Raw genomic sequence first — 72,089 nt, 5'->3', positions numbered from 1 at the left:
TCGTGCCTTTCAACATTTTCTTCCAAACTCTGTCAAGAAGCATGTAAAGTAAATCAACAGTTTTCTTCAGAGGTTCACCTCTACTCTGCAATTTTGTTATAAATAACATTGACAACCTCAATGATGATCTTTTCTTTCCCTTTTAAATTGATTTCCTTGTTTTGAGTTTCATTGAAAAATAATTTTCTCATACACTTCTAATCAGATATATCAGAGGGCCCATTATTTTTGGTTAACGTGAGTACCTCTGCTTCCACTGAGCTATAGTTATTTGAAACTTCCATGACAAAACTTTTAACTGAGGCTAACAATTGTGCAGCATTCAATAAATATATGTCAATATTTTGCAGTGACTTGCGGATGGCATTAATTCTTTGAAGTAAATGGTTCCACAGAAGAGTAAAACCAGCAATATCGTACTTCTCAAACTTCACTGTTAAGGATTTTGCTCCAATTGTCACATGTAGGAACATAGGAACAGGAGTAGGCCATTCAGCCCTTTGAGCCTGTCCTGCCATTTAATGACTAATGGTTCATCTGTGACTGAACTCCATATACCTGCCTTTGCCTCATATCCCTTAATATCTTTGCTTAACAAAAATCTATCTATCTCAGGTTTAAAATTAACAACTGTTCTAGCTTTGATGGCTATTTGTGGGAGAGAGTTCCAGACCTCTACCACGCTTTGAGTGGAGAAATGCTTCTTAACATCTCTCCTGAAGGTCTTGCCTAGTTTTAGAATCTCCAACAGTGGAAATAGTTTATCTTTATCTACCCTGTCTTTCCCCGTTAATATCTTGGTCCAGGTCCAAGTTTACGTACATATGGACCATTACAAATAGCACATCTGTTGCATCCCTTAATCACTTGTGCACTGCTGAATGGGAAAATCCACACAGGTCACCCGTGCTGCCCTAAAAAGAGCCACTGGCATAGAAATTCAGAGTGGCAGCAACTTTCAGGGCCACAGGCAATGGTTGACCTCCCAGAACATGTGGTGCCAACTCTTACCTCACCTGGTACAGGTGGTCAACCCTTCCCCCAGGACAGACGCAGTCTTTCCTGTCACTGGATCTCTGATATCTGAAGGTCAGAAGTTCTACATTGGAACACTGGAGGCCGCTGGTGTCTCCTTCGAGGATCTGTCATCTGTTGCACTGAAAATGCCCTGACCCTTAGCCCTCTCAGGATCTGTGACATCCATCCATGCCCATCCCCCTATGTGAGCATCTTTTCAATGAGCCTCACTCCCTTTCCTGTCACACAATAACCACTTCCTAAAAGTTGCCCCTCACAACTCCAGCTGAATGAAGTGCTTTGATTCCTGAGAGCATCAACGGTCCGCGTGCCACCATGTTCCCCCTCCCCCATTGGTGAAGAGTGAGGGCAGTTCAGTGCATTTGAATTCTAATCTCACGTGGGAATAAGACGCTACCCTGTCATCCCTTGAACGGGGTGACTGATGAGCGAATTCACCATAATGCCTCGCATTGCGGACCACGTCTGTGTCATCTCTCTGTTATGTAGATGTGAGTATGAGCCTTGGAGTTTAATGTTTGGGTGCTAGGTTTCCAACTATTTTGATTAACCAAGTAAACTAAATCAAATAATCAGAGGGACAAATTTAAGAGATAGTCCCTTCAAGGGAAACTGTCTTAAACAAAAGGAGAATAACAAATAAAGCTTAAAAAACATTAAACCAAATGTGACTAATGAGGTCAATAAGCACCCCAGCCCGTGAAGTGCCCGACAGGAACAGAAGGTTTCGAGGATGCAAGTGGACACCGCATGCTCCTTCTGCAGGGATACCCGGCCATAAATATAGCTGCAGTAGAGTGATAGACAGTCGGGCTGGATGACCCCTCGAATGCCAACTGCCTGGACCTATTGATGAAAAGTTTGCCGAGGCCCAGGAGCAGGTTCACAAGGAGGACCTCCTCCTTCCCTGCCCCTCTCTGCACTGGGTGCCCATAGATCTGAAGGTAAAGTGCAAACAATACTGCAACGAAAGATTTATTAAGTAACTGAAAAGGAGCTGCAGTCTAAAACACAAAGGGTGGCATCAGTGGCACACACAAGCATTGCAATGCTGACTGAATTGACGCAATTATTTCCAAATTTTCAGATGGCGCCAAGCTAGATGGGAGGTTTGTGGAGGATGCAGAAATCCTTCAGCGTGACTTGGACAAGTTGAGTGAGTGGGTTAATGAATGGCAGATGCAGTGTAATTTGGATGAATGTGAGGTTATCCACTTTGGTAACAAAAACAAGAAGGCAGACTATTGTCTGAATGGCCATAAATTAGGAGAGGGGAATGTGCAATGAGGCCTGGGTGTCCTCGCACACCAGTCGCTGAAGTTAAGCATGCAGGTACAGCAGGCAGTAAAGGAGGCAAATAGTATGCGGCCTTTATTGTGAGAGGGTTCAATTGCAGGAGCAGGGAGAAAAACATAGAAACATAGAAAATAGGGACAGGAGTAGGCCATTCAGCTCTTCGAGCCTGCACTACCATTCAATATGATCATGGCTAATCATGCAAATTCAGTATCCCACTCCCTCTTTCTCTCTATGCTCCTTGATCCCTTTCACCGCAAGGGCCACGTCCAGCTCCCTCTTGAATATATCCAACGAGCTGGCCCCAATAGCTTTCTGTGGTAAAGAATTCCACAAGTTCACAACCCTCTGATAGAAGAAGTTCTTCCTCATCTCAGTCCTGAATGGCTTACCCCTTATTCTTAGGCTGTAACCCCTAGTTCTGGACATCTCCAACATCAGAAACATTCTTTCCGCACCTAGCCTGTCCAGTCCCATCAGGATTTTATATGTTTCTATGAGATCCCCTCTCATTCTTCTGAACTCCAGTGAGTACAAGTCCAATTGATCCAGCCTTTTTTCATATGTTAGTCCTGCCATCCCGGTAATTCGTCTGGTGAACCTTCGTTGGACACCTTGTATGTCTTGCTGCATTTATACAGGACCTTGGTGAGGCCACACCTCGAATATTGTGTGCAGTTTTGGTCTCCTTATCTGAGGTAGGATATTATTGTTGTAGAGGAAGTGCAGCGAAGGTTTACCAGACTGATTCGTGAGATGGCAGGACTGACGAATGAGGAGAGATTGATTCAGTTAACATTGTATTCGCTGGAGTTCAGAAGAATGAGGGGGGATCTAATAAAAACCTATAAAATCCTAACAGGACTAGACAGATAGAGTCAAGAAGGCTCAAGAGGGGGCAGCCGGGTAGCATAGTGGTTAGCGCAGTTGCTTTACAGCTCCAGGATCCCAGGTTGGATTAGCCATGTTAAATTGCCCTTAGTGTCCAAAAAAATGTTAAGTAGACCCTATCTACTCAGGGATAGGGTGGATACATGGGCTTCAGTAGGGTGGTCTTGGTAAGCGCCGGTGTAGACTCGATGGGCCGAATGGCTACCTTCTGCACTGTAAATTCTATGATTCCCGATGTTGTGGTGTTCAGAAACAGGGGCGGAATTCTCCGACCCCCTGCAGGGTCGGAGAATCACCCGGGGCCGGCGTAAATCCCGCCCCGCCGTGGTCGGAATTCTCCGTCACCCGGGAATTTGCGGGAGCGGGAATCACGCTGCGTCGATTGGCGTGCCCCTGCGGCGATTCTCCGGCCCACAATGGGCCGAAGTCCTGCCGCTGACAGGCCAATTCCGTCGACATCGTTTCAACCACCTCTGGTGGCAGCGGGATTGGCGGCGCCAGCGGGCCCCCGAGGTCTTGGGGGGGCGGGGCGATCGTACCCCGCGGGGTGTCCCCACGGTGGCCTGGCCCGCGATCAGGGCCCACCGATCGGCGGGCGGGGCAATGCCGTGGGGGCACTCTTTTTCTTTCGCCACCGCCACGGCCTCCACCATGGTGGAGGCAGAAGAGACCCCCCTACTGCGCATGCGCTGGTGCGTCAGCGGACCGGCGGGCATCAAAGGCCGTTGGTGCCGGTTTTGGCGCTAGTCGGCGTGGCGCCAACCACTCTGGCGTGGGCCTAGCCCCATCAATGTGAGGGCTTGGCCCCTAAAGGTGCCGGGACCCCCCGCCCCGCCGGGTAGGGGAGAATCCCGGCCCCGGTGTCACAGTCTGAGGATATGGCATAAACCATATTGGACAGAGGTGACGAGAAATCTCTTCACCCAGAGAGTGGTGATCCTGTGGAATTTGTTACACAGGAAGTAGATGAGGTCAAAATATTGTGGACGGGATTCTCCGTCATCCAACGCCGAAATCAGAAAACCCAATTGGACAGAGAATCAAAATCGCGGCGGGCGCAATTTTCCATTGCCTCAACAGCGCCCCCAATGCATTCCGGAACGCACGTACAGTAAACACCGTTTGCATATCATTACCGGTATATCTGGCGCCTTCACGATCCTCCGCCTCTGATGGGCCAAATTCCCAATGGCCCAGTTCACTTGTGCTTTTAAAAATCATGAAACAGGCATCGTGGCTGATGATGGGGAGAGGGGGGTATGGAAAGTTTCCAACATCGCCATAGTGTGCTGTAAGTTTTGCCGCTGCCCGGGAGGCTTCTATCAGGGCCGGGGGGAATAGTGGGGGGTGGCCAGGAGGTGGGTTGTGGGATGGACGAGCACGTAACACCATTGCCGCGGCGGCCTGCAAGGTAACCATGCAGCTGCGCATGCTGCTGACTTCCCACTGTGAACTTCGGGCCACAGGTTTTATGGATGTCCCCAGGGCAAGCCCCAGGTGCGCTCTGGCCATAGCCAACCCAGCACAACCAGTTCACCTTGTTTGCTAGGATGGTGTATGTGGGGAGTGATGTGTGTATCTGCGGCTGCAGCTGGTCAGCCTCCTGAGTGCCAATCTCGAATCCGGTGAATCCAGCCCCATTTTTCATTGGAATCTATGTGTTACACGTGATGCCGAACTAGCCCCTCAACAGTCACTGAATCATTCCAGGTGCGATGCCAGTTTTGCTGTTGTGGAGCTCCAGAAATCCTGCGCCAGCGTCAACACTTAGTCTCAGGAACGGAGAATCCATCCCTGCATGTTTTCAAGAAACAGTTAGATAGAGCACTTGGGGTGAAGGGCATCAAAGGATATGGGGGAAAGAGGAATTAGGCTATTGATTTGGATGACCAGCCATGATCATAATGAATGGCAGAGCAGGCTTGAAGGACCAAATAGCCTTCTATTTTCTATGTTTCTATAATTGACTCGCCAAGGAAGGGTCAGGGACTTGATTAGGCAACTGGCTTCTCCTTGTGGCAGGCAGGGCACACCTAGGGCGGCATTCTCCCCTACCTGGCATGACGGAGGGTCCCGGAGTAGGGGTGGCGCCAACCACTCACGGGTCGCGCCTCCCCAAAGGTGGGGAATTCCCCCCACCTTTGGGGGCCAGCCCCGCGCCGGAGTGGTTGCCACCAGAAGACCGGCGCAAAAAACCGGCGCCCCCGGCAGCGGGGCTGGCCGAAAGGCTTTTGCTGGTCGGCGCATGCGCCGGCAGTGATGTCAGCGGACGTCAGTGATGTCAGTGGCCGCTGACGTCACTGCCGGCGCATGCGGGATGTGGGGTTCTCTTCCGCTTCCGCCATGGCGAAGGCCGTGGCGGGCGCGGAGGAAAATAGTGCAGTAAGGGCACTGTCCCGGAGTCTGAGGGGGGGGCCCCGATCGCAGGCCAGGCCACCGTGGGGGCACCCCCCGGGGTTCGATCGCCCCCCCACCCCCCCAGGACCCCGGGGGCCCGCTCGCGCCACTGACCCCGCCGTTCCAGAGGTGGTTTAAACCTCGGTGGCGGGAGAGACCTCCCAGTGGCGGGACTTCGGCCCATCCGGGCCAGAGAATCACCGCAGGGGCCTCTCCGATCGGAGTGGCGAGATTCCGCCGCCGCCACTTCCCGGGTGGCGGAGAATCTCTGCCACGGCGGGGGCGGGATTTTAGGCGCCCCCAGGCAATTCTCCAACCCTGCTGGGGGTCGGAGAATTTTGCCCCTGATTTGTGTGAAGACTGAAATTAGAATGTCAAATTCATCCTTAGAGGACACCATCATTCTCCCAGCCTGTGACATTATAAGAAATGTAATGTAACTGTAAGGGTTAATGTTATGTCCGAATCAACCACGAGAGGGAGCTAGATGCAGAACTATATAAAGCATTGATGCTAAGCCTTCTGGGAGAGTGTTGAGGAGAAGGCTAGGAGAAAGACAGTGGGAAAGCTAGTGTGAGTGAGAGCAGATCATAGCTATTAGTGTAGAGATTAGTGGTAGATGAGTGTAGATTGCATGTTTATTGTCAATTGTTTATTATTCAAGTTGAATTCAATTAAGTAGTGTAAATAAATCTTTAGCTTTGTTTAATACAAAAGCTAGTTGTGGTCTTTGTGAACTACGCCAACCATCATAGGATCTAAACGACAAAGAACACCACACAGCCCTCAAGTGCTGAAGATTAAACAAGCTTTCCATCCTGGCCCACCATTTGTCGGCGGTGGGATCTTCTGGTCCTGCCAGGCAACAGGTTTTCTGATTGAATGCATCGCTTGCTGCTGGGAACCCAGCAGCGGTGGTGCGCCATCGGCTGGCCTGGAAGATCTAGCTGGCATGAACAGCTGGAAAATCCCAGCCAATATATCTGGATTTCCAAAAGGCCATCAATAATTGTGTTGTGCAAAATGTTAGTAGGAGTTTGGGATGGTTTAGCACAGTGGGCTAAATAGCTGTCTTGCAATGCAGAACAATGTTAGCAGCGCGGGTTCAATTCCTGTACCGGGCTCCCCGAACAGGCGCCGGAATGTGGTGACTAGGGGCTCTTCACAGTATCTTCACCGAAGCCTACTTGTGACAATAAGTGATTATTATTATTACTGGATAGTATCTTTTTATTCATTCATGGGATGCTGTTGTCTGTCATTGGCCATGCCAGTATTTATTGCCATCCTTAATTGTTCTTGAAAAAGTGGCTTTGTGAAAGTAGTAATGAAGTAGTAATCCAGAGGCCCTGGCTAATGCCCCCGGGACATGGGTTTAAATTGCACAGCAGCTTGTGCAATTTAACATTTAAGGAGTTAATCTGGAATTAAAAGCTTGTCTAACGGTAACCATGAAACCATTGTTGGTAAAATCCCTCCTGGTTCCCTAATGTCCTTCAGGGAAGGAAATTTGACATCCTTACCTGATCTGACCTACATGAGACTCTAGACCCACAGCAATGCGGTTGACTCTTAAATGCCTTCTAAAATGGTCTAACAAGCTACTCAGTTGTATCCAACTGCTATGAACTGCTAATGGAATCATTTAAGAGAGTTGCATAATATGATGAGGAGCGATTTGTTATTCCTGTGTCATTGTGCTAAAATAGACTTAATAACCTTCTTTGTTTGTATGTACCTAGTGAGGAAACAGTTCATTAATGAAAACATTTACAGTTTATGACAACTTCTGTTCTATTTGGCCAGTGTTCTAATCAGGCTCATGTCCAGCTCCTCCTTTCCCAAATCGAACACTTCCTGCAGGTGTAGGTCAGCACACAAAAGATAGCCGTCGGTCAAGACATAGGTTATGAAATACATTCATCACAGCCAGCATATCAGTTTCAAAATCTCATTCTGAACGAGGGAACTTTGAAATAGGGCATCCATATTTACTCCTACTGTTACGGGCAAAAGAAGATTGCTTTTCTTATAAATTACCTCTGGGTTATTCTTTGCTGCACAGTGGGTTTGGTACTTCCCGCACCAACAAAAACATATTTTCTTTGTTTCCCGCCTGCAGTTGCTGACCCTTCACATCATTTAGTTGCATGTTTCCTGGATGGGATCAATTACCTTTCCCCAGTTCTTGTTCTTCTCACATGAGCCCAATCAACTACTGTCAGAAATCCATTTAACCAATTATCTCACTGGTCCTGTCCACCTTCACTGCCCACACATGCAAATATTCAAGCAAGCTCAACCATAATTATAAGCGGTGAGAACCCTGGTGCTTTTTTTATCTTTTCTAGATAAATACTAATCTGTGGTTATTATAGTTAGTACTGGAAAGTATTGGGGCCGGTTTAGCTCAGTTGGCTGGACGACTGGTTCATGATGCACAGCAGGTCTGACAGCGGGGGTTCAATCCCTGTACCACCTGATGATATTCAACTTTGCCTCCTGCCTGAGGTATGCTGATCCTCAGGCCAAATCACCACCAGTCAGCTCTCCACCCTCACAGGGGATAGCAGACTTTACTTTTTACTGGAAAGGTGAAGGGATCAGGAACTTGATGGGAAAGAGGGGATTGTATGAGGAGTGGGGATGTGATGTTAATTACTGATTGAGACATTTTTCTGGAGAGTCTATCCTAAATGTAGGTTTGAGCCCACGGCAGCTCCTTTCTCTGCTACACCATGCAATACCACCCACCAGCTCCTACCTGAAGGGAAAAAGAAAAGTGCCGTAAGATTTAGGCTCACCATGGAAAGGAGCAATGGATGATCAAAAGTAAAAATACTACATTGGAGGAGGACAACTTGATTAGAGTGAGAAGGAATCTGTCCAGGTAAATTGAAATTTTAGGTCAGCAAGCAAAACTTTAACTGAACATTAGGCAGCTATTAATGACAATTCAGGTACATTTGAGGTACATTCCCTAATGGGGAAGGTAGGGCAAACAAAGCTAGAGCTCGCTGAATAGTGGAAAAAGTGAAGAGTAAGATGAAGCACAGAAAGGCAGCATACAACAGGTGTAAAGTTGATAATATAAATGAGAACCAGGGTGAATAGAGAAAGTTCAGAGAGCAATTAAAATAAAGAAATCAGAGAGGTAATGAGGCAATATCTGAAGAGTCTGGTAGCAAACATAAAATGGAATTCTTCTATAAGCCTATCAATAGTAAAATTGGAAGGGTGGAGCTGATTAGGGACCATTGAGATTTACACATGGAGGCAGATGTCATCGCTGAGGTACTAAGTACTTTTCAGTTGCCTTTATCAAGAGAGAAGATGCTATCAAAGTCATAGTGAAAGAGGAGATAATGAGACACTGGAGGACTAATAATGGAAAAAATAGTATTAAAGAGGCAGATTGTACTTAAAATTGATAAGTGGCAAGACTAATGAGATGCACCTGAGTTTACGAAGGGAAGTAAGGGAGAACATTGCAGAGACATGTTGGCCATGATCTTCCAATTTCCCCTTAGAAATTGGGGTGATTCCAGGGAACTGAAGAATTTAAAATGTTACACCCTTGTTCAAAGTGCAAACTAATTAGGAAAAAGATAGCTTACAAGACAACTAATGTTTAACTAATTTGCTGAGGTAACAGAGCGTTTTGATGTAGATAATATGGTTGATAAAGTATACACGGGCTTCCAGACGACATTTGATGAATTATCTTGAAATTGATTCATCAGCAAAGTTGAGAGTAAATGTGAATGGTTGTTTTTCAGACTGGAGGAAGGCATACAATGGGGTTTCACAGTGGGTAGTACTAGAACCACTGTTTTTCTTGATCTAAGTTAATGACGTAGACTTGGGCATGCAGGGAATAATTTTTAAATTTGCATGTGGCACAAAACCTGGAAGAATAGTGAGGAGAAGAGGGAGAGGTTTCAAGAGGACATGAACAGGTATGGTAGATTGGACTGACATATGCCAGATGAGACTTAATATAGAGAAGTGTAAAGTACATTTTGGGAGGAAAAACATGAAGAGGTAGTTTAAATAAAGAGCACAAAACGAAAGAGATTCCAGTGGCAGACTCCTGGGGGCAAATCATTGAAAGTGGCAGGTTAGGTTGGTTAAAAAGGCATACGGAATTTTGGTCTTAATAATTAGAGGCCTGGAGTACAAAATAAAAGAAGTGATGATAAACATTTATAAGACTCTGGTTCCGTCTCAACTGGAATATTGTGTCTAATTCTGAGCACAACACTTGAGTAGAATTTGGAGAGGGTGCAGAAACTATTGAGAAGAATAGTTCCATGAATGAGAGACTTCAGTTCAGGATAGATTGAAGAACCCGTGGTTGTTCTCTGAGGGAAGAGAAAATTGAGATGAGATTTGATTGAGGTGCCTCATCAGAGTAAATGGAGAGAAACCATTCTCATTGGAGGGCGGATCATGAACCAGAGGGCACGAATGTTGGACGATTGGCAAAATGTCCAACGTAACAATGGTGTGAGGGAAAGCATTTTTTATACAACAAGTGGTTATGGCCAGGAATACACCAGTTGAGAGTGTGCTGGAGGCAGATAAAATCTGGATTTTCAAAACAGAACCGGGTAGGACCCAAAGAAAAATAATTACAGGTCTAATGGGAATAGGCAAAGTGGTGGGCCCAGCTGAGTGCTAAGAGGAGCGGGATTCTCTGACCCCCCACCGGGCTGGAGAATTGCCGGGGGGGGGGGGGGGGGGGGGGGCGGCATGAATCCCGCCCCTGCTGGCTGCCGAATTCTCCGGCCCCGGGGTTTTGGCTGGGGCGGGAACCGTGCCCCGCCAGTCGGCGGCCGTTGGCAGCAGCCCCCCCCCCCCCCCCCCCCCCCCCCCCCCCGATTCTCCGGCTCCCGATGGGCCGTGCGGCGACCCGTTTTAGGCCGGACACGCCGGCGTAAATTAGACCTGGTACTTACCAGCGGGACCTGGCTCTGCGGGCGGCCTCCGGGGTCCTCTGGGGGGGGGGGGGGGAGGGGTGATCTCCTGGCCGCGATCAGGGCCCACCGATCCGCGGGCGGGCCTGTGCCGTGGGGGCACTCTTTCCCTCCGCACCGGCTGCTGTGGACCTCCACCATAGCCGGTGCGGAGACGAATCAACCCCGCGCATGCGCCAACTCGCGCCGGCCGGCGGAGGCCCTTCCGCGCCGGTTGGTGCGCCGCCAACCCCGCCGGCGCTGGCCTAGCCCCTGAAGGTGTGGAGGATTCTGCACCTTCCGGGCGGCCCGACGGGTAGGGGAGAATCGCGCCCCATAATCTCTAACTTACTTAAATGTCACAGGACATGGGCAGTACATAAACCACAGGATTTTGAATGGCAATTCAGCTTTTGAATGCTAACTGTAAAGTCTCCATTCTTTTCTATTCCATGATTTAATGCTCAGAATCACATCAATAAACCTTTCCTAAAATAGGCTGATTCTGAGGTAGAAGATTGCACATTGCAGTTTCAGTGACCAGTCTGAGCGGTTTCATTGTCTATTTGTTCTCAGCCAAATCGATGAATCATCGTTAGTCAGGCCTCATCCAGATAAGATTACACTAGCTTTGAGGTCATGACCCTCTGCTGAAAAACAGCATCAGGGCCATTGGACCATTTCTCAACTGAGTTACATTATTTTCCATCTTTGTTCATTGTACAAGAGGATGCTTTAACACACCGATTGTTATGTTTCCTGTTGCAATCGAATACCTTCTGATGAATGATAGCAGTCTGTGTATATGAGGGCGGAAGTTAAGCGATACCATCAGCAACTAGAAACATACAAAGTCTTATTTTCAACACAGGAAAAGGATAATCACTAAAGAGAAACTGGTTTCACGCATAGTGGCACAGCTTCAGTTACAATGAAGTTACCAACAAATATTATTTCAACTCAGAAAACTGTTGCCAATAATTGGACCAAAATGCTTTCTTCAACGGGAGCATAGTCTCCAGCTCCCTTACACCTACTAACTCTATTTTAGCTCTAAGCTCTTCTAAGGTTATTCATCTATGTGGTGGATACCATTTTTAGAATTTTGAAATAGCCATGCTATCGAATCAAACTACTAGTTATTTGAAAGCATCATCGCGCATTCTGCAGCACCAATCCCATCCAATAGAAAGTGCTGCACACTCTCTCCTTGCACCTCAGGCAATTGCCAATTATTAAACCTAAGGGGGAGATTCTCCGAACCCCCGATGGGTCGGAGAATCGCCGGAGGGTGGCGTGAATCCCGCCTCCGCCGGCTGCTGAATTCTCCGGCACCGGGGTTTTGGTGGGAGCAGGAATCGCGTCGCGCTAGCGGCTGCTGGCAGCGGCCCCCCAGCGATTCTCCGGCCCACAATGGGCCGAGTAGCCGCACGTTTTCGGCAGGTCCCGCCGGCGTAAATCACAACAGGTCCTTACCGGCGGGACCTGGCTCCACAGGCCTGCAGAGTCCTCGGGTGGGTGCGGGGGGATCTGGCCCCGGGGGGTGCCCCCACGGCCTCTGTCAACCTCCGCCATGGCCGGTGCGGAGAAGAACCGCCCTTCGCATTTTCTGGGATGGCGCCAGCACACGCTGGCGCTCCCGCGCATGCGCCAAATCGCGCCGGCTGGCGGAGGCCCTTTGGCGCTAATTGGCGTGGTGCCAAGCCCTTCCGCGCCAGCTGGCATGGCACCAAACACTCCGGCACCAGCCTAGCCCCTGAACATGCGGAGGATTTCGCACCTTTGGGGCGGCCCGATGCCGGAGTGGTTCATGCCACTTCTTGGCACCAGAGTGGCCCACCCCACCAGTTCGCGGAGAATCCCGCCCAAGGACCTGCTACCTGCTCAAATCCAAGTTCCTCCACTGGGAGTATATAGTCTACCCGGCTTCATTGTACTATTTTTTGTGCGGTTCAGTCCAAATCGACAAGCCCACACAAATGATCAGAGAATGTTTGCCCAAGTTTCAAAGAAGTCATGCAAGACATCAGCCCTGCCCACAAAAGTGCCATGTTCTCAGTCACCATTGAGAGCTTTTGCTAATTGCACTCATTTGTAGGCCTTTGAGGAGACACATACAATTAAGCTGGTTCCTTTGGGTGCAAGCATGCTAACGGGTTCTTTTTAATAAGCTTTTGTGCTCCTTTGTTTTAATTTACTGGATACACTAAGTATCAAGAATCCTGATACTTACTGTACCTCACTATAACTAGCAATGGTTTTGTACATTTTTTTAAAGTCATTTAAAATCAGCTTACTCACAGATGGTGGATATTATGATATTATGAATAAAAATGCTTTTATTGTGACAGACCCATTTTCAACGATATTAATCAGGTAGCACCTAGTTGCCATTTGTAATTATATCAAGAAATACTTTAGAGGGCAATATTTTACAATGAATTTGCTTTAAAATAATATCAGGTTATTTGTGGCAGAATTTGCGATATCTGAGAAAGTTTGATTGGACACTTGGGAAAAGAAGCACTCCTCTATTGAGCACAATTTTGGATGCAACTCATGCCTGGATTATGTTCAAAGCAGAAATTCTACTTTGTGCTAGTTTTCCACTTTCATTGCTTCAGGATTAAACATTTATTTTTAAACCTGACAACACTGATGCCTGGAATCAAAACTGAACCGACATTGCCTCACTGGCCGTAATTCTTGGTCTGTTGGGATTCTCTTTTCCCGCTGGCACCACACTTCCCGTGAGTTTTTGGCAGCATGAGGCGACTTCAATGAGAAATCCCATAGACAAGCGGCGGGAAGAAAAAATTCCTCCACCGGTACACGTGCCGTCGAGAGGCACACGGCTGTGGGTCTGGAGAATCCTTCCCAGTTCTTTCTCGCTTCTGGCTTTCAGAAGCTTATTTGAAACCTGCATAGCAACCCGAGCAGCTGAATGCATAGAACCCACTCTATTCTAAAGCAGTTGCTCGGAATCAAATCCGTTCTGAATTATAATTTCTGTGGGATTTTCCTTGTTTGACATGCAAGAATCATAGAACGTTTACAGCACAGAAGAAGACTAGCTTGTCACGTCTGTGCAGGTTCTCTGAAAGACCAGTTGCATAGTCCCACTACCCTTTTTTCTCCTTGTAGCCCTGAACATTCTCCCTTTTCAGATAATAATCCAATTCCCTCTTGAATGCCTCGATTGAATCTGCCTCCATTCTCAGATGGTGGCCGGGATTCTCCATTTGGGAGATTCTCGACGAAGGTGAATTGCAACTGGAATCAACTCACTGGGCCAGATTCTCTGATTTTTGAGGCTAAGTCCAGAGGATCCATAGCGTTTCACGTGGGACAAATCGTCGCAGCCCGCTCATCAATCCTCCGACGGGTGAAGGGCTAGCACCGTGCCGCGTAAAACGCACGACCATGTCATAATATACACATCAGTATATAATGGTGCAGACACACACTGACTGACACACTGCAAGACCAATCAACACACACAACACAGCAGTCAATCACCAGTTAGAGCACGCTCACTATAAAGCCAGAGGGCACTAGTTTTCCCGCTCACTCGGGATGCAGCCTCTGAGAAGGACAGAGCCCACAGTCAGTAGCACAGATCTTCACCATGTGCTAACAGTTTAGACAGGTCAGGATAGGCATAGGTCTTCAGTTTAATCTAACATAGTGTTGACCCACAGTGCAAGTATGTTCAACAGTTCCGAGCTTAATAAAATAGTGTTGTACTATTTCAAGTGTTGGTAGCCTGTATGTGTTACTGCTAAGGTAAACACAGTCTCCACAGATCTAGAGTACCCTCCACGAAATAAACGTCTGGAGAATTGCCGGGTCTATGGCCGCGCATGCGCACGGCGACAACCCACAGCGGTCATGCCAGCCTTCCAGATAGTGCCCCCCCTGGACAACCCGCCGCCACCTACTGGGCCACCTCCCACCAATCCCCCTAGCCCTCGCCGAAGCACCCCTGGCCAGCAGCACGGCTCCCGCTTGACTGTGATGGCGGTGGACACAGTCCGCAGCCGCCACGCCGCGTTCCCACATGGCTGGAACCATGTCGTGAACCCGGGTGCGGAGTATCGGGGGAGGGCCTTCAGGTGACGGCGTTTGGAGTGGGGGAAGCATGTGCAAGCTGCGTAAAACCGGCGCCGTCCACGCTTCTTTCGTAAAAATGGATTCTCAACAGGTTGTGGAGGTCCGCCAAGTCTCCGCCCAATCACCGATTACAAAATTGGCGTCGAAAAACGGAGAATCTCGCCCACTATCCTTTCTCATGCAAATTTAAGCATGATGAGGATTGTGAGGAATTCTGCTATTGGGTCGCCATTTTGAGCAGATGGCCCGATAGCGAGGGCTAGCTGCTGTCGCCCCCCCCCCCCCACCCGCATCGCAAATCAGCCCCCACCTGCAGATTTTCTGGGTAAACCCCTTTTCCCCAAGTACGGGGGCGTAGACTGACCCACCCACTCCGAGACCCCCCAAATGAAGAGACCTTCCCAGAGAGCCCCTAAATAGGAATAGCCCTCCAGAAACTCCCGAAATGGGTCATTCCCCCTCAGACCCTCCAGAAAAGAGAGACCTGACAGGAAATCCCCCAGAAAAGAGAAATCTTTCTGGAAGCAAGAGAGTTCAGACAGAGGCAGTGAAAAAATTACTGTTGTAACGCTTGCCTGGGCAATACACCTGCCAACTCAGACACAGGAAGCACCACGTGTCAATTCCCGGAAAAATAAACTAGTGACCTGTGTTTAAACCCCTCAGGCCCTTGAGCTGCATGCATTTCATTCATTTCCCTTACTGGGCCGTGTTTGACCGCTTCCACTGATACAGCTGTCAACTTTACTTCATTCTACTTCCTTCATGGTTGTGTAACTCTGAAGTTCTCTAACCACAATATTTATAAACATCAACCACTTCAAAGAGAGTTTTCTGGGTCTCAATAGCGGGCTTCCTGGCAGGGGTCTCTTATCTGGGAGGCTTCCTCACAGCCTGTGGGCAGTCTCCCTATTTAGGGGGTCTCTGAATGAGATCTCCCTATTCAGGGGGCTCTTGGGGGTCTCTTTATTTAGGTGGTCTCTGGCGGTCTCCTTATTTAGGGGTCTCTGGGGGATCGATGTAGTGGGTCTGGTGGGATGAGGTGGGCAGATCTTACATTGTGTACAAGGGGGGAGAGTGGCCCTTAAATGGACTTTGGGGGCAATTCCCCTTGGCCCACTGCTTGGGGCGGATTCTCCGATTCTGCGGCTATGCCCGCAGAATCCGTCTGGTCTTACGACCAGAAAGTCAGCGGCGTCCCCGCACTGATCCTCTGCCCGGTGGGGGCTAGCAGCTGTGCTTCGTAAGCCCCCTGGCTTTACCTGCAGATATGGCCGCAGAATGGCTGGGTCCATGGCCGCACATACGCACGGCGGCGGCCTGTGGCGGCCGTGCCGTTCGACATGGCGCAGTCGCGCGCAGCCCCGACCTGTCAAAAACTGCCCCCCTGTAACCGCTCGTGCCACCCCTGGACCACCACCACCAGTCCCTCTAGCCCCCGCCGAAGCCCCCCCCCCCCCCGCCAGCGGAACGGCTCCCCCCCCCCCACCCCGACTGTGGCGGTGCTGGACACAGTCCGCAGCCGCCATGCGAGGTTCCCGAAAGTTGTGAGGACACACGAGCGACACAGTCGGGGACTCAGCCCTTCTGGCGCAGAGCATCGGGGGAGGGCGTCCTGAGGCCGTCCCGATGGCTTGATGCCGTTTTTGAGGATGTGGAGCATCTGAAAAACATTGCCCCCGATTCCAGCATAAAAACAGGTTCTCCAGCCAATCGGCGGATGCGATTCTGGTGCCAACAATCAGAGAATCCAGCCCGTTAACCCTCTCCGCTGATGCTGCCTGATCTGCTGAGCAGTTCCAGAATTTCTGTTATTATTTTAAATTTTCAGCACTGGCATTAATTTGTGTTGAGGGAAATGCTTTCCTTGAGATAAGAGCATCTCAGGCCTTGAAGGCCATTGCCTTGCCTCAATAACCTGGCTAATGAGCACCACACACAGGCAAAAGTCGGTACAATCTGATTAGAAACCTGGCTGCCCGTTTCTGTGGTGAAAAGGTTCTGTCATTTTGGTGCTTCGGGCTTATTTAATATTAGGGTATCAGGCAGACAGGCATGTTGAAGTCTCAAGATGATCATGGGACTTCTGTCAGTAAGATAAGGGGAGACAAAGAAAGTTAGTTCAGAGGCTTCAGTGAATCAAGGGGCTGGATTGTGAAACATGCCAACAACAGGGAGTTGAGGTGCTGATAGTGTGGGACCATTGAAAGTCGACCCAACGCGTTTGTCAGTGTTTGTTAGCTCAGTCATCTTATTATCATTTTGGCTGGTGCCACCTGGACACCCTGGCAGTGCTAAGGTTGGTGCCCAGGTGGCACCAGCAATGCTAGGGCACCACCTTGCCCAGAGGGGATGCAGCTGGAGGCCTCCAATCCCCTGGGAGACGCCAACAAATACCATTCTGTCTAGTCCCCCTTTTTCCAGACCCGTGATGAATGGCGCTTGCCCGAGGTCCCTGAGGCAAAGGGATTGAATCCCAAAGCCTCAGGTACCTCGGGAATCTGCACATTAAAGTGAGGCTTACTGCCTCGCTCCAATATGCAGATTTGCCAAAAGGTGATCATGCCCATTGTGGGCAGGATTCACCTCGCAATGTATCGTGAGATCGTGTTGGATCTCACATGGCGTGGTGAGCTGGGTAGATGCTGGGAGCGGGGTCTCTCGACTTACATTGGCCATGCTGCGCTGCGGCAAGCTGCTCTTCCGGCGCAGTGTGGCTGTTGGATCGCGCCCCAAGGAGTAGTAATAAAAATCTAATAATGTAACATTAACTTCTCAAAGCTTCTCAGAACAATTTCCTGTAAGTAACAGGGAGATTCCACAGTTTTCTTGGCTTCTTTTATGGGCCTCCGAAGCTTCATGAACATAAATCTTGTCATTAAAAGCATCCTTATGTTGTGAAACATCAGCCCAATTTGATTTGTATTTGGAGGGAAAATTTGCAGGAATTTCTTGAAACTCAGATGGTGAATGACAGTGAGATCCAGTTTTTGCAAGGCCAAAAACAGAACACCACAAATTACCCAGCAACTGTTAAGGGGTCGCATTTCTTCCGCACCACAAATTGCTGAGTTTTTACAGGTTAATAATGGGCGTGCAGTGAATTTACCATTATTTTCCCAGCAAATTCTGTTCTCACCAATTTGTACAATGGTGCACAGGTGGTTTAATCCCCTGGCGTATACTAGAAAGGTGGGTGCTGTGAATAGTCAGAGTAGGCAGTATTTTCACAGCCACAGGGCAAGGCAATAACTTGGTTTAAAGGCTGCAATTCAGGAGCCAGAAAATTCAAAAATTTCCCAGGTGAGTAAAAAAATCAACCTTCTCATAAAACTGTCTTACAGAGAAATCAAAGAAAGGTCTCCTTGGTCTGTAGTCGTGCCCCGAGGCTTGATGATAAGTTACTGCTGGAGTAACCTGGCTTCCAACCTCCTCTGTTTCTCATCCTCATCACCCTTTGACTCATAACAAGGGTATTGGGAGTGAGAACGCTGTGCTTGCTGTGGGAGTATGCCCCTTTAAGAGGTGGGTTCTCAGAAGGTCATGTGACCTGTTTGGCCAATTGGGCTGGAGTGCACAAATCCTGGGGCTCAGCATGGGTTTTCCTACCCAGTCTAGAAACTGGATTTGAAGTAATCGGCAGCATTCTTATCATTCTCTGTACATATTTATATTGTTAATAAACAGTTCTATAGTTACTCTGCCTGGTGGTCGCCACTCCTTAAAAATTATTACATTTGGCAACGAGGATCAATGGACCGCTTTTCAATAGTCACGAGAACGGCAGAGCAGACCTCATGTGCAAGGTGTTGGAAGCGCATATATTCAGCAGTTGTCATAACGCCTCTGTTCAGAAAACTTGAGCCATTCAACCCTAATTTGGAGGATTGGGCCCAATATATTGAGTGCCTATGATATTTCTTCAAATCAAAAAAATAGGCAGAGAGGAAAAACAGATGGTAATATTGTTAACAACCTGTGGTGTCTGAACATATAACCTGACAAGAAGCCCGACTTCACTTAAAGTCCCGACACTAAAATCTTTGAGAAACTTATAGAAACAATAATAGGACATATCACCCAAAGCCCTCAGTGATTATGCAGAGATATAAATTTAATTCAATAGCAAGAGCCCCCTGGGAGACAATGGCAGCTTTCATTGCCAGATTGGGTCAAATGGCTAAACATTGTGAATTTTGGTCGTTCCTTAATGAGATGTTGAGAGACCGCCTAATGTGTAGGCTGAATAATACTGACATACAGAGGAAACTTTTGGTAGAAACAGAATTAAGGCTAAAGAAGGCATTAGAAATTGCCCTTGCTTTGGAAAGTACAGAAAAAGCGCAATGGAACTTCAAAGCGTGCAAGTTGGTGAGATCCACCAAGTTTGGAGGGGAATGGCAGTAATGCCAGGGATGTGCGCAAAGAGTTTAAAGAGCAAAAAAGTGCAGAACCAGAGTGCAGAGCTGTAGGAGATTGATTCTGCAAATCGGGAACGATGAAGAATGCTATTTCTTGGGAGTGTCCACCTCCAGGAGAAGTGTAGGTTTAGGGAAGCTCTGTGTTAAGCCTGCGGCATGTAAGAACATATAAGTAGCATATAAGTACCTGCCCGGTACCAGAAAAAAAATCCCAACTCCATTGCACAGTGTGGAGAGTAATTCAGGAGGGCAAAGTGGTTCACATCATGATCGTATTGATGGTCATTTGGTCGCACAGCGGTTAGCACAGTTGCTTCACAGCGCCAGGGACCCCAGTTCGATTCCAGCTTGGGTCACAGTCTGTGCGGAGTCTGCACGTTCTCCCCGTGTCTGCGTGGGTTTCCTCCGGGTGCTCCGGTTTCCTCCCACAGTCCTCAAATGAGCAGGTTAGGTGGATTGGCCATGCTAAATTGCCGAATTCGGCCCATCCAGTCTGCACCGGCCCTTGGAAAGAGCACCCTACCTAAGCCCATACCTCCACCCTATCCTCACACCTCCACCATATCCCCGTAACCCCACCTAACCTTTTTGTAGGACACTACGGGCAATTTAGCATGGTAATCCACCTAACTTGCTCATCTTTGGACTGTGGGAGGAAACCGGAGCACCCAGAGGAAACCCACACAGACACGGGTAGAACATGCAGACTCCGCACAGACTGTGACCCAAGCTGGAATCGAACCTGGGACCCTGGAGCTGTGAAGCAACTGTGCTAACTACTATGCTCCCGTGCTTGTTCAGTGAATTGGACATTCTGAATTCTCCCTCAATGCACCTGAACAGACGTGTGGCGACGGAGATTTTTCATAGTAACTTCATTGCAGTGTTAATGTAAGCCTACTAGTGACACTAATAAAGATTATTATTATTAAAATGGAAGTGGATTCAGGAGTCTCTGCCTCAATTGTGGGTACAAACATATCAATACAGGGAGGGGTCCAGCCCTTGACATTAAAAACATGGCAACCAGGCTGGTGGCGTATATGATGAAGGTTATTCGGATTTTGGGAACAACTACAGTGCCTATCAGTTACAGGCAGCAGTCTGCCCACCTGTCTTTATTTGACCCTGAGGGTGAAGGGTCAATCTTGATGGGATGAGATTGGCTTTAGGAAATATAATTGAATTGGCTAGAAATTTCCAAAATGAATGAAGGAAACTTCCATGAAACTTCCGGAGATATCAGGAGGCATTTCGAGAAGAACTAGGCAAAATACGAGGCTTGAAAGCCAAAATTTATGTACTTCCAGAGGCTTCACCAAACATTTACAGAACAAGATCTGTGCCCTATTCCGTACATGAGAAGGTGGAATCTGAACTTTGAAGATTAGAAGATTTGGGCATTATCGAGACCGTGCTGTTTGCGGAGTGGGCAGCTCCCATTGTGCCAATACTTAAGCCAGATAAGACTATGAACACGTGGTGACTATAAATCAACCGTCAATCAAGTGACAAAATTGAAGCAGAAAATGCTGGAAAATCTCTGCAGTCCTGGCAGTAGCTGTAAGGGGAGAAAAGAGCTAACGTTTTTAGTCCAGATGACTCTTTGTCAAAGTGACAAAATTGGGCAGGTATCCGATAACTATAATAAAGAAACTGTATGCCAAGCTAGCTGAGGGTCTAACTGACACTAAGTTAGGCATGAATCACGCATACCAGCAGCTGAAGCTGGGTGAGGCATCCAGAGAGTTTGTCACTATTAACACACATAAGGGCCTATACCAGTATGCCAGACTGCCATTCAGAGAATCAGCGGCTTGTGCAATGTTTCAACACACATTGGCGAACCTATTGCAACGTAGCTGTTTAGTTGAATAATGTGCTAATCATCGGAACCACGGATGAGGAAAAGCTAACTAACCTAGAGGAGGTTTTAAAAAGGTTCCAGGAAGCTGGAGTAAGATTAAAGAGAGAGAAATGCATCTTTAAGGCAAATTGAGTAGATGTTAGTAACATCAAAGAAGCAGGCGCCCCAAAGAATTTGTCAGAGTTAAAATATTTTCTTGGAATGGTAAAGTGTATGGAAGGTTTATTCCAAATTTGTCCATGCTGCTGACCCCTCTACATGCATTGTTTAAAAAAAACCAGAGATGTTACTGGAAGACACAGCAAAACAAAACGTTCGGACAAGTGAGGTCTGTGAGGGTGGTCATTCCCACACCCGGCAAGAAGTTGTTATGGGGGGTACTACACAGCATCCACCCAGGGATGTCCAAATTGTCAGGCATTTTAGTCCATTTCGACCTTTCCAAAGAAATACTTCCCACTTGTGGTCCATGATGAAATTGGAGCTGCCTTGTCACATAAAATAAAGACCCATCAGCGATTCTTCAAGGACCTTAATTGATGAAGAAATGGCAGACTCACATATCTAGAAAGAGGGGTTGGTTGTCACCTTTGGGATAAAGAAATTCCACCAATAAGTTTACAGACAGCATTTCGCCATAATTACTGATGATAAACCACTGCTACGTTTATTTAGAGAAGATTTGGAGCGGGATTCTCCATCCAGCACCGCCGGAATCATGAAGCACAATCGGGCGGAGCATCATGCGTCAGCCGAAAATCGATGCAGGCACCGGGAGCCCAGCGGTATGCCATGCTTCAATGCCTCGACAGTGGTGTGAATGCATTCTACCCTGCACGTACAGTAAACACCATTGGTATATCATTAATGGGCCCACCCCGATATTCGCCGGGTCATCTGCAATTCTCCGCCTCCGCCAGGAGGAATTACCGACAGTGAGGTTCATTTGTGGTATTGAAAATCAGGAAACAGGTGTTGTGGCTGCTGAGGGAGGGAGAAGATGTAGGACATGTTCCCAATGGCTCAGCTGTGGGCTGCTGGTCCTGCCACTGACAGGGCTGGCGGGGCATGGGGGGGTATCATCCAGGGCCGGGGGAGGTAGCGGGGGGTGACCAGGGGATGTGCCATGGGGTTGGGGTGTTCCCCTGGGATTGGGGTGTCCAGGCAAGGACAGCCATTGCTGCAGCCTGCAAGGCAGCCATCTTGCTGCGCACCCCACTGACTGCCCACTGTGCCTGTGGTTGTGCAAAGCGACACTGCCCCCCACCTACCATCACCCCCCCCCCCTCCCTCCCCCCCACCCACCCATCACCAGATGCAACCGTGCCGGCGTGGCCCACCCAAGGGGGACACCCACAATAGCTCCTACAGGGGGGATGGGGGCCACAGATTGTACCACTGGCATGGGTCCCTGCCGGCAGGAGTGGGTTCTGGGGTCAGAGGCCCATGTGGTGCAGGGCACCGACAGGGCCAGGTGTGTGGTGTGGATGGCTAGTGCCAGCGAGAACGTCTGGGGGTGGATGAGGGCATGGAAGTAGTGGAAGGGAGGGAAGGGGACATGCGGGGGCAGGGGCTGCTGTGGAGGCCGGGGCCACCAGGTAGCCCATTGGACCCGGTTGGACACCGCGGTATGCACCATGCTAACATGTCTGCCTTTCACTGCCTACACACATGGACTTCAGAATCCAGACAGGAATGGTTAGCATCTGCCTTGCCGCCGCAGCCCTAGGGGTTACACTGAGGCTGTACGAGCAGGAGCTGCTCGGCGTGGGCCCTGCAGCAGTAGAGCTTGCCCCAGAGAAACAGGAGCCAGCCAGTGAGGATGGAGAGCCGGCCGCCCACCAGGCCGAGGAGGAGGTGGGAAGGATCAGGCCTCTTGTGCAGCGACAGCGCATGTCCTTCAAAGACCTGCCGGGTCTGGCGTGTCGGATCACGGCGCCCTTGGGAGAATGGGGGAGGACACCCGCTCCTGGTGGCTGTCAACGTGACGGTCACCATGAACCTTTTTGCCACCAGGTCCTTCGAAGTGCCGAATTGGGACCTGTCTGTGATCTCGCAGATCTTGATGCACAGGGGCATCCATGCCATCACGGATACCCTGGATGGCCGATCGGCACAATATATCAACCTCAATGTGGACCAAGCTTTACAGGTTGTCCTGGGCAGCGGAGTTCGCCGCCATCGCCGGCAGGCCCAGGCCCAGGTGGTGATCGACGGGACCAGCACATGAGGGGGTGGCCTTCACAAACCGAAAGAGACTCCACTCCATGAACGGGCAGCTGGTGTGTGACCACGAGATGCACATCATGCACGTCTGCGCCAGATACCCAAGCAGTTGACCCTCAATATCGCTATCAAGACGTGCATTGTCTATGAACATGCTAACAATCGTTACTCCCACATCAGGGCAGCAGAGACTGCAAAGCTGGCCTCCCACGAGGCGGAACGGGTGCAGCCATCGCAGAGATGCAAGGCCTGAGCATCGAGGAGAGTGTCCGTTTCACGCACTTTTCCCGGGTCCCTGTGCATGCGCGCCATGACCGAGGGGACGACAAGACCGACAACCCGACTGCGCAGGTGCGTACGTCGATCGACCGCACTGCGCATGTGCGATCGCGCACTGAACGCGCTGACGTTGGTGCCATGACGTGTCCGAATTGTGGCTCCGCCCATTTAAAGCAGCAATGTCCGGCAAAAGGACGCCGGTGTCTACAGTGTGGCAAGCTTGGCCACTACGCAACCCTTTGCAGATCTGCTCCACTGCTTAGCAGCCAGCGGTCCCAGCTGCGGCGCAGAAGTGTCCGCTCAATACAACAAGGCATGCCAGATTCCGATCCCGACAGCCCAACAGACCCTGATGCTGAGTGCCTCAAATCCCCATACCGGGTGGGCATCATAACAACGCATGCGCTGCCCTCCACCACGATGGCAAAGGACCTCTCGATCCTTAGTGTGGATCCCGACGACGGGTGGTGTGCGGTCCTCACAGTTAACAAGGCTCGCATTTGGTTTAAACTGGACACCGGCGCATCAGCGAACCTCATCTCGAAATCCGATCTCGACACAATCCACGTCAGACCAAGTATTCTTCCACCGGCCTGCCAGCTCCTTGACTACAATGGCAATGCCATAGCTGCCAGTGGCTCGTGTCAACTAGGGGTGTCCAATAAGGCGATCAAGGTGATGCTACGGTTTGAAATCGTTGGGCCTGACAGAGCATCCCTGCTCAGTGCTCGAGCCTGCAAGCTCCTGAACCTGGTTCAGCGAGTCCACACCATGTCATCATCACCGGCGACGGCCTCGCCTGATGGAAACTTCCAAGCTGACATAGATGACATCATCACGCAGTACCACAGTGTATTCGATAGAATGGGCACGCTCCCATACCGATATAAAATCCTGCTCAAGCCGAACGCCACCCCTGTAATTCATGCACCACGCCGGGTGCCAGCACCTCTCAAGGATCGCCTGAATAAGCAATTACAGGACCTCCAAGACCAGGGCATCATATCGAAGGTCACAGAGCCCACAGACTGGGTCAGCTCCATGGTCTGCGTCAAGAAGCCGTCAGGGGAGCTTCGGATTTGCATTGACCCCAAGGATCTAAACCGCAACATCATGCGGGAGCATTACCCGATACCAAAACGTGAAGAGTTGACCAGTGAGATGGCTCATGCCAAATTCTTTACCAAGCTGGACACCTCCAAGGGATTCTGGCAAATACAGCTGGATGCGTCGAGTCGCAAGCTGTGCATGTTCAAAACACCCTGTTCGGTCGCTACTGCTACAACCGGGTGTCTTTTGGCATCATCTCTGCCTCAGAAGTATTTCACCGCAGCATGGAACAGATGATGGAGGGCATCAAGGGGGTGCGAGTGTACGTTGACGATGTCATTATCTGGTCCACAACGCCCCAAGGACACATCGCGCGCCGCAAGAAGGTATTCCAGAGAATCCATGAACATGGTCTCCAGCTCAACATGACCAAGTGCTCATTTAGCCAATCGGACATCAAATTCCTAGGTGACCACATCTCGCAGCAGGGCATGCGGCCAGATGCCGACAAGGTCTTGGCGATCAACGCCATGAAGATCCCGGAGGACAGGAAGGCGGTCCTCCGCTTTCTCGGGATGGTCAACTTCCTCGGGATATTCATTCCCAACATGGCATCCCACACCACGGCTGTCCGCCATCTCATCAATAAGTCGATGGAATTCCAGTGGCTGCCCGCGCATGAAGAGGAATGGCGTGAGCTGAAAGCGCAGCTCACCACAGCCCTGGTTCTGGCGTTCTTCGACCCAACCAAGGAAACCAAGATATCAACTGATGCAAGCCAGGACGGCATTGGGGCGGTGCTCCTTCAGCAGGATGACTCCTCGTCCTGGCCTCCAGTGGCGTATGCCTCCAGGGCCATGACGCCCACTGAGCAACGGTACGCTCAGATTGAGAAGGAATGTCTGGGCCTCCTGACAGGGATAGTCAAGTTTCACGACTATGTTTATGGCCTGCCAAAATTCACGGTAGAAACGGACCACAGGCCTCTAGTCAACTTTATCCAGAAGGATTTAAATGACATGACGCCACGGTTACAGCGAATTCTTCTCAAGCTACGCCGCTACGACTTTGAACTTGTCTATACGCTAGGCAAAGAGCTCATCGTTGCAGATGCCGTATCCAGGTCCATTACCACACCGTGTGAACAAACTGACTTCATCTGGCACATAGAAGCGCAAGTGCAATTGTGTGCCACCAACCTTCCGGCCTCTGATGAGCGGGTGATCCAAATTTGTGAGGAAACGGCCAAGGATCCTCTGCTGCAGCGTGTGATGCAGCACCTTGCCAATGGCTGGCAGAAGGGACAACGTCCCCAGTTCTACAACGTAAAGGACGACCTGACGGTGGTGGAAGGCATCCTCCTGAAACTCGACAGGATCGTGATTCCTCAGAGCATGCGAGCTATGGTGCTCGGCTAACTCCATGAGGGTCACCTTGGGGTCGAGAAATGCCGACGCAGAGCTCGGGAGGCGGACTATTGACCGGGCATCAGCCAGGACATTGCCAACACAGTCCTCAACTGCCCTACCTGTCAGAAGTTTCAGCCAGCTCAACCCAAAGAAACGTTGCAGCAACATGAGATCGTGACCTCTCCGTGGTCCAAAGTCGGTGTCGACCTTTTCCACACCAAGGGGCGGGACTACGTACTCCTGGTCGACTACTTCTCCAGTTACCCAGAAGTGGTGAAACTGTCCGACCTCACGTTGAAGGCGGTGATAAAAGCCTGCAAAGAAACATTCACCAGGCATGGGATACCGCTCACGGTAATGAGTGACAACGGTCCTTGCTTTTCAGGCCATGAATGGTCTGATTTTGCTCAGTCCTACAACTTCCGTCACGTAACCTCCAGTCCCCACTACCCGCAGTCAAACGGGAAGGCCGAGAAAGGGGTCCATATTGTAAAGCGGTTGCTGTGCAAAGCTGCAAACTCAGGCTCCGACTTCAACCTGGTACTGCTGGCATTCAGGGCCACCCCGCTGTCCTCTGGGTTGTCTCCAGCGCAGATGCTCATGAATCGCACTCTGAGGACCACAGTTCCAGCCATCCATGTTCCAGACCTTGACCACCTCACGGTCGTACAAAAAATGCAGCAGTCTCGGCCCAACAGAAAGCCACATACGATGCTCATGCCACGGACCTACCCGAGCTGGTCCCAACTGATCATGTTTGTGTACAGTTGCCTGGGGGTAGTTGGTCAGCCACTGTTGTGGTGATCAAACAAATGGCCCCAAGATCGTTCCTTGTCCGCATGGCTGATGGCTCCCTGCTACGGTGCAACAGACGGGCACTGCGAAGAGTTCCACGGCCGCTACCTCACCGAAGTGCCCCGCCGCCCACGATGCTTCCTCCGGACGTGCCCTACCATGAGGCCACCGATCTACCAGCAATCCTGCCGGCCCCCGCGACCACCGCGATGGCAGCGATCCTGCCTATCCAAGTGCAGGCAGCCCCTGATCCACCTCTGTGGCGGTCAACAAGAATTTGCCGCCCACCACAAAGACTAAATCTATAGACTGAACTTTTGTACATTTTGTGACCTCATCAATTTGACCTCTGTAAATTAATTTTGTTTGCCATGTATCTGCACAATCGACACCTTCCCATGTATATACGTTAATTTCAACACCTTTTATATATAGTCAGGCACATATATATATATATACATACGCACGCACATCTTAATATTTATTTATCCAAAAAAAAAGGGGGAGATGTCATAATATCCACTCATGTATATAATGAAGTGCAGACAGGCAGTGATTGACACACAGGATGACCAGTTAGCACACAGCACAGTGCAGCCAATCACCAGACAGGTCAACGGTCCTTGCTTTTCAGGCCAGGAATGGTCTGATTTTGCTCAGTCCTACAACTTCCGTCACGTAATCTCCAGCCCCCACTACCCGCAGTCAAACAGGAAGGCCGAGAAAGGGGATCCATATTGTAAAGCGGTTGCTGTGCAAAGCTGCAAACTCAGGCTCCGACTTCAACCTGGCAATGCTGGCATACAGGGCAACCCTGCTGTCCACTGAGTTGTCTCCAGCGCAGATGCTCATGAATCGCACTCTGAGGACCACAGTTCCAGCCATCCATGTTCCAGACCTTGACCACCTCACGGTCGTACAGAAAATGCAGCAGTCTCGGCCCAACAGAAAGCCACATACGATGCTCATGCCACGGATCTACCCGAGCTGGTCCCAACTGATCGTGTTCGTGTACAGTTGCCTGGGGGTGGTTGGTCAGCCACAGCTGTGGTGATCAAACAAATGGCCCCAAGACCTATAAAGCCAGAGGGCACCAGGTTTCCCACTCTCTCTGGACCCAGCCACTGAGACAGTCAGAGTCCACGAGCTAGCCAATGCAAACACCATGCAGTAGCTAGTAAGTCTGGTCAGGCTAGTACCAGGTCTCCAGTCAGTTCAGGTGTGTCGACCCACAGCTGAGCATGTATATTAGTTATTATTATATTAGTCATATCGTTGAATAAAATCGTGTTGGATCTTCTCCAGTGTTAGAGGTCTGTCTCTCGCCACACTGCATCAAGTGCAGTCCACGTCAAACCAACCTGCCTAACACATCAGACGGAACAATATTGGTGGAGATTTCCCAGGGAGATTGGAGGCCCTCAGGTGCATGCCGTCTGGGCAGGGTGGTGCCCTGGTGCCACCTGGGCACCCTGGCACTTCCAGCCTGGCACCTTGGCAATGCAAGACTGGCACCTTGGCAGTGCCACCTGGGCATCATCCTGACACTAACAAGGTGCCCAGGCACCACTGCCAGCTGGAAGTGGCACTGCCAGGGTGCCAGACTGGCACTGCCAAGGTGAAAATTATGGGGACTGACCAAGAAAGTGGCGATCGGGCAGGGGGTGCCCTGCGTGGGATAGCGGGGTGGCCCAGAGAGTCCTTTACAGTAAGTTGAGGCTGGGGGGGGGGGGGGTTTGGTGCGTGGGGGAGTTCAGAGGTCAGGTAAGGGGCTCGAGGGATCGGGACTCCATTTAAAAATGCCGTCCCGGTCTCTCCCAGCTCTGATGAGTTTCGGTGAGCGGGGTTTCTCAGTGCAGCTGAGGTCCCATATCCAACCGGAGTCAAGTTAGATAGCATTGTGTTTCTTGGCATTGCGCGCGCGGCGGAAAACACGCAGCTAAACGCGCGTGCTACGGGATATAGATCCGATTTGATTAAATCGAGCTCTTAGTTACTTTTTGGGAGAATTCAGCCCAATATTTTGGTCTTATAACTAGTATCAGAAAGCGGTGTGGTCTCCTGATAAGAAGTGACAGTTATGAAAAGGTATGTTCTTCTTTTAACAAAACAGAAGTCTGACGCTATCCTTGTAATTAAAATCATTAATGAAACTGTTTTCTCTGACTCATGCTTCAAAGTTGCTTGCAGCTGTGATTTTCAAAACAGGCCTCTAATTATTGTGAAAAGAACAAAAATCCCACTGTACTTACTACCTCTGAAAGTCCCTCAGATCTGATGAATTAAGTAGAACTTTCTGTAAATTACAATACGCAGTTTTAGCAATAGGCACTGTTTGCTTTTTTGTCAAACTAAAGCAGCGTTTATCGTTAACTCAATTCTGTCTCTCGTAACATTGTGGAGAAGAGGCTGAATATGAATTCTAAGCTGACGACATCGATAGTAAATATAAAGAGAGAGAACTTTGCAAATATGATAACACAATGTAAAATTGTGGGGACTGACCAAGAAAGTAGAATGGGAGGCTGACAAAATCAGAAAGCAGGATTAACAGAATAAACTAAACCGAGCAACAGAAACAAAGAGCAAAGAATTGGGCTCAGTGGCACTCAAGGTTTTGGGCATTTGCAGCTTGGGAACCAAAATGGCATCCACAGGGGCAAGTAAACTTGTGATATGAAGCATGCCAATCACCAACATGATAACTTTATTAGCATGTACTCAACATATGTCCTCTGTCGGTATGCAGAACAGGTGGAATATTTTCCAGACTGCTTTTCAGACTGGAGGAAGGTATATAGTGTGATTCTGCAGGAGGCTGACCATATTAGGAACAAGTTATTCTTGATCTATATTATTGATCTCCACATTATTATTGATCTACAGTATCTCCACATCTCCACATCATATTTTATTGACCTAGCTGGACTTTACATTGCAATCATTAAATTGAGGAGGCAGCAAGAGATATGTGTGCTACCTGCCTCAATAGATCAGGCGTGGGCTAATCTGGAATCCAGCCAAAATTTAAGGTGACTTTTCGCCCTTTATATGGTAAATTCAAGAATACACAAACATGATTATTCTGTTTGGCCTCTTTTCCCATTTAGAACTTTGTACACAATTGCCCATGAATAATAAAGTCATTCTGAAAAGGACAAGTGAACCTATCATTATTTACTCCTCATATCTCACTGAAGTTTGTATGTCTGTAGCGACATAACTCAGATACATCCAGTCTTCTCAATTCAGAGGTTGAGGTCCAGTTCTACTCAATGTTATTGAAGACACTTACTGCCCGACATTAGCTTCCATTCCCCAATGGCTCAAATTTAAAATTCTCACCCTCGTGTTTAATTTTGTTCATGATCTCATCCCCCTCTACGTCTGGAACCTTCTCCCGCTCAAACTCCATCCACAGATCTCCATTTCTCGGATTCTGACCTCTCATGCATTCCTACCCGTCATCCTTACTATTGGTGGCCGTGCGTTTGGCCGTCAGTTGTACACTCTGGAATATCCTTCCTAAAATCCTCCACCTCCCTCTTTCATTAAAGCTTTCCTTCGTAATCACTGCTTTAATTTCCCCATTTTGTTTACTTACGTCTCCGTGAAGTGTATGCTTTGCTGCACTAGAGGTGCTGGGCGAGATTCTCCGCACTCCCGACGGTGCGGAGAATAGCGTGGCTCGTAAAATTTTACGGCCACGCTGTTCCGACGCCCTCCCGCTATTCTCCCCTCCCCACGCCCAACTCCCGACACGAATCGCTGCCGCCGTTTTTTTACGGCCGGCAGCGATTCACAGCTGATAGATGGGCCGAGTTCCCAGCCCTTTACGGCTGTTTTTACGAACGGCAAACACACCTGGTCTGGCCGTTCGTAAAAACGGCCGTAAACACTCGCATTTTATAACCATGGCACCGATTGGCACGACAGTACCACGGCCGTGCCAAGGGTGCCATGGGCCCGCGATCGGTGCCCACCGATCACGGGCAGCGGGCCCGATGCCCGCGCACTATTTCTCCTTCCGCCGTCCCGCAGTATCCATTCACGGGGCGGCTGAGGGGCAACCCGGCCCGCGCATGCGTGGGTTTCGCGCAAATGCGCGATGACGTCATCCGCGCATGCGCGGGTTGGAGTCTTCCAATCCGCGCATGCGCGGCTGACATCATATGACGCGTCAGCCGGCGCTAACTCCGGCAAGCGGGCTTAACGAAATTCGTTAAGCCCGTGATGCCGGAGCTTACGGCGTCGGGCTGCTAGCCCCGACCGGGGACCAGAATCGGTTCCCGGTCGGGAAGGGGGGGCTGGCGTCAAACCCGCCCGGGTTTGACGCCAGCCTTACGATTTCTCCCCATATGGGAGAATCTCGCCCGCTGTATTTTAAATAAATGTTAATCAGTTTAATTTTGCATTTCCGCAGATTCACCCCGTTGTCAATCATATTTGGGGTGAAATTGGATAGCCGCTAACAATGGGTGCTGAGATTATAATGCACAACATTCTCACAGAATTAACATCATGTCCAACTCCAGCTTTTCACACTTACGTGTCAAATTAATACATCACTTTTATTGATGCAGCAACTCCTGGACAATATCAGTGAGAAACATTTGAAACCTTTGATTGTTATGCCAGACCAATATAATTCCCACAATGGTGGTATTGTGGGCAAAGATATAGCTGCATATGTCAAATATCAATTGAAGAGAAATATAATTAAGTTTATTGTGTCAATTAGCTTCCATTCCCCAATGCCTCAAATTTAAAATTCTCATCCTCGTGTTTAATTTTGTTCATGATCTCGTCCCCCTCTACTTCTGGAACCTGTACCAGCCTCCCATACCCAGCCTCCCCGAACAGGTGGTGGAATGTGGCAACTAGGGGCTTTTCACAGTAACTTCATTGAAGCCTACTCGTGACAATAAGCGATTTTCATTTCATGTTTTTCAATTCAAGCAGCTAGCGAGTACTGTATTACTTTTATTCATTTGCTTGTTTATCTAATGTTGAATACGTCTGCTTTATGTTCAAAACAAAAATAAGGGGTGGGATTCTCCAATCTCCCAGCCACGTGTTTCTCAGCAGCACGCCATCCGCTGGCAGCGGGATTCCCTAATCACGCCATTTGTCAATGGGATTTCTCATTGAAGCTTCCCCACACCACCGAGAAAGGCGCTAGCGGGGGTGTGCTACCAGTGGGAAAAGTGAATCCCGCGACCGGAGAACTCGGGCCAAGATATACTTCAAGTATTTGTTGATAAGAGAATTATTCCTTGGATGTACTAGAACCGGACCTCCCGAGATGGGTTCCGCAGAACCCCTGGGTTCCATGGCAGGACAGGCTAATCAATACAATTTGAGTTTTGTGCTGTTTCCAGCTCTTCCAGTCAAAGGCTGGCTTCTCTAGAATCCAACTTCTGATTGGATGAGCTGGAAACAGCGCAAAACTTAAACTGAATCAATCCGGGTGAGTGGGGAGAAGGAGCGATGGGGAGAGTGGTGATTACAAGGAATGAGACGGGGCCTGTGTGGAGGGAGAGCGGTGACTGCAAGGAATGAGAATAGGGCCTGTGATGAGGGAGAGCCGTGCCTTCGAGGAATGAGGGAAAGCCGTGCCTACGAGGAATAGGGCCTGTGAGGAGAGAGAGCAGTGCCTGTGAGAATGGAAAGCCAGGGTCGTGTGGGGTAAGAGTGGAGCTTGTGAGAATGGAAAGCCAGGTCTGCGTGGGGGAAGAGTGGGGCTTTGAGTATTGAGCTGAGGGGATTGCGGCCCATGGAAAACAAACTGGGGCCGGCCCCCAGACACTAAGCCGGAGGGGGGGGGGTGCCTCGGGCAAAGGGCTGGGGAGGGGGGGGGGGGGGCTTGGGCAATGAACTGGGAGGGGGGGGGGGGGGGGGCCTCTGGCATAATGAGCTCGATGGTGTCCTGCCTACAATCCGGGGGTGGGGGGGGGGGGGCGCGGTGGAATGGACAATGAGCTGGGGGAGTGCTTTGAGCAAATAACTGGGGTGGGGGGGGGGTCTTGTAAAACAGGTTGGGGGAGCTTCATGCAATGAGTGATGTGAGCCTCAGGCAACAAATGAGAGGGAGCAATGAGCCAGGGCGTGACCAGGCCTCAGAGAGAGGTGAGTGAGTGGATGAATGAGAGATGAAAGTGAGTGTGAGTGTTTGAGTGAGATGAAAGTGAATGTGTGTGTGTAAGAGAGATGGGAATCAGTGAGTGAGTATGTGTATGCTTTGTGTGAAAGATGAGATTGAGTGTGTGTGAGTGTGAGAGGTGAGTTCTGTGTATGTAACAGCGCTGAGTGTATGTGTGCGAGACAGAGAGGGAGAGATGAAAGTGAGCGTGTATGTGTCCAATATGAGAAACCAGCATTCCAGCAGCACTCTTCACATTTAAAATGACAAAAGTGGGAGACCCAAGTATATTTTTTAATAAGAGAACTTTTTAGTTCTAGTGAACATATACATATAAGAAATAGAAGACTTCTGTAAATTCTCTGTGCTTTCTGACAGCGGTAACAAGATGGGCTCACAATGAAGAATTCCGCCCACGATTTGCGGCTGGTGCCGAATCCAAATCCCTGGTCTGGAGTGAGGTCACAGGCAGAGTGAACTTTCAGCTTTAAACTTGGGAATTGAAAGCCAAGTGGGGATTCGGTGCAGTGCGGGAAAAGGTGCTCTTGGCTTTTTCTCCTTGCTTTGTACCTTTCAAATGTTCAGAGAGTGATCTTGCCCTGCCGTAGCTGAGGATACGAGGAAGAGAGCTGATTGGTAAGCAGTGGACAAGGTCGGTAAGTCTTGAAAACTTTCATCAATTATAGTTTGAAAACAAGTTTTGTGGTTCATAATCTGCAAGAGTTTAACGAGGACAAGCAAAGAGGGGTCATAGAAAATTGGAGTTAATCTAACGTCGGCAGGCAGCGGACTTGGCGTGAACTCAGGGAGGAGGAGCTTCAGAACAGTAAGTATAAATAACTCACCTGTTGGGTATCGGACTGGAATAAAGACTGAAAAGTGAATCACAGTAAAGATGTAACCTGATTAGCTGGTTGGGAATCTGTTTAAATTTGAAAAACTAGAGTAATTAACTAAGTAGAGGAGTAACTAGCAGATTAGTGTAGTTAGCATTTAATAGTTATCGTATATAGTTATTTAAAAGTCTAGCGGATGGGATCATATGGTTTAGCTCACAAGGCTAAATCGCTGGCTTTTAAAGCAGACCAAGCAGGCCAGCAGCACGGTTTGATTCCCGTACCAGCCTCCCCGGACAGGCGCCGGAATGTGGCGACTAGGGGCTTTTCACAGTAACTTCATTGAAGCCTACTCGTGACAATAAGCGATTTTCATTTCATTTCATATGGTTAATTTTAACTTAAATTTAATAAGTATTTATTTTAATATAATTGATTAATTAGTGCTAAATTTAATAAGTATTTATTTTGACGTAATTAATTAATTAATGCCAGAAACGTCATTCAGCGGGGTGCAGTGCTCCAACTCTGAGTTGTGGGAGGTCTGTGACACTTCCAGCATTCTGGATGACTATATCTGCAGGAGGTGTACCCAATGGCAGCTCCTCACAGACCACGTGGTTCGGTTGGAGCAGCAATTGGATGCACTTAAGAGCATGAAGATGGTGGAAAGCATCCAGGCAGGAGTTACAGGGACCTGGTCACACCCAAGGTACAGGCAGACAGATGGGTGACCACTAGGAAGGGCAGGCAGTCAGTGCACGAATCACCTGTGGCTGACCCCCTCTCTAACAAGTATACCGTTTTGGATACTGTTGGGGGGATAGCCTATCAGGGGAAAATAACAGCTGCAGCCAGAGCAATGGCACCACAGCTGGCTCTGTTGTTCAGCAGGGAGGGTCAAAGCGCAGAAGAGGAATAATCATAGGGGACTCCATAGTCAAGGGCACAGCTTGGCGCTTCTGTGGATAACATAAGAACATAAGAACTAGGAGCAAAAGCATCTGGCTCTTCAAGCCTGCTCTGCCATTCAATGAGATCATGGCTGATCTTTTGTGGACTCAGCTCCACTTTCCCGCCTGAACACCATAACCCTTTATTCCTTTATTCTTAAAAAAACTATCTATCTTTATCTTGAAAACATTTAATGAAGGAGCCTCAACTGCTTCACTGGGCAGTGAATTCCATAGATTCACAATCCTTTGGGTGAAGATGTTCCCCCTAAACTCAGTCCGAAATCTACTTCCCGTTATTTGAGGCTGTGCTCCCCTAGTTCTGCTTTCACCCGCCACTAGAAACAACCTGCCCACATCTATCCAATCTATTCCCTTCATAATTTTATATGTTTCTATAAGATGCCGCCGCATCCTTCTAAATTCCAACAAGTACAGTCCCAGTCTACTCAACCTCTCCTTGTAATCCAACCCCCTCAATTCTGGATTAACCTAGTGAATCTCCTCTGCACACCCTCCGGTGCCAATACGTCCTTTCTCAGGTAAGGAGACCAAAACTGAACACAATACTCCAGGTGAGGCCTCACGAACAGTTGTACAGTTGCAGCATAACCCCCTAGTCTTAAACTCCATCCCTCAAGCAATGAAGGACAAAACTCCATTTGCCTTCTCAATCACCTGTTGCACCTGTAAACCAAATTTTTGCGACTCATGCACTAGGACACCCAGGTCCCTCTGCACAGCAGCATGTTTTAATATTTTATCATTTAAATAATAATCCCTTTTGCTGTTATTCCCACCAAAATCGATAACCTCACATTTGTCAACATTGCATTCCATCTGCCGGACCCTAGCCCATTCACTTAAACTATCCAAATCTCTCTGCAGACTTCCAGTATCCTTTGTACTTTTTGCTTTACCACTCATCTTAGTGTCATCTGCAAACTTGGACACATTGCACTTGGTCCCCAACTCTAAATTATCTATGTAAATTGTGAACAATTGTGGGCCCAACACTGATCCCCGAGGGACACCACAAGCTACTGATTGCCAACCAGAGAAACACCCATTAATCCCCACTCTTCGCTTTCTATTAATTAACCAATCCTCTATCTATGCTATCATTTTACCCTTAATGCATCTTTATCTTATGCAGCAACCTTTTGTGTGGCACCTTGTCAAAAGCTTTCTGGAAATTCAGATATACCACATCCATCGGCTCCCCGTTGTCTACTGCACTTTTAATGTCCTCAAAAAATTCCACTAAATTAGTTAGGCACGACCTGCCCTTTATGAACCCATGCTGCGTCTGTCCAATGAGACAATTTCCATCCAGGTGCCTTGCTATTTCTTCTTTGATGATAGATTCCAGCATCTTCCCTACTACCGGTTAAGCTAACTGGCCTATAATTTCCTGCTCTCTGCCTACCTCATTTTTTAAATAGTAGTGTCACGTTTGCTAATTTCCAATCTGCCGGGGCCACCCCAGAGTCTAGTGAATTTTGGTAAATTATCACTAGTGCATTTGCAATGTCCCTCGCCATCTCTTTTATTTCTCTGGGATGCATCCCATCAGGGCCAGGAGACTTATCTACCTTTAGCCTCATTAGCTTGCCCATCACTACCTCCTTAGTGATAACAATCATCTCAAGGTCCTCACCTGTCATAGCCTCATTTCCATCATTCGCTGGCATGTTATTTGTGTCTTCCCCTGTGAGGACCGACCCAAAAATCCTGTTGTTCCTCAGCCATTTCCTCATCTCCCATTATTAAATCTCCCTTCTGATCCTCTCAAGGATCAATATTTACCTTAGCCACTCTTTTTGTTTTATATATTTGTAGAAACCTTTACTATCTGTTTTTATACTCTGAGCAAGTTTACTCTCATAATACACCTTATTCTTCTTTATAGCATTTTTAGTAGCTTTCTGTTGCCTCCTAAAGATTTCCCAATCCTCTAGTCTCCCACTAATCTTTGCCATTTTGTATGCTTTTTTCCTTCAATTTGATACTCTCCCTTATTTCTTTATATATCCATGGTCGATTTTCCCTCTTTCTCCTGTCCTTCCTTTTTGTTGATATAACCTTTTGCTGAGAACTGTAAAAAATTGCTTGGAAGGTTCTCCACTGTTAACATAGAACATAGAACAGTACAGCACAGAACAGGCCCTTCGGCCCTCGATGTTGTGCCGAACAATGATCACCCTACTTAAACCCACGTAACCCGTATACCCATAACCCAACAATCCCCCCCATTAACCTTACACTACGGGCAATTTAGCATGGCCAATCCACCTAACCTGCACATCTTTGGACTGTGGGAGGAAACCGGAGCACCCGGAGGAAACCCACGCACACACGGGGAGGACGTGCAGACTCCACACAGACAGTGACCCAGCCGGGAATCGAACCTGGGACCCTGGAGCTGTGAAGCATTGATGCTAACCACCATGCTACCGTGAGGCCCCAACTGTTCCTCAACTGTTTCACCATAAATCTTTGCTCCCAGTCTACCTGAGCCAGCTCTTCTCTCATCCCATTGTAATCTCCTTTGTTTAAGCACAAAACACTAGTGTTTGATTTTACCTTCTCACCCTCCATCTGTATTTTAAATTCCACCATATTGTGATCGCACCTTCCGAGAAGATCCCTAACTATGCGATCATTAATCAATCCAGCCTCATTACACAGGATCAGATCTATGACCGCTTGTTCCCTCGTAGGTTCCATAACATACTGTTGTGGGAAACTAGCGCGGATACATTCTGTAAACTCCCCCTCAAGGCTGCCTTGACCGACCTGGTTAAACCAATCGACATGTAGATTAAAATCTCCCATGATAACTGCTGTACCATTTCTACGTGTATTAGTTATTTCTGTGTTTATTGCCCCCCCCCCCCCCACTGTAATGTTACTATTTGGTGGTCTATAGACTTTTCCTATCAGTGACTTTTTCGCCTCACTATTCCCGATTTCCACCCAAATGGATTGAACCTTATTCTCCATAGCACCGATGTCATCCCTCACTCCTGCCTAGATGTCATCCTTAAATAACAGAGCTACACCACCTCCCTTACCATCCACTCTGTCCTTCCAAATAGTTTGATACCCTTGGATATTTAACTCCCAGTCGTGGCCATCCTTTAACCACGTTTCAGTAATGGCCACTAAATCATAGTCATTCACGATGATTTGCACCATCAACTCATTTACCTTACGCCAAATACTACGAGCATTCAGGTAAAGTACCTTATGTTGGCTTGTATACCTCCGTTTTGAATCTTAACACCTCCATCAGGGACCTCTCCTAAATGAGTTTTACTTTTAACCTTTCTCCTAATTTTCCTTATTGTTGAACCCATATCTTCATGTAATAACCTAGTGCGTCGCTTTCCATTTATGTTTTTACTTCCCATTTTATTCCTTTTAGTATTACTGGGCCTATTCACTGAGCTCTCCTCAGTCACTACCCTGTACCATGGCATTTTTGATTTTTGATTATGGCTTCTCTGCCTTACACTTTCCCCCTTACTGCCTTTTGTTTCTGTCACCGTTTTACTTCCCTGCAACTTCCTGCATTGGCTCCCATACCCCGTCACGTTAGTTTAAACCCTCCCCAACAGCACTAGCAAACACGCCCCTTAGGACATTGGTTCCAATCCTGCCCAGGTGCAGACTGCCCAGTTTGTATTGGTCCCACCTCTCCGAGAACCGGTTCCAATGCCCCAGGTATTTGAATATCTCCCTCTTGCACCATCTCTCGAGCCACACATTCATCCCATCTATCCTGACATTCCTACTCTGACTAGCTCATGGCACTAGTATCAATCATGAGATTACTACCTTTGGGGTCCTACTTTTTAGTTTAACTCCTAACTCCCTGAATTCAGCTTGTCGGACCTCATCACATTTTTTACCTATATCGTTCGTGCCTATATGCACCACGGCAGATGGCTGTTCACCCCTACCCCCAGAATGTCCTGCAGCCGCTCTGCGACATCCTTGACCCTTGAACCAGGGAGGCAACATACCATCCTGGAGTCTCGATTGCGTCCGCAGAACAGCCTATCTATTCCCCTTATGATTGAGTCCCTTATCACTATAGCCCTGCCATGTTTCTTCCTGCCCTCCTGCGCAGCAGAGCCAGCCACGGTGCCATGAATCTGGCTGCTGCTGCCTTCCTCTGGTAAGCCATCTCCCTCAACAGTATCCAAAACGGAATATCTGTTTTGCAGGGAGATGACCGCAAGGGACCCCTGCACTGCCTTCCTACTCTTGCTCTGACTTTTGGTCACCCATGTGAGAAAGACTCCAGGATGGCGTGTTGCAAGACATCCTGAAGGGGAAGGGTGATAAGGCAGAAGTCATGGTACATGGTGGTACCAATGACATTGGTAGAAAGAGGGATGAGGTCTTGCAACAAGAATTCCTGGAGTTAGGCAATAGACTAAAGAGCAGGACCTCTCGGGATATAATCTCTGGATTACTCCGAGTGCCATGTGTTAGTGAGTACAGGAATAGGAGAATGGCACAGGTGAATGCATGGTTTAAGAGTTGGTGCAGGAGGCAGGGCAGATTACTGGACCACTGGGATCATTTTGGGGGAAGGTGAGACCTGTACAAGCGGGACCTCTACATCTAAGCCAGAGCGGGACTAATATCATTGCTGGCAGAATTGCTACTACTATTGGGAAGAGTTTAAACTAGTTTGGCACGGGGAGGGGGAGGGGTGCAGACTGATCGCAGAATAGGGGCACAGTATGACATACAAAAACAACAAGTCAGAGGGAATACAGTAAGTTTCAAGAGAGTAAGACAAGGCTGGGTGGCCTCTACTTCAATGCCAGGAATATTAAAGTTAAAACAGATGAGTTAAGGGTGATGATTGACACGTATAATTAAGATATAATAGTTATCATAGAGACATGGCTGAGTGCGGGGCAGGATTGGCAACGCAACATCCCAGGCTTATAGAATCTTCAGGCAAGACAGAGGAGGGGGTAAAAGAGGAGGAGGCGTTGCATTGTTAGTTAAGGAGGCAGTTACTGAAGTAAGGATAGATGATATCTCGGAGAGGGCATCAAATTAAGCTTTCTGGGTAGAGCTTAGGAATAAAAAAGGGATAGCTACATTACTGGGTGTTTATTATAGTCAGTGGGAAATTGAGGAGCAAATATGTGTGCAATTCAGGGGTGTAAAAATAATAAGAGCGTAATTATATTAGGTGATTGGAACTTTCCCAAAACTAATTGGGATAGCCACCATGTTAAGGACTTACATGGAGTAGGGTTCTTAAAATATATACAGGAAAACTTTTTAGCTCAATGTGTATAGGATCCAGCAAGGGATGGTGCAGTGCTGGACCTAATTCTGGGGAATGAAACCAGCCAGGTAGTTGATGTGTTGGTGGGGGAGCATTTTGGTGATAGCGACCATGATGTGGTTCAATTTAAATTTGTTATGGACAAAGAAATAGACAAGTTGCAAAAACAGATTTTGGATTGGGGGAGAGCAGATTTTAACAAAATAAGGCAGGATCTGGGCCAAGGTAGGCTGGAAAGAGTAACTTGTGGGGAAACCTATAGAAGAGCAGTGGTTGGGGGGGGGGGGGGGGGTGGGGGGGGCATTTAAAGATGAAATGGGAAGGTACAGGCCCAATATATTCCCTTTAGGGTAATAGGAAGGTGTAACAAACCCAGGGAACCATGGATGACCAGAGATTCAGGAAACAATGAAAAGGAAAAGAGGTTTTTAACAGGTAAAAGGGGAGCAAGTCTGCAGAGACATTAATGGAGTACAGAAAGTGCAGGATGGAGCTTAAAAAATAAATTAGGAGAACAAAGAGGGATATGAGAAAGCTCTGGCTGATAAAAGTAGGGAAAATCCCAAGATATTCTATAAGTATATCAATGGGAAGTGGATGACCAGGGAAAGGGTAGGGCCCATTAAGGACCAAGGGGGAAATCTATGGGTGGAGCCAGAGGACATTGGTAGGGTGTTGAACGAATATTTCACATCTGTCTTCACCCAAGAGAATGAGGAGGTAGTTATAGAATTCGGGGCGAGTGATTGTGAGGTTCATGAGCAAATTGCCATAGGGAATGACAAGGTATTGGAGGCATTGGCAGGCTTAAAAGTGGACAAATCTCCAGGTCCAGATGAATTGTGTCCCAGACTGCTGTGGGAGGTGAGGGGGGAGATTGCCGGGGCTCTGACCCAAATTTTTAATTCGTCTCTGGCCATGGGGGAGGTGCCAGCGGACTGGAGAATAGTTGATGTGGTCCCACTATTTAAGAAAGGTTGTAGAGACAAGCCAAGGACTACAGGCTAGTGAGTGTAATGTCAGTGATTGGGAAGCTACTGGAGAAGACTCTGAAGGAGAGAATCTATCTCCACTCAGAGATGCAAGGTTTGATCAGGGAGTCAGCATGGCTTTGTCAGAGGGAGGGCATGCCTAACAAATTTGATTGAATTTTTTGAGCATGTAACCAAGGGCATGCAGTGCAGTGCAGTGCAGATGAGGGCAGTGCAGTTGATGTAGTTTACATGAATTTCAGCAAAGCCTTTGACAAGGTCCCACATGGGAGACATATTAAGAAGGCAAACGCACATGGGATACAGGGTGATTTGATAAGGTGGATTCATAATTGGCTTAGCGTTAGGAGACAGAGGGTGATAATAGATGGCTGCTTTAGTGTCTGGATACCAGTGACCAGTGATGTACCACAGGGATCTGTGTTGGGCCCCCTATTGCTTGTCATTTATATAAATGACATAGATGACTATGTGGGGGGTAGGATCAGTACGTTTGCGGATGACACAAAGATTGGCCAGGTGGTTAACAGTGAAGTTGAGTGCCTTGGATTACAAGAAGATATAGGATGACCAAATGGAGCGATAAGTGGCAGATGGTATTTAATCCTGAAAAGTATGAGGTGATACATTTTGTAAAGAGTAATTTAGTAAGGCAGTATACTATGAAAGGTCTGACACTGGGAAGTTCCAAAGAAGAAAGGCACCTTGGTGTGTTTGTCCATAGGTCTCTGAAGGTAGAAGGACAGGTTAATAGGGTGGTGAAAAAGGATATGGGACACGCACTTCTATCAATCTGGGCTTAGATTACAAAAGCAGGGAGGTCAAGTTGGAATTGTTATAGAACTTTGATGAGGACACAGCTGGAGTACTGTGTACAATTCTGCCACATTATAGGAAGGATGTGATTGCACTGGAGGGGGTGCAGAGAAGATTCACCAGAACGTTGCTTTGGATGGAACAGTTAAGTTATAAAAAGTGGTTGGATAGGCTTGGGTTATTTTCTCTGGAGCAGAGGAAGACTGAGGGAAATGTCCTGATTGAGGTGCACAAGATTACGAGGGGCATGGACAGGGTGGATAAGAAGCAGCTGTTCCTCTTAGTTGAAGGGTCAGTTACGAGGGGACACAAGTTCAAAGTGAGGGGTGGGAGATTTAGGGGGGATTTGAGGAAAAGAGGTTTTACTCAGAGAATGGTGACGGTCTGGAACGCACTGCCTGGGAGGGTGGTAGAAGTGGGATGCATCACCTCCTTTAAAAAGTACCTGGAAGAATACTTGGTACACCAAAGGGGCTGTTTAGCACACTGGGCTAAATCGCTGGCTTTGAAAGCAGACCAAGGCAGGCCAGCAGCACGGTTCGATTCCCGTAACAGCTTCCCCGAACAGGTGCCGGAATGTGGCGACTAGGGGCTTTTCACAGTAACTTCATTGAAGCCTACTCGTGACAATAAGCGATTTTCATTTCATAACATTTAAGGTTATGGGCCAAGTGCTGGCAAGTGGGATTAGGTGGACAGGTCTGGGTCTTTCATGCGTCGGTGCAGATTTGATGGGCTGAAGGGCTACTTCTGCACTGTAGTATTCTGTGATTCTGTGAATGCTTTGCCCCTCTTAAGCGAGTCATGTTGGGCGCAAATTCATGCAAGTATTTACAAGTGGTGCCTGGGTGCCATAGCTGTTGAGTGAGAGCGAGAGGCTAAAAACACTCAAACATTGACAGACATGCTGCGGGGTGGCTGCCTGGGCAAGGGGGAGCAGCAGGGAATGACTTGGTGCCAAGTCTGTGGACTCAGGGTGACCCCTTGGGATCAGCGTGGCCTGGCTCAGACTCCCATTGCTCCAGTATGTGACTTAAATACATCTCACTTGTCTTACTTGCAGGCTCCTGGCTGCTCTCACTGCTGACTGCTTACTGAATCATATAAATGTTTAGAGAGCCTCTAGTGATGTAGGACCCACCCAGGGTGCCCCTTTGGAATCCCTCAGACCCCAATGGTAGCATCAAGGGGATGGTCATGACCAAGCTCACTCAGTGGCCCACCAGGCGTTGGCACTCCTCAGAAGCGCCGCCCCACTGCAGAGGAAGCAAGGGATGAGCAGAGCTCACCCCAACCATAGGACACACACCGTGGACCTTTGGAACCCTCCCTGGCACACTGCCCCTCTCAGGGCAGAGGTGTCACGAGTGATCCCCACCCCTCAGGATCACAAGCTGTCTCTTCCTGGTGAGCCTGGCAGTGTTGACGGCCTCTGCCACCAGCTCTCAGGCAATGTTCAGGAGGGCAGGCTTCAGCCTGCTGCTCACGCTGGGGAAGCGGTTGTCCCTCCTCGCCTCATTGGCACCGAGCAGTGGTTCCACTTCAGACTCCTGAAATCGGGGGGGGGGGGGGGGGGGGGGGGGGGGGGGGGGGGTCCTCTCTGAGCCATCTTTGTGGCTCCAATGAGTGTGTGATAAGAGAAGCGTCTAAATACAGCTCCAGCTGACAGGCTCTGTCGTGCTAATTTCCACCCCAGGGGTACATCATCCGCTGGGCCGAGAATTGCTCACAATCCGCAGCAGCAGAGCGGTGTCCCATTTGTGCATCCTGAGTCGCAGAACAAATAGCGCCCCCACCCCCACCCCCCAACGGAAATGTGAATCTCCTGCTATTCAGTACTGGTGCGTACCACCCTCCCAAATTGACTGTTCAGCCCTGGTTTTTGTCTGTTTGTACCTACTGCGCGAAAGCAATCATTTATTTTGTAGTTTGGCTCTTCAACACAATGAGAATGTTTCTGAGGTGTTCCTTCAACACTCTTGAGAGGTCAGAGCGGTTCCATGGCTGGGAAAATTTAGTAAACCCTGTACTTGATAAGTTTAGTATTTCAGATCCATAACATGATTTCTCTATGCATTCTCCTGGACATGTTACCCAGATAGCTGGATTACTGAAGAGAACGTCAAGGTATCAGGGAGCTGGGACACACCTACAAAATCAATCTGTCATGGAAGTTAAAGAATCTCGTGTGAGAAGGGCAAAAATTACTCATAAATATATAATAGCATTTTATTACAAAAACAGTAAATAAATTGTTCTCCCCCCACTGTGGCAGGTCATTATTTAACACAAACATGGTAACTCTCCATTTCATGATCAAGTTTCATTTCCACGCTATAGTTTCCCATATACTGGCGTTGTCCATAGCATTTCATTTTCTCTTGTGGCTGTCTATCTCGGTTCATTGTATGCTTTCTGACAGTCGCTATAGAGGCCGCACATTCCAGAATCCGATTGCTGTGGAGTTCTTTTCTATGAGAAATAGCTTCAAGCCACCAGCCATATTTCAACCTAATTGTAGATCATAGTACTGTACTATGAATGTCTGACGCACTCCAGCCCCTAGAGTGAAAATCCATCACTGAACACATTAAACTGATAATGATATGCTGCTGTGCCCCAACATAAGTTTAATAAAAATGCTGTCAAAGCAGTTTACCTTCTGCCTGAGGATTAGTGAAAATTAATTACAACCACAAAGCCTTTTTCCTTAGAAAAGAAGAGCACAACAGTTAAAAATTGCAAAGGCATTTAGAGGTTAATCATTGAAACTATCATGAGAAACAATAATACAGACGCAGTGATGGGTGGGGCGGGGGGGCGAGGGGTGATGAAGGGTGGGGGGTTACATTTACTTGTGGCAGGGTGTAAAACTAGCTATAGCGACTATTTGATATTCCAAAGAGTTCCACTAATGTGTGTTGTGCTCTATGAATAAATAGAGAAACAAATTGTTCCAAAATTCATAAATTGACTTGCATGTCACCAGACCTTGAAACATTAAACCAAGTAGGTTACCTAAGAAATTTAAAACATATATATATGTTCACTCAGGGGATGTGGGTGTCGCTGGTTAGGTCATCTTTTATTGCCCATCCCTAATTGTCCTTCAGAAGATAATGATAAGCTATCTTCCTGAACCGCTGCAGCCATTGTGGTGTAGGTACACCCACAGTGCTGTGAGGGATGGTGTTCTTGGATTAGATTCAGTGACTGTGAAGGAACAATGATATATTTCCAAGTCCGGATAACGAGTGACTTGGAGGTGAACTTGTAGGTGGTGTTGTTCCCAGGCGGGGCAGCAGGGTAGCATGGTGGTTAGCATAAATGCTTCACAGCTCCAGGGTCCCAGGTTCGATTCCCGGCTGGGTCACTGTCTGTGTGGAGTCTGCACGTCCTCCCCCTGTGTGCGTGGGTTTCCTTCGGGTGCTCCGGTTTCCTCCCACAGTCCAAAGATGTGCAGGTTAGGTGGATTGGCCATGCTAAATTGCCCATAGTGTGCTAATAAAAGTAAGGTTAAGGGGGGGTTGTTGGGTTACGGGTATAGGGTGGATACGTGGGTTTGAGTAGGGTGATCATGGCTCGGCACAACATTGAGGGCCGAAGGGCCTGTTCTGTGCTGTACTGTTCTATGTTCTATGTCTCTGCTGCCCTTGTCCTGCTGGATGGTAAAGATGGATTTGGAAAGTGCATGCGAAGGAACCTTGGTGCTTTGCTGCAGTGCAACTTGTAGATGGTACACACTGCTGCTAATGGGTGTTGGTGGTGGAGAGAGAATATTTAAGAAAGTGGATGAGGTGCCAATCTGACATGCTTGGCACGCCATCTACCACCTTAAAAGAAAATATGCATTTATAAAGCTTCTTACTAAGCCTCAGAATCTCAACGTACTTTACATCTAATGAAATACTTATCAGGTTAAGTCATTATAATAGGTAAAAACAATTGCCAATTGGCACCCACCAGCTTCCACAAACAGCAAAGTGCCAAATGAACAATTGGCCTAGTTCTTGCTAGAGCAGGCCACCTTCTGGCATTTATCATTGGACATTTTCTGTGCCCTTCAGCTTGAAATGTTTTTCAGTCGTAACTTGCAAGAAGTATGTACTATAACCGGCTGAATTTAGCAAGGGCGACAGGGCATCTAGGATTTAGTGAATGGCAGGGTCGGCAGTGTATCTCCTTAACCAATGAGTTTTAAGGATTTGGAAAGAAACAAGAACGTCGGCAGTGAGTGCTTCATGGAGACTTCCAATGCTTCGCCAGGTTTTAACTGAAGCTCTACCCGTGTTGAATTAAAGTGGATGAGTTAGAGTCAGATCAGATACAATAAAAGTAATAAAGAGGGAAATAAATGCTGGATTAAGAGAAAGAGAAGATAGAGACAGAAAGGAAAAGTAAGAAAAAAATGAAGAATTAAAACATTGACTTTTTTAAAATCTTGGCGAACAATTTACTTCATGCAGGAATGAGACTGGAACTTACAGTTGCTCACTTTCTGAGCCAGAGAGGTTAATTTTTACTGCATTTAAATGATCATTAGATAATGAAGACACGTTAAAGTTCTCTTTTTCAAAATCTTGACCAGATTGTTTTGTACTGTGGTTTAAACCTTGCTGGTGTGACTGAAAACCAATACCAGGTGGTATTCCCCTCTTTAAATATGATTGATATGTATATATATAAAATGCATCATATATAATTGATATGCATCCATATTTATGTGATACAAATGACTTTTGTCTACGTTTCTCAACTTTAATACAGAAGAACACAGGATTTTTCTTATTCTTCTCCTCTGCTAATGGACGCTATGTACTTCTGATTGGCAACCGACTTCAAAATGATCTTCCTCACTCATTTTCTCCATAAGCGATTTTTCCTTTTCACTTTTTTGATCAACACCAGATGAATCAACTTGCACCGAGAGACTTTTCCTCCAGCTGCTCAAATTATTTTATAGTTTATCCAAAATGAATGCTGCCGTCTTCTGAATGCTTTCATATTTTCCACCTTGATGTTTCAAAAATAGAACTTGTATTTCCATTTATTTTGTCATTTTATACAAGTAATTGATTACTCTTCCAATTCTTCCTCAAGTTTGTTCATCTTTCCATTCAGCTCAGCAACTTCTCTGGTGATTTCAGTTGTCTATATTTCAGGATCAGTTGTGGGAACCTTAAACAAGCTTAACAACTTCACCTGGGAATTTATTCATTCAGTTTTCCTTTCATAGCTGCTTTCTGCTCCTTATTCTCTTCCAATTCAGTTATTAGATCCTCAATCAGTTTCTTAACATTTTCCCTGCAAGTTTTTTAATTTTGGATTTGCTCTTCCGTACCATGCATCGCATCCTTTTGATTCTCCAAATGTATTGGAGTTCAAGAATTTCATTGATCTTTTCATGATGAGTTCATTAATCTTCATTTTGAATTCGGCATTCAACCTACTGGCCTGATTCACTGGGCAATTCCTTTTCCTGTTCAAGGCATTTTTCACCGATATTTCCGAGACTTCTGATGCTTGAAGTGCATCAAGTTTTAACTAAAGATCCATCTTTGTTGGTTCTGCAAGTTGATCATGTAGTGATCCTCGCAAGTCCTCATGCAAGTGTTAAATTTCCTGTGACCAATGCGCAATTGTTCACATCCATTATAAATTTTTATTAGCAAACTCATCTTTATTACGCAAAAGTTAGTTTTATGCACTGGTCAGGTTTTCATTCCACTTCTCGTTATCGAAAATAAGCTTTTTTGTATTCGGGCACAGTAACATTTTTGAATTTAGTAAGATCAACAGGATCAAATTACTGTCTGTGCTAACCCAGTTATTACCCAGAATACAATCTAGCCCTTCAACAGTTGACCTAGGAATAATTTCCACTGTAAGAATTCCATTTACCAAGTCACTTCACACAAAAGAACAGTTTTATAAACTCTATGAGCCGAGGTGGAGCCGAGGACCCGAGTTCAATCCCGGTCTGGGTCACTGTCCGTGTGGAGTTTGCGCATTCTCCCATGTGTCTGCATGGTATCACCCCCACAACCCAAAGATGTGCAGGGTAGGTGGATTGGCCATGCTAAATTGCCCCTCAATTGGAAAAAATAATTGGGTATAAAACAAATATCCGCTATTAATAACTGTTCCTTTATCAAACTATCTGGAAGACAAATTGTATCATCAGTTACCATCAGTAACTGAACTGCCCCAGTGTCATTTTGTTGGAGGAATAAGGGAACACCATTCCTTTGAGTCAAAATATCCAGAACCTCGAGTAACCTGACTCTTTAGTGGAAGAATACACTTCACTATCCTGAGCAATATTCCCTTTTCTAGTAGGTTCTGAGGGAACAAGTTTCATCTGTACCACTGTTACAGATTCCAAACTAATTTTATTTGCTGATATGGCCTTTTCTGAGGATTACTTAAGTGTTTCTGCTGCAGCCACCGCTTTACTGTTCAGCTTCCAAATGGGCTTTGAAATGCCCTGTCTTATGGTGATAAAAGCTTTCAGATTTATTTTCACCCCTTTTTATTCTCTACACCATTATTTTTTTTTATTGGAGCATCTTCTGCTTTCTCCATGAAGCTAGAGTTTTTCTGTTGATTCCATTGACTATTTCCCAACATGTAACTATCTATGTGAGATATCACAGGTATCTGCCAAAGCTGCCTCTTCTCGGATCTTTGATACTTGACGCTCATTTAAGTAAGTGTTAATGGTTACTGGAGTGCTTTTTTGGAATTCTTCCATTATCATTATTTCCCTCACATTCTCAAAATTTTTCACTGACAGCATTTCTTTTTCCCTAGCAAATTCTAAAAAAATTCCATTTGATCTTTGAAGTCCAAAATTTCAACTATAATGCTTCAGGGACATGCTTGTAAGTATTGAGTATTGTCCTTTTCACCACTTCATAGTCTGCAGATTGCTCTTCTGACAGAAATATACATATTCATTGCTGTAACTGTCAGGACACTTTGTAACATTAAGGTCCAAAATTCTTTTGGCCATTTGAATTTCACAGCTATCTTTTCAAATGAAGTGAAATATTTTTCAAACTCATCCCCTGTAAATTTAGGCACCAAATGAAAGTTTATTGTTCTATCAAAACTATTCCTCATCTGAACTATTAACCTGCCTTTCCGCCCAGGGCCCTAAACCTTTGTCTAGCCAGTTCATGGTGTCGACGTTCTTTCTCTCTATTAAACTCTCTCTTTCCTTTTCCTAACTTCTCACTCTGGGGTCAAGTTTAAGCTTCTTCATTTCCATTTCTTTCAATCTTTCTTTTCCTCTTTTTCCAATTCACAATTTTGTCATTTCCATTTCCTTTGTTGTTTTTGCTAATTCAAGTATTTTCATCTCTTTCTCTGTCTCAAGCTATTTCATTTGCAGTTGAACTATCGCTAACACTAGCTGTGGCTACACCAATTTAATGTTTCTCTTCTTTTAATTCTAAATGCTGGGTAATTACTTCAATCATGCCATCCCTATGAAATCCTGCTTTTATTTCTACATGATTTGATTTATTGTCACATGTACCGAAGTACAGTGAAAAGTATTTTTGTGTGCCGAAGGAACGTCCACAGTACGTACATGAAAAATGAAAATGAAAATAGCTTATTGTCACGAGTAGGCTTCAATGAAGTTACTGTGAAAAGCCCCTAGTCGCCACATTCCGGCGCCTGTCCGGGGAGGCTGTTACGGGAATCGAACCGTGCTGCTGGCCTGCCTTGGTCTGCTTTCAAAGCCAGTGATTTAGCCCAGTGTGCTAAACAGACAAAGAGAATAATCAACAGAGAACATTGACAAATGGTACATCGACAAACAGTGATTGGTTACAGTGCAGAACAAGGGGCGAAACAAAGCAAATACATGAGCAAGAGCAGCATTGGACGTCATGAATAGTGTTCTTACAGGGAACAGGAAACATGCAATTTACTTGCTAATTCTATTAGATTATACTTAGTCAATTATTTCAAATAAACCACTATTGAATTTTCCACTCCTGAAAAGAATTAGCAACAGTCAAAGCTATTTTTGAATTCAAATTGTGTCATTTTCTTCACAGCACACCCTGTTCCTCTGCCCAGTTCCTCAAGGTACTCTTTCTTTAAGGATTCATACATCCCACTTAAATTCAAGTTTTTTTTATCTCGGCTGAGTTCCCACTTTGTTACAGTCGCAGATTATGTTAATACTGGTTCTTTGTTTTTTCTTTGGAAGCTGGGAGAAAATCACTGAACATATTCACAGGAGTCTGCTGATCAACTTTTAACACAAAGAATAAAACATTTATTAAACAAGAAAGAAGTTTTTTCATTCTTCGGATGTGATCATCGTTGGCTGGGTCAGCATTTATTACCCATCCCTAATTGCCCTTGAACTGAGTGGCTTGCTTGACCTTTTCAGAGGACATTTAAGAGTCTACCACATTACTGTACATCTGGAATCACAAGTCGGCCAGGCCTGTTAAGGGTGGTATATTTAAAGGGACAGGGAGAAGGACCCAAGCAGGAGGCGTGGTATATTTCCTTCGCTAAGGGATATCAGTGAGCCAGATAGTTTTTTTTTACAACAATTGGCAATGGTTTCATGATCACCATTAAACTTTTAATTGGATTCAAATTTCAACATCTGCCTTGGTGTTATTCAAATCCAAGTGTCCAGAGCATTACGCTGGGTGTCTAGATTGCTACTCCAGTGACAAAACCATTACATCACCGCCTCCTTAAAAAGTATATTGTACCAGACCAGATGGTTGGAAATATCTCAGTACAAACTCAAGAAAATGGTTTATATATTCGCTATTCCTTCCATCTAGCTCTCCGTTACAGACACATACAACATTTGGAAAGATAAAAACAATTGACCATATTTATCTTATTTTCCAATATTCAGGGTAAGTATGAGGTATATGTAAGTTAACAGGCAAACAATGATCAGAAACACCACATGCCAAAGAAAATGACAGATTTGACCAAAGAAGAATATATGGATTTCTCAACAACCCACCCAGATGCTTGTCACATCATGAGCCAACCAGTCCCTCTGAAACTTTGCCTTTCTCACAAGAGTTTCCAATCTCCACATTTGAAGAACTCACCTTGGAATTTTCTCCAAAAGTAGCTCCCACCCAGCCAGGTCCAACAAGAATCCACTCCAGGGTTTCAATCTCGCTCTCCGAGATTTCTTTCCCCTAGATGTCCGAGTACACTCATACTTCACCTTCCAAGCATATTTTCAGATTTTCGGCCATGCCAAGCAAAATGTCACTGCTCCACAAGGATATCTTTGCTCCTAGGGTGCACTGCATGGAGCCATCAAACTTTAGTTTCTCTCTCAGTTCTTCACAGCTTTTCACAAGCCCACTTTGCTTCAAGTCTGCTCCCCAAAGCTCTCCCTTTATCTTGGAACCAATTTCTCTGTTTCTGTTGTTCATGTTGACTCAGCGGGATCTACATCTGAACCCTGTCTTCGTTCCTGCCTAGGGCTTTCTTCTGGGACCTCCTTCTGTCTGCCTCCTGCTTGGGTCCTTCTCCCTGTCCCTTTAACCATGTCCTGCTCCCTGGGATATCTTCAGTCAAATAGCGCTCAAGTTCAGATCACCTGACCTGCAGTTTAGCACTATTTCACTTCTTTGCCATCTGTGCGCGTGCGCAGGGTCACGTTTCTGTCTGAAAATATGAAAACAGACAAACTGCGCATCTGTGCAAGGGTGGTTCCCAGCCTGAAGTCATGAAAGACAACAACTGAGCATGTACAGCCATTTCCCAGCTTAGTTTCATCTTTTGTCCAAAGGATGACACCTATGACAATGCATGCGCATGAGAGTTTCCGAATTGTGACTGAAAAATAAAATTAGCATTTGCATTTCATAACATCATTAAACACATACTGATGCCATTAACCTAACCTCCAACACCACTAACCTCCTGCAGTGAGTCGAATGGGCAATCAAAAGGAAAATCCAATGGGTTTTTGGTGAAGAGTGAGATACAGTTTATGGTAAGCAAATAACAGGACAGTGTACATCGACCAGAAAGTTCTGAAGATCAACATCATATCATATCTCAAAATCCCCTGAACCTGCTGGCAGGTTTGTGCATTAATAATAGCATGCAGCATTAACAAAATTATCTTTTTCACCAAGATCAAATTCTGTTTTTAATATTGGTTGGTGGATAAATGTTAGTAGAGCACCTCCCCTGTTCTTTAGATAATGCTATGAAATCATTTTCATCCAACTGAAAAAGCAAGTACAGACTTAGTTTAATGTTTCATCCAAAAGTTGACACCTATCACGGGTACGAGCGTTTTCAGGGACTGAGTATTGAGCTGGCTTTTCATGGGGAGCCTCCCTCTTAGTTACAGCTCAGCTAAACACAAAGACCTGCAGAGACATCAACACTTTATTTTCGGCTTTATTTTCCGAGCTTGGGAGAGTGATTTGAATAAATGCCAAAACTACTCGACTTTACATTGTTTCATGTGCAACAATTATACCACTTTCAAAAATCAGTAGCTCACCCCAGTTGGACTCGATTGTAGCTGGCGATTTTACCTTGACCAATGAATTTTACTTTAGACAGCATGGTGATTGCGTGATCAGCTCATGATTTAACCCCATCCTGTTCCCTGGCCATCTGTTGTTTTCCAGGATTCTTATATCCGCTACCTCTTGTTCTCTCCTACTCCCATTTTCCCTTATCTCAGTGGTTCCTGCCTATATCATTGTTTGTCTGAGCACAGGATGTTGTGGCTACTGATAAGAACTGCTTATTGAGCTGACTATATTATTGCTGACCACATTATTTCTGTCTGATTTTGTTTGTATTAAGAACATGGGCAAGTTAGCCAGCTTAAAGCCTATCATACATTGCGGCTACTGCTTTTAGCAAGAGTTTAAATGCTTGTTACTGCCATGTTTAATGGTTAATAATGATGACTGGGTATACTTTCTTTGAGTAGTTTCAGTCCTCAATAAACTAACTTATGTAGAGCTATTGTAATGTTATCCTAGCCATCCAGTTTTAAGTGGTCTCATCTCAGGACAAAAGCAAATTACTGCGGATGCTGGAATCTGTAACGAAAGAGAAAATGCTGGAAAATCTCAGCAAGTCTGGCAGCAACTGTAGGGAGAGAAAAGAGCTAACGTTTCAAGTCTGATGACTCTTTGTCAAAGCCTTGACTCCTTCAGCGTGATACAGCACTGCCGAGGTACTGCACGGAAGTGTCAGAATGTATTGTGCACTGATGTATTTGAAACAAAACTTAGAAACCTCACACAGAAGCACGAGTGCTACCACTCAGCCAAGGCTGATGATTGAATGAAGGTCTGTCCATGGAAAGAATATATAATTGTCAGGATTCTCTGCCCCACCGCGCCCATTTTCTGCTGCGGCACGTCCCAGCCAGCAGTGGGATTCTCCGTCCCGGCAGCCAGCCAAAATGGTTTCCCATTGTGGGCAACCCCACACTGTTGGGAAATCCATGGGTATGATTGCACTGCCGGCAAAACAACGGATCCCCTTATATTTAACACAGTCACCAAAAGAACAAAGGGTGAGGGTTTTATAAAAACATTGTTAGAATATAAATGCCTGATTAGAAATAGCAGTGGAAATAGAATCTATAATCATTTCTAAAAGGGAAGTGGACAAATATGAAGGTTTTGGGAAAGGTTCCAGTGAATGCGACTACCTCAGTAGCAGATTCAGAAATCTAACTCATGGGCAATTAATTGAGCGGCTCCTTCAATACCGTCGGACTCTCTAATTCCATTTTGTAATTCTAAATGTAGCAAGACCTGAGTGACTACAGTTTGAGGTTGGACTAGCTGGAATGTTAAAGAGATACCCTCAAGCAGGAAGTATGTTTGCTGTCTCAGCACATTGCATTGAGGTGATTGATGCATTCTACATTTTGTGTGACATATCCAGTCTGTTCATCTCTTCAAAAAGCAACAAGGTAAAAATACAGAAAAAAACTGGAAATGTTCAGCAGGTCATAGGAAACATTGTGGAGAGACAAAATTAACGTTTTGGGTTGGTTATCTTTCTTCTAATAGGAGAGTGTTAGAAGTGTAACCAGTTTCAATTATAAAGACAGCAAAACAAGAGAGGAAAGAATAAAAGGAAGGTCTGTGATAGGCTGGAAGGCAAGAATGATTAATTAAAAAATATATATATTTCTTTATTCTCCTCCTTTTTCACATTTTCTCCCCAATTTACACCCACCAACAATAATCAGTAACAAATATGCCAATCCCCATATCAATAACAACGATCCCATCCTCCCACCAAACCCAAAACATTCACTCACATGTTCACATAAACAACTGACAAAAAGGAATCAGGAATCCCCCTTAGCCCCCATTAACACCCATCGCCCCCTCCCCCCTAGCCCTTGCACTCACCCCCCCCAACTAATGTTCAATGTTATCCAGTTCTTGAAAGTGCATAATGAATAACGCCCATGAATTGTAGAACCCCTCCATCCTTCCTCTCAGTTCAAACTTAACCTTCTCAAGAGTCAAGAATTCCAACAGGTCCCCCCGCCGCGCCAGGGCACAGGGTGGAGAGGTTGCTCTCCATCCCATCAGGATCCGCCTTCGGGCGATCAACGAGGCAAAGCCTACAATATTTGCCTCCGCACCCGTTTCCAACCCTGGCTGGTCCGACACCCCGAATATGGCCTCCCAGGGGCCCGGGTCCAGTTTCACGTGCACCACTTTAGAAATTATACTAAAAACCTCCTTCCAGTAGTCCTCTAGCTTGGGACAGGACTAAAACATATGAACGTGATTAGCAGGGGTCCCCCTGCAACGTTTACACACATCTTCTACTCCTTCAAAGAATCGGCTCATCCTCGCCCTCGTGAGGTGTGCTCTGTATACCACCTTCAGCTGTATCAGCCCCAACCTCGCGCACGAGGTACCTCACACCAGAACCACTCCTCCATATCCTCTCCCAACTCTTGCTCCCACTTTGCTTTGATCCCTTCCAGCGGTGCCTTCTCCTCCTCCAAAATAGCTCTGTAGACCGCTGCCACAACCCCCTTCTCCAGTCCCCCTGTTGTCAGCACCTCCTCCAGCAATGTGGAGGCCGGCTCCTCCGGGAAGTTCTGTATCTCCTTTCTAGCAAAATCTCGAACCTGCATATATCTAAACATTTCTCCCTGCTCCAGCCCATACTTCACTTCCAGCTCCTTCAATCCTGCAAACCGACCCCTAAGAAACAAATCCTTTAGTGTCTTAATCCCCTTCTCCTCCCATATTCCAAAAATTTCCATCCCACCTCCCTGGCTCAAATCTGTGGTTCCCCAGAATTGGCATTTCCCTTTACCCTGCCCCCAACCCGAAGTGTTGGCGGAACTGCCTCCAAATTTTCAATGAAGCTATTATTACCGGACTCCCTCAGTATTTACCCGGGGCCATCGGGAGCGGCGCTGTTGCTAGTGCTTTCAATCCTGACCCCCTGCACAAACTCTCCTCCATTCTGACCCACTGGGAATCAACCCCTCTGACCCAGCTCCGCACCTTCTCCACATGCGCGGCCCAGTAGTAATACATCAGGTTCGGAAAACCCAAACCCCCTGCCTGCCTTCCCCTCTGTAGTCGCACCTTTCTAACTCTGGCCACCTTCCCTCCCCATATTAACGACGTAATCCTTCTCTCAATCTCCCTGAAAAAAGCCTTTGGCAGGAAAATCGGCAGGCATTGAAAAATAAACAGAAATCGTGGCAACATGTTCATTTTAACCTCCTGTACCCGACCCGCCAGTGACAGAGGGAGACCATCCCACCTTGCCAGATTGGCTTTCACTCTCCCAACAAAACTAGAAATGTTGTACCTTAGGAAAGCAAGCAGGCACAGAGCCTGTATGCGTATTGAGAAGGCAACTTCCAGACGAGACTGAAACTATAGATTGATTAGCATATTGATGGCCCATCTCCGGGAACAAAGGAATGACACTCAAGTAACCGATACTATTGCAGTCATCCTGGCGCCAGAAAGATACAAATAAAGCAAGGCCAATGGCCACCTAGGACACGCCCAGCCATTAGGGCACCCATCCCTTTATTGGTCAAGATCAATACGATTGATCAAGATATGGCCCAATTAAGCGGAGCCAAGTTCAAGGCCCACCCAAAAGTGCGCGAAGCCCCTTCGGGTATAAGAAGAAGGCCCCGAGAGAGAATCGCTCTCTTGGACTCAGCTCTCAAAGCGGAGAGACCCGTCCACCAGCTGCACCAGAAGCAAGTAAGTTCAAGGTCAACGCTCGCTATCAGACGGACGACTTAGCTGTTCGAACCACTTCGAACCCAACGACCTCAGATCCGAACAACGGCCATTGTTCCTCTGACTGAGTGGGCACCCGAAGTTAAGAATAGGCGTTAGCGTTAGAGATAGTTTAGTTTGTAGTATTTTGTGCCTGAGTAGATATTACTGTGTGTGTAAATAAATAGTATTGACTTTGAACTAACTAACTGGTGCATTGGTTCTTTGATCAGTATTCGGGTTTGAACCTTGTGGCGGTATCGAAAGATACCTGGCGACTCTAGAGCAAACATAATTCGGATTAAGGAAGGTGACCATATTGACCGCTGTATTTATAACCAGATAAATATAGCAACACTATCCCCCCCTCTCCCCCCCCCCCCCCCCCCCCCCCCCCCCCCCCCGGGCACTATTCCTTTCCATACCCCCAAACTTCTTAATGCGATGGCCAACGGCTCAATCACGAGTGCAAACAGCAGGGGGGACATAGGGCATCCCTGCCTGGCCCTACGGTGGAGAGAAAACTATCTCGAGCTCATGTTGTTTGTGAAGACACTCACCCTCGGCTCCTTATATAGTAGCTTTACCCAATTCACAAATCTTGGTCCAATCCCAAACCGCTCCAGAACTGCCATCAAGTACCCCCATTCTACCCGGTCAAAGGCCTTCTCAGCGTCCAATGCCACAGCCACCTCTGTTTCCTTCCCCTCTGCCGGTGCCATAATGACGTTCAATACCCTTCTAATGTTTGAAAAGAGCTGCCTCCCTCTCACGAACCCCATCTGATCTTCATCTATCACCTTCGGGAGGCACTCCTCCAGCCTACCCGCCAGTACCTTCACCAATATTTTTGAGCCACATTCAGAAGTGATATGGGCCTATACGACCTACACTTCGTCGGATCCTTATCTTTTTTTAGCAACAGGGAGATCAATGCCTGCCCCAAGGTTGTGGCAACACCCCCTTCTCTATCACCTCCTTAAACATCCCCACCATCAGGGGTGCCAGCTTATCCTTGAATTTCTTATAATATTCCACCAGAAACCCATCCGGCCCTGCCACCTTCCCCGACTACATCCCGATCGCATCCTTTATCTCCTGCTCCCCTATCACTCCTTCTAATGTAGCCCTGTCCCCCTCCCCTAACCTCGGGTACCCATCTAGAAATTCCTGCATCTCATGATCCCCCCCCAGGGTGGCTCTGACCTGTACAACCTCTCATAAAATTCCTCAAAAACCTTGTTAATCAGATCTGGCACCACCAACTTCCTTGCCCTATCCCTCACCTGTACAATTTCCCTTGCCGCTGCTTCCCTCTGGAGCTGATCTGCTAACAGATGCCCCGCCTTATCTCCATGTTCGTAAACTGCACCCCTTGCTCGCCTCAGTTGGCGCACCGCCTTCCGGGTAGATAGTCGGTCAAAGCTCACCTGTAGCTCCTTCCTCTTTTCCAGTTTTGCTGGATCCCCATCCTCTGCATAACTCCTATCTACCTCCAACATCTCATCTAATACCTTCTGCCACTCCAACCTCTCCTCCTTGTCCACCCTGGCCTTAAACAAGATCACCTCCCCCCTCACTACCGCCTTTAGAGCCTCCCAGACGACTGCCTTCGACACCTCACCCGTACAGTTGAAACCTACATATTCCTTAATTACCTTTTCAATTTTGTCACGAACACTTGGTTCCCCCAAAAGTCCCACATCTAATTTCCACCCTGGTCTCTGCGCTACCCCCTTCTCCAGCACCATATCCACCCAATGTGGAGCATGATCTGTCACTGCAATTGCCGAGCATTCTGACCCCTTAACCCCAGCCAACAAAGCCTTCCCCACCACGAAAAAGGTGATCCGCGAATATACCTTGTGGACTGCTGAGAAAAACGAGTACTCCTGCTCCCTCGGGTGCAGAAACCTCCAAGCGTCCACCCCTCCCATTTCCACCATTAGCCCAGCTGACGTCTTCGCCCCCCCCTGATGGGGCCAGCGAGCGCGGACGTGACCTATCCAATCTTGGCTCCTGCACCAAGTTCCGCAAGAAAGATTAAATGACAAAGGGGATGATGATGCAAAGCAAATGGAGATGGTAATGTGACAAGTGCTGAAACAGAAAATGGGCTTGGAGGAGATTTAAATAGGAATAACAAAATCATTGCAAACAGCGACCATCTAAAAAAAGGGGCAGAGATTATAATTGAAAATTGCTGAATTCGATGTCAGCCCACAAAAACAAATTTAAAAGAAGTAAAATCAGAGCTGACATCTCAACACCTTTTATTTGTTAAAGTTCAAATATGAACATATTAATTTAAAACTGAATTTGGGATTAATTGTTAACAGTTTGCTTTCACATAGAGTCAGAGCTCTCAATTACATATTTCATTTCTTCACCTTGGACGTTGAGTCTGGTTTGAGTTTGCAGGTGTATTTTCAAATAAAGAGTTTTACGTCATAAGTGCCCCAGGTGTCCACATTTCAATTCAGATCTAATTGCTTTAGATAATAAACCTGTCACTAGGTATGGAATGTGCTAACTGCATCTTGATCATGCAATCTCTCCAATTTTTCCATTTGCTTTTAAGCTGGCAGCATTCAACCCTACATCAGTCGGACAGTCATGACGAGTTCCAGCATTAGGAAATAGCTTTTTTGACACTGGACTGATGTCATTAGATTTTTCACTTTGATCTACTCCTGCCACAGTGAAAGTATAGATGGTTGTGTTTAAATTAATGGACACAAATTTAAACATGGGATGATGATGGTTTTACAGCTGTAAAATATGTTATACCACAATGTATCAGGGCTCTTCCAAATTGGTAGAGGGGGCTTTCCTGTCAAGGATGGCTGTTATATCCGAACCAGGAATTAGGCCCTCTATGTATGTAAATAGGCGTTAAAGTTAATTTGAGGCCCCCTGAAAAAAGTTGGATGGCTAGCCCTTCACATCCAAACAAGAATAACCGTACACTACTTCTTGAGTTCTCTGCCCAAAGCAACATGACTCCCACAACAGGTAGGGCAAGGAAGGCAGACACAGCCGGAACAGGAAACAGACCCATGTTGTTGGCACCAAACTGATCTTCATCAGCTAGCCAGCCAACTGAGCCCCCAAGGAGTACAAGTTGCTGTGGGAACACCCACTTTTACATGCATGTTGTAGTCTGGATTGTTGAATAGTGAAGTGTTGGCAGGCATACCAGGGAGAACCCTTCTGATCTGTTTTGAAATTATGCCATGGGATCTTATACATCCACCTGTGAGGCCTTGGTTCAACATATCCTCCTCTGACAGTGTAGCACTCCCTCAATAATCCACTGGAGTGGCACTCTAGATAATTTATTAAATTCTCTAACGTATACTGCCGAATAAAGATACATGAAAAACAAAACATGTTTTAGGACAATTACAGAAGTGTATCTATGTTGCCTGAGATACAATGGAGAAAATTCCCATGGGCCTATCCTTGTTCATTGTTAGTGACTTTTAGCAGAAGGTGCCACAGAAATCCCAGGAAAACACCTGCATCTCTTTTGGGAGGGCTGCGTATCAGAACTTCCCAAGACATTCACCCCAGTGTCTTCTGGAGCCTCGGGATACTTTCCATCAAATCATGCATTTTGCTCAGGCACTTTGTGAACTCCTTGAATGTGACTGTGTACTCAACAATGTCCCTTAAAACTATCAAAGGCAGATTGAAAGTGTTGAAAGAGACACCAGAGATTGCATTGTAGCCATGCTGGCCACGCAAAATGGACACTGAGCCAAACTAAAATGGAAGGCTGCTGAGAAACAGACAGTTCAGCCAGAACAGCAGTCTGCAAAGAGCAGTTTGCATTCTGCAGCAGCAGAAACCAGTTTGGGCTCAGGTGAAAAGACCTTAGCTAGGTGCAAATGGCAAAACGCTTTGCATGCTAATGAGGCCATCAGACTTGAACACCCACACAAAAGATACATTTGGTTCTGAATGGACACATTCCAATCAAGACCCAGACATCGAGGCACCAGAAACCTCCAAACAAAAGGACATAAGAAACGCCCCCTCCATCACGGAGACCCCCTCGCATTGGGGAATTAATCCAGTATCGATAAGAAATTGATCCAATAGGTAGAGCCCGCCCGAGAAGAGGGAAGGACAACGGAACCCCTATAAAAGATAGGGACCTCGTGTTGTCCGGTCTGTTAAACCTGTGCTCCGGCCCCGACTGACACCTGGTATCCTGACTCCAGCCGTTGAGCACCAGCCGCCGAAACCGTAAGTTCAACGCTCGCTACGCGATCCAAGCCCGCTAGACTCCCAAGTGCCAGAACGCTTGCTGAAGGCTGCAGACAAAACCAGGACGAAGGCCTCGTTCTCTGACCTTGCCTGTTCCTGTTAGATAAGTATTCTGTTTGCTGATGTTTAGTTGTAGCTTAGTCTCTTAGTGTGTGCATGAGTATTTATTATTAACTGTATAATAAATATTGATCGTTTGAACTTGACTAATCGGTGTATCGTCTTTATTACTTTGAATTTGACCTTGGAATACTTGTGACGTTGCCTATACGGCAGCTGGCGACTCCAGAGCTAAATAATTACATAGAGCAGAGCCTAGCAGTGTTAAGCACACGTCGAACTCGGAGGCGTGTTAATACACTCCAATAAACGCGTTTTACGCCCATAGTAAAACGTGCAACATTTAGTGGCGACATCCGCCGGGACCCTGTTGTAAGTGGAAACACCACAGTGTCCAGGACCCTGAAATTTGAATTAGAACTCCAAATTGCAGAGAAAGAAAGAGATCACAAGTATTCAAGGTGTTCAAAGTAATAAGCGAGATTCGGAAGTGTGTTTTAGTGCATGCGTACTAACAGGGCTGTAAGGTAAAACTGAAAGCTTTTTGTTGCGACAAACTTTCGGTAGTTTTGTAATCGGAAAATAGCGTAAGCCGTACCCTTTTCACGAAACACCACCCCAACAACCCCCTGTTCCAAATTATAAAAAGAGAGTCAGAGGAAATGGCCATGCAGGCAATGGAACGTCTGATGGATCCAGCAAAGTTTGTGGTCGCAGCGACCAGCAGCAGTAGCAGAGTAGGCCAGTGTCCCACGTGGGAGCTGGAACTCCGCAAATATTTACAAGGAAAGGGATGGCCCCTTTGGAAAGAGTTTTGTGCAAATGAGGAGACAGGTCCCGGAAGTATAGGTCATACTTGGTGGGAGAACCTCTCTCAAATACACAAAAAGAGTTTAGGTAAAGCACGCAAGCCGATGGCGATTGTGTCCTGCTTGGCACAGTTGCGAGGCGCAGAGGAGGTCATCAGGACGCTCCGGGCAGATTTAGAGGAAAGGAACCGAATGAGTAAGGTCGATGTCAGGGACATCGAGAAAGAAAACCTGGAATTAAAAGGGAAGTTGGCACAGAAGGGTAGAGAGGTGGATGATGCCAAGAGGGCTCACCAGTCTTGTCTAGCTCATCTGAACAGTTCCCAGACCCAGTATGAGAAAGCCTATCAGGACGTGCAACGTGCCGTTCTGATAAGACAGGAATCGGAAAAGCAGGTGGAGGCATTGCAGAGGCAATGTTCCGATCTCAAAGCAGCTTTGAGAGCACTCCATGCTGCAACGACCGAACAAAGACAAAGCACAGTTGACCACGCGAAATGCAGGAAACAGATTGCGGAATTGCAATCTCTGCTTTCGGTGCAGAATGGCTTCCAAAGCACCTTTGGAGCTCAGTTAGATGGGGAAAATGCCCCAGATTGGCAGGAATTAAGCGAGACAGCGCAGCGTTATGTTCAGGGAACATGTGCGCCAGCAGCTCAGCAGAAACGACAGGCACCCCAACCCCCCACAGCTCAGACCATAACCGCACCCATGAATCCCGTAACCACACAGAGGAAAGCCGAATCAGAAGGCGCCCCAGACATAACTTACACCACCCCTTTAACAGTAACCCAGCTAAGGGACGCTTGTGAAAAGATCACTCCGTTCCTCCCCACCGCAGACCCCCACCAGTTTTTCGCTAAAGTAAAACAGCAGGCTACCATGTACGGCCTGGATGAGAGAGAGCAGGTTAAGCTCACCGTGCTGAGCTTAGACCAGAGTGTAGTGGCAGCCCTCCCCGACCCACAAAACGTGGCAGGAGGCAGCCTAGAGGAGATGCACACTGCCATTTTAGATGCCATCGGGTACAATAGAGGTGACCCCGTAGAAGGCTTAAATAAGTGCAGGCAGAAGAGATCCGAACACCCCACAGCATTCGCAGGAAGGCTGTGGATTCACTTCAGCGCAGTTTTCGGACAGCTAGATAGAGCGCATTTAACCCGCGAAAACATGGTTAAGTGGACGCGCACAATTATCTCACACGCAACAGAAGCAGGACAGAGCGCTTGCAATAATTACGACCCCTCAGAAGAGGCCCATAACGAAAAATGGGTCCTCAAAAGATTGTCCCGCGCTTGGGAGCAATCGCTTCAGGCAAAAGCAAAGGTTAGATCCCCAGAAGAGGCTCAGGCTGCTGCAGATATCCAAGCAGTCAGAGAGCACCAGAAGCCCGCATGGGTAAACGAAGGCAAGAGCAGCCCACAACAGAAAGGACAGGAATGCTACAACTGTGGACAGTTAGGGCATTGGGCAAAAGAGTGTAATGCACCCCAGCGATCTCAGAGAGGCCAGCAGACAGGCACTCTGAACCGCAACAAAGCAAAACCAATCCACAATGTAGCAGTACAGTCAGGACCCACCAATGTGGACGAGACGAACTGACGGTGTTCGGGCTCCCCCACTTGGGTCTGTGACACACTATGGGACTCATCAGGGAGGCCCGTAGTCACGGCAAAAGTCAAAGGGAAGCCCATAGAGTTACTGTGGGACACAGGAGGATCCCGCACCACCATTAACTCCACAACCACGGCACACGCAGACACGTGGCCGACCACCTCCACCATCACACTTAGCGGGTTCACCGGACACTCGCAGCAGGGACATATCACAGCACCCGTAGCGATCCAGCTAGGGAACATTAGCACAAGGCACCCCGTAGTTTTAGTAAATCTTCCCCGGACAGCAGAGCACATCCTGGGGATAGATTTTATGAACGCTCACAGCTTGTCGTTCGACCCAGTGAACCAGTGTGTCTGGCGAATGGCTAGATCAGACAGAGCCCCAGCCACCCTCACAGTAGGAGACTACGCTAATCGGATTAGCGCAGTGGGAGAGTACTCATTCGACCTGACTACACTCCACACCGACCGACAAATTAAGGCCCTACTAAACAAACACAGGACAGCATTTGCAAGTCACCGTCATGACTGTGGCAGAATGACTGGACAAGTTCATGTTACCGGACAGGACCCCCGACCGCAAAAGCAGTACAGATTTCCCCTTGAAGCAGAGGTGGAAATAGAAAAAGTTATAGGCAGCTTGTTGGACCAAGGTGTACTGAGAACGGTAGCCTCCACCAACAATGCCCCTATTTGGCCAGTGAGGAAGCCCGATGGATCATGGCGTCTGACCATCGATTATCGGGAACTCAACAAAGTAACCCCCGCAGTAGCCCCAACGGTAGCTACTAGTCCCGAGACCATGCTCAAGCAGGGTCTCAACGCCAAGTACTTCACGGTATTGGACATCAGTAATGGATTCTGGTCAATACCATTGGCAAAAGCGTGCCAATACAAATTCGCATTCACTTTTAAAACACAGCAGTACACGTGGACATGCCTCCCACAAGGATTCCACAATTCCCCCTCCATTTTCCACCGACAGCTGGCAAGTGGATTAGAAAAATTTTCCCGACCCGAATGTCTGGTACAGTATGTAGACGACCTACTACTGCAGACAGACACAAAGGCAGAGCACATTTCGCTTCTGGCCGAACTCCTAGAACTCTTAACTGAAATTGGCTGTAAAGTTAACCCGAAAAAGGCCCAAATATTGGAAAGTAAAGTGATGTATTTGGGATCAGTCATCACGCACGGCAAACGCGAAATCGAATTCAAAAGAATTGATTCGATTGTCAAATTGCCCCTTCCCCAGAATGTATCAGCCCTCCGGTCGTTTTTAGGACTGGTTGGCTATTGTCGGAACCACATCGACGGATTCGCGACAAAAGCCGCCCCACTTTCAGACCTCCTTAAGAAAGGAGCCCCCTGGGAATGGCTTCCGCAGCATACAGGCGCTGTGGAAGAGTTGAAACGAGCCCTTAGTGCAGCACCCGCGCTGCTAGTCCCCGACCAACTTTCACCGTACGCAATAGAGGTAGCGAGCACCGATCTAACCCTCTCGGCCGTGTTGCTTCAGGAACGGCACGAGCAGCTAAGACCAGTGGCTTATGCCTCCCGACTGTTAGACCCGGTGGAACAAGGATTTTCAGCCTGTGAGAGGCACCTCCTTGCTGTCTTCTGGGCAGTACAGTACTTTTCATACATAACCGGACTAAACCACATCACCATTCTAACCGAACACACACCCACACAGCTACTACTAGACGGTCGACTGAAGGACGGTTCAGTTAGCCAGATTAGGGCAGCTAGGTGGACCCTACTTTTACAAGGACGGGACATTACTGTGAAACGGACCCGCACCCACACATATTTAGCCGACAACCTCCAATACCCCGGACAGCCCCATGACTGTGAAATTGTAGCTCCCCTGCATAACACAGGACCCTTTTTAGCCAAAACACCCCCCAGGAAGATAGGGAACCCGAAACAAAGCCCCCAGCCCACAGACACGTGTGGACCCTTGAGGATTTATGTAGACGGTTCCTCCACAGTTTTAAATGGTGAGCGTATCACAGGATGCGGCATCTATGTAGAGGACGCGCAGGGGCGCGCTCTCGAAGAGATAGCTCTTAAGTTACCTGGTCACTTAGGCGCGCAGGCAGCAGAGCTAGCAGCCATAGCGTACATAGTGGACCACCCCGATTCTTTCCCCAGCCCAGCAGACATATATTCAGACAGCTTATATGTCTGTAATAGTTTAACCGATTTTCTGCCCCTGTGGAGGACACGAGGCTTCGTCTCCGCAGACGGAAAACCCCTTCCATCAGCCCCCTTACTCCAGCATATCCTAGAGAAAGCGAAGGACAGGACCTTCGGCATTATAAAAGTTCGCAGCCACCATAGGTCATCACCCCCTGGGAATGTAAAAGCCGACGCGTTGGCTAAGGCAGGTTCCAGGAGAGGACACTTATGGACCCCCCCAGCTAGCGCACCAGCTAGCGCCCCTGTGAGCGCAGTCCAAGTCTCACAGACTGATATTAAAGATCTCGTGGCAGCACAAAAACAGGACGGAGACCTCAGGGAGGTTTTCAAGGGAAACTTTGTGCCTGCTTACGAGCACTTTAAACACGCACTGACCACACATGAGGGTGTGATCATTAAGGACCAACTTTATGTGGTCCCACAGCAGGACAGGAATCAGATGATTGCCTTGTTCCATGACGGACACGGGCATCAGGGAATTGATGCAACAACGAGGCACCTCAGGCAACTCTGTTGGTGGCCTGATCTCAGGAATGATGTAACGCACTACATAGAGAATTGCCTGATTTGTGCTCAGAATAACCCGGAGAGGTATTCTAGGAAAGCACAACTTCGGCATACTCGCCCAGTTAACGGCCCTTGGACAAACCTCCAGATCGACTTTATAGGTCCATTGCCCCCTTGTAGGAATGGCTATAAATACGTTCTGGTGGTGATAGATACCTTTACCAAGTGGGTAGAGGCATTTCCCTCGCGAACAAATACAGCAAAGACAGCTGCAAAGATCCTGACCCACCACATCTTCACGAGATGGGGTTTGCCCCGAAGTATCGATTCGGACCAGGGATCTCACTTTACAGGACGGGTCATGAGGAACGTCCTGACAATATTCGGAATCAAACAGAACTTCCATATTGCGTATCATCCACAGTCCAGCGGGATTGTGGAGCGCATGAATCGGACCCTAAAAACTACCCTTAGGAAAATGGTTCAAGAGAATAATTCCACATGGGATTCAGTGCTCCCATTTGCACTCATGTTCATAAGGAACACTGTCTCCACATCTACAGGATACACACCACATACACTCATGACCGGACGCCCTATGAAAGGTACAGAATTTCTTTTAGGACTGGACATGACAAGCCCCGAAGTGACGGCCCTCACACATGAAAAGGCAGTTAAAGATCTAGTTGAGACTGTGAGGTCTGCACAGCTCGCAGCCGCAGTCCAGCTAGGGAAACGCCGACAGCAACGGACTGCCTGTTTCAATAAGACCGTCCACACCACAGAATTCCAGGTTGGGCAACAGGTAATGTTATCTGTTTATAACCCCAGCAGTTTTTTGGCTCCAAAATATTCCGGTCCCTACTCAATTTCGGACAAAATTAGCCCCTCCGTTTACAGGATAAAGTATCCTAATGGGAAGACCGCGTGGTTCCATATAAACCAGTTAAAGGCATATGGAACACAGGCCAACCATGCTCACCATGTCCTGCTAGACGCGGCAGAACACTTCACCCCGCCCACCAGAGACACTTTTCCACCATCCCCCTCACAGACCAGTTCATCAACGGACTCGCCCACGACTCCGCCCACAGACCACGACAGACCACGCCCCGACACGCCCACAAGCTGCCACAGCAGAGACAGTAGGACAGACACTGACTCTGAAGACAGCGACACCACACAGCCATACAGCCCACACTGCACCAACTACGACCCCGACTCCAGTGACCCCATGGAAGTCACTTACCTCAAAAACCCCGAACCACCACCCGACCCCGACTACCCCGACAACACACTCGACACTACACAATGGCACAGGGACAATTCCTACAGACTTGTCCGCAATGACGAGAGTGACCCCCGGTCACACAACTCCAAAATAGCATGCCTGATCCACACAAGGGTGTGGGATCCGGGAGAGCAGGACGACACGGTGTCTGACTCCCGACACGGCAACCCCTTTGTGACCCTGTTCACAGAGGCAGAATCAAAGTGAGGTGTCCAGATGATGTAAGATAGGAATCGTTTGAGGGAAACGATGTCCTTTCTGATGGAACCTGCACGTATGTTTGTCTTCGTTTTATGTTTGTTTGTTTTCAGGAATGTAAATGTTTCAGCTGGAGGATGGACATCTTCTTTTCAGCTGAAAAGATTGTGACCACCTCACATACACGTTAGCTTGTCTGCCGAAACTTTTGAGAACTTCGGTTTGATTGGAGATCTTTTCCAAAGTTGTAAGACCACACGCCAAATAGCTTGTCCGCAGATATTTCTGAGAACTTCAGTTGTATCCTCTGGTGAACCGACACGGTTCACGACTTGTTCCCTGTTTTCAGAACGGAGCATCTTGGCTCCATTGTTTTTAGGTGCTCCTCTATTCGGCGAAATAGAGGCTGCAAGTCATGGTAAACACATTCGTACCCGTTTCTTTCCAGGTTACTCAGGCAGTGGACAAACGGCACTGAGGACCCGCCCTGTCTGAGAACCAACCCTTGGTCAGCCAAGCTCGGGTATGGCACAGCACGCCCTACCCGGGGATCCCATCCAACTCGTACCCGTAGCGGCCCATACGCAACTCATTCGGATGTTCATTTCCAAGTTTGTTTTCATTTTACGTTAGGTAGCCCTTCGGCCACCATCCCACATGCTATTTACATCCGGGAACATTCGGATGGTAAATCAGCAAAGCCTGCGAGACGGCTCGCAGAAGGAAGGATTGTTAGGTGTATGCTGGTCTTTAAATTCGCTTTTTGAAAAAAAAATGAGGGGAGTCACAGGGTGTGACTTAGCCAGTCATTTTAAAGGGTCAATTGGGTTTTGAAAGACAGATGCACTAACAAGTAAAGGTCTTAAACTGTGTATTGACAGATACTGTGCTTGATCCCAAAGGTTTCAAAGGACGAGACAGAGGTCGAAGCCAGGATTGTCAATACCGGAGGAAGAAGGAAGAGAAAGAAGAAGAACAGCAAAATGATGGAAGCCCACTTATTACTATTTAATGTCATATGTATATGTGTGGAAACAAGACACGTTTCCCCCACAACCCCCACCGTAAATGTTAGTACAACAAACCCCCAGTGCTCAGCTCTGATCAGCGAGGTTCAGACCTGGTGTACTAAATTCATGACGTGGTACTCCATGTCCTACATAATCGAATCACTGTTGGTGATCGCGATCCTCACCATCCTAGTGCAGACCCTCAGGTTGAGGAAATGGAAGAGGAGAGCCTCTCGTTCCAGCACCTCACCCATCTATAGAGTGCAATCCCCCATCTTCGGATTCCACCAAACCCCTCAACCCCTCACTGATTACAACACTCTGTAAATAAAATTCAGCCATGTATTATATTGTTCCATACTCGACTGCCGAGTTGGGAAGTGTGATGTTGTGGTGTGAATGGTTAAGGTTAATAGTGATAGGTAGAGGTTCCCAATTGTAGTAATGCATGTCCCTTTTGACATAGGGCCAAGTAGAGATGTTAGTTAAATTTTTTTTCTCTTCTTCCCATAGTTTAGAACAGAGTAGAACAGGAACTGGCAAGAGGTCAGAACACAAGGAGGCAAAGCACATAGGTGATCCTTCACAATAGTATGATTGTGAGGATCACAAGGAGGGAATGTAGCCATGCTGGCCACGCAAAATGGACACTGAGCCAAACTAAAATGGAAGGCTGCTGAGAAACAGACAGTTCAGCCAGAACAGCAGTCTGCAAAGAGCAGTTTGCATTCTGCAGCAGCAGAAACCAGTTTGGGCTCAGGTGAAAAGACCTTAGCTAGGTGCAAATGGCAAAACGCTTTGCATGCTAATGAGGCCATCAGACTTGAACACCCACACAAAAGATACATTTGGTTCTGAATGGACACATTCCAATCAAGACCCAGACATCGAGGCACCAGAAACCTCCAAACAAAAGGACATAAGAAACGCCCCCTCCATCACGGAGACCCCCTCGCATTGGGGAATTAATCCAGTATCGATAAGAAATTGATCCAATAGGTAGAGCCCGCCCGAGAAGAGGGAAGGACAACGGAACCCCTATAAAAGATAGGGACCTCGTGTTGTCCGGTCTGTTAAACCTGTGCTCCGGCCCCGACTGACACCTGGTATCCTGACTCCAGCCGTTGAGCACCAGCCGCCGAAACCGTAAGTTCAACGCTCGCTACGCGATCCAAGCCCGCTAGACTCCCAAGTGCCAGAACGCTTGCTGAAGGCTGCAGACAAAACCAGGACGAAGGCCTCGTTCTCTGACCTTGCCTGTTCCTGTTAGATAAGTATTCTGTTTGCTGATGTTTAGTTGTAGCTTAGTCTCTTAGTGTGTGCATGAGTATTTATTATTAACTGTATAATAAATATTGATCGTTTGAACTTGACTAATCGGTGTATCGTCTTTATTACTTTGAATTTGACCTTGGAATACTTGTGACGTTGCCTATACGGCAGCTGGCGACTCCAGAGCTAAATAATTACATAGAGCAGAGCCTAGCAGTGTTAAGCACACGTCGAACTCGGAGGCGTGTTAATACACTCCAATAAACGCGTTTTACGCCCATAGTAAAACGTGCAACAGCATCCACCCTTCACCTGCACAATAAAGTTTCTGTCACGTGTGACAAGTGTAGGCGTTAAAAACAGAGTGGATGCCACACCTGCAATCTGGAACATTGGGATAACTCACATTTGAAAAATTTCATTTGCACTCAAATTTGTTGTGCAAGTTACACTGAATGGCGTATGTCAAAATTTAACCAAAATGTCCCATACTTTTTTGGGAAAATTGCCACTTGATGCTTCATTGCAGAGGAATATTTCGGTATCCCACTTCCCGATATTAGTTATGTCAAAATCATTTATGTTGTAAAATGCAGAAAGAAATCTGCAAAGTTATTGACATAACAGATGTAGTATGCCAAAGAATGGGATGTTTTTGTTGTTGCAGTTCCTATAGTGAGATGAAGTCAGAGGTCAGAAGTTCAATTATGATGCCAGGTTCTTGCTGTCATGAAAAGAACTGGAAAATGCACAAGATCGCCAACTTTTATTTGTCATCACTGCAGCATTGCCCAACTCCACTTGTCTGCTGTTGAAACCATCGTCTACATCTTTCTTACCTCTGGGACATGATTATTTTTATACTCTCATGTTCATCTTCCTTTTTCCATAAAATTAAGCTCATCCAAATCTTTGCTGCCTGTATCCCAAGTTACGTTTATCCATTACACCTGTGTTGGATGACCAATATATTAATTCCTGATTAAGCAACGCCACAATTTCCATTTCTCCTCATTTTCAAATGCCTTCATTTCCTTTCCCCTTCCTAACCTCCTCCAGCCCTTTCAACCTCCGAGATACATGCTCCGTTAGTTTCTGTCTTTTGCAAACATCCGATTTTTATTCTTTCACCATTGGCCGATGTGCCTTCAGCTGTCAGGAGCCTGAGTTCCAGAATTCCCTGCCAAAGACTCTCCACCTCTCTAATTCTCTTTCATCCTTTTGGACGCTTCCTAAAATCTATCACTTCGATCAAGGCTTTTTGTCACTTGCCCGAATGTGGCTCGCTGTCAGATTTTGTTTGATAATCCTCCTGTGAGAGCCCTTGGGATGGTACAGGTGTTGCAAAAATTCAAGCGATAGTTGTTAGCATTAGTGCTCTCAGTCATTGTAAAGCATGAGCTAGCAACTCTTTGAGGCTGAAAATGGTTTGTCGATTATATTAGTAGTCATATTGTCGTGCTTGTGTACCGAGGGAAGGTAAGGTAAAGTCGCCATCATCCCAGATGACCATAGACTGCTTTCCCCTTTGAGGGGGAGAGCTGACTGGTGGTGATTGAGCCTGAGGACCATTACACCTCTGGCGAGGGGCAAGGTTGAGAAGCTGGGCCTTCATGAATGACCTTAACTAGTTTTTAATTGAACCCACCCTGTTGGCCTCACTTTGCATCATGTTCCAGCTATCTAGCCAAGTGAGCTAAAGCGACTCCTACCAGCTTCTGTACCTATCCTCTCACTGTTAGTTTAAAACAGGCATTTGCTGATTTAAAATAAATGAATTAACACTACCATTCAAAAAGCATTTGGTGGAATCCTTAAAAATGAAAATTTGGCCACTCATTTTTCCAACAGTAACTCACTGGCATAAATATTTGCCCTAAAAATGGATTTAACACAGCTTCAGAAGTCAGACTATTAGAGAATTAACATGAGATTTTTCAACGACATGATTCAGAACCTTTTCTCATTTATCCATCAGTTCTCAGTGAGTCTGATAATTTAGTGCCCATTCTGCACATCCAGTCTCACATTAAACTAGAGTAATGCTGCCTAACTTTGAATTGTTATAGCTGGTGGGATGAAGAAACCTTGCAGCTCTTCTTCTGGACTCAGTTCAAATCCAGGTCCTGGACAGGAAGTGCAGTTGTAATCTGTTGTACTGGCTGATTACAGTAGAAAGGAATTCAACAAAGTACAATATTCAGGAACAAGGAACAAAGGAAAGTACAGCACAGGAACAGGCCCTTCGGCCCTCCAAGCCTGTGCTGATCATGATGCCTGAACTAAAAATAACTTCTGCCCTTACTCGATCCGTATCCCTCTATTTCCTCCCTATTCATGTACCATTCAGATGCCTCTTAAATGTTGCTAATGTGCCTGATTCCCCTACATCCTCTGGCAGCATGTTCCAGGCACCCACCACTCTCTGCCTGAAAAACGTATGACGCATATCTCCCTTAAACTTTCCCCCTCTCACCTTGAACCGGTGCCGCCAAATAATTGACACTTCCACCCTTGGAAAAAGTCTCTGACTATCCATTCTGTCTATGCCTCTCATAATTTTGTAGGCCTCTATCAGGTCTTCCCTCAGCCTCTGCTTTTCCAGTGAAAGCAATCCTAGTTTATTCAACCTCTCCTCATGGCCAACACCCTCGAGACCAGGCAACATCCTGGTGAAGCTTCTTTGCACTCTCTCCAAAGCTTCCATGCCCTTCTGATAATGTGGTGACCAGAACTGCATGCATTATTCCAAATGAGGC

Source organism: Scyliorhinus canicula, chromosome 17, assembly GCF_902713615.1.
Source record: "Scyliorhinus canicula chromosome 17, sScyCan1.1, whole genome shotgun sequence".
NCBI lineage: Eukaryota > Metazoa > Chordata > Chondrichthyes > Carcharhiniformes > Scyliorhinidae > Scyliorhinus > Scyliorhinus canicula.
Note: the sequence above shows the minus strand (reverse complement) of the source record.